Source organism: Beta vulgaris, chromosome 4, assembly GCF_026745355.1.
Source record: "Beta vulgaris subsp. vulgaris cultivar EL10 chromosome 4, EL10.2, whole genome shotgun sequence".
Taxonomy (NCBI): Eukaryota; Viridiplantae; Streptophyta; class Magnoliopsida; order Caryophyllales; family Amaranthaceae; genus Beta; species Beta vulgaris.
This window is the reverse complement of record NC_079205.1, coordinates 25,849,036-25,909,983: the sequence shown is the minus strand read 5'-3', so window position 1 is coordinate 25,909,983 and position 60,948 is coordinate 25,849,036. Positions and strand designations below refer to the sequence as shown.

Genomic DNA, 60,948 nt, shown 5'->3' with positions numbered 1-60,948 from the left:
TTATTTCAGTTGGTCGTATTCTCTTTTCATTTTGTATTATACATCTGTGGTTTAATTCGAAGCAGTGTTGAATGATCACTATGAAGACAAAGACAGATTAAAAAAACTGTTGAATTTTCGTTATTCTTAGTTGCCAAACTATCTTTTTTTTTTGTAATGTACAGTAGAAATAACACATAACTCAATTTTGTAATGTACAATAGAAATAGCACACAACTCAATTGATATTTTTAATGTTTAGAATTGTACATTTACACTTACTATGAGTGGAATACATTCGTGTAAATGAAATTGTTTGAGAATTAAGTGGAAAATTACAATCACCAGCTGAAAAGTGAATAATCTAACTTAGAATGATAAGTGTATGACATATATTTGAAAATATAGATTTTAGGAAACTAACTGAAGCACTATAAAGACTAGCTGAAAAATAAACAAGTGTACCTGAAAATAATTACTGACTGGAATACAATTGAAAATAACTATTATTTTTACACTATTCAACTTCAGGTACATTTGGGGTTTTTGTTCCATATTCATTCGGATGCCTTGTCTTCATTTTACGCTTCTCAAAATGTCATTTTATGCTTCTCAAAATGTCATTTTACTCTCTTGTTTCCCTTTGGGGGTCTTCCTTTTGTCTTTATCACCTCAGGATTTTCAACTGTCTCTCTTCGTAGTTCTTCGTCTTCGATTTCTTGTTGTTTTTGTTCGTCGGTCTTGAAAACTTCTTTTACCGATTTGTATAATTCCTTCAACGACTTGTCACATAATTTTCTTGCATCCTCACTCGATTGACATATTGACACTAGGTTGTATAAATTCTTGGTTATTGCATGTCTCCATGGTGTCCATAACAGTGCATTTCAGTTTTGGTCCTTGTCTGATGTAATAACAGTTTCTTAGTCAATTATTTCATTTGGCGAAAAAAACTTTTCAGCTAGTTGATAAAGTGTTTCAGTTGGAGCTTTACTTTTTTCAGTTGGCTAACTAAAGTTTTTCAGGTACTCTTCAGGTAATTTTTTCAGTTGGCTAACCAAACCCCCCCCCAAACAAAAAACCCCAAACTCCCAACCCCCCCCCCCTCCCACACACAAACAAAACCCCCAAAACCCCTAATTAATTTTTTGTTTGTAACATTAATTTCAGTTAGTTATACTAGTTTTTCAATTGGAGCCTTTCTTTTTTCAGTTGGCTAACTAAATGTTTCAGGTAATTTAAAAATTGTTTCAGTTGGAGTCTTAATTTTTTCAGTTCGAGCCTTTCTATTAAGGTCCTTATCAGGTAATTTATCAGGATGCCATTTCCCACTCATACTCTGTTTCAAACCGACCCAGAAAAATTGAACCTAGAAAATCGAATTAGATCAAAACCCCAAACACCCCCCCTAAATCGAATTATACCAAAAATGAAACCCAAAATCGAAATTTCACAATAACCAGAATTCAAACTCAGAACAAACCCAGAAAAACAAAATTTCAGTACAACATATTAATCAGAACTCAAACAAACCCAAACTTAGCAAATTTTCGAATAAAAATAGAAAACCCCCCAAAATTCGAACTAATATATGAAAACCCTAATCTCGATTTTACCCTAAAATTAATCCTAATTTCGAGTTTACCCAAAAACTAACCCCTAAATTCGATTTATTCCAAAATTTTTGAACAAAAGTATAAAACCCCCACAAAATTTCGAACTAGTTTATGAACCCAAATCCCCTAATCCACCTGAATAACCCAACCAAATTCGAAATTTCCACCCCAAATTCAAATCGAAACAACCCCAAAATTGAAACCAAGATTTTTAACTTATTAAGCAAAAATCCCAATTCAATCGAAAAAAAGGAAAACAGAAAAAATACCTGTATAGATGAGAGAGAGTGAAGGACTGTCGGTGAGTGAGTGGAGGAGGCTGCAGTCGCGGTGGTAAAAAGCGGCAACAAAAATTGAGGATTCCTCGGAGAGAGAGAGTGAAGAAAAAATGAGAAGTGAGGGGGAGAGAGATGGTCGGTCCTAAATGTACCTTAAAATACTGCAAGTGTACGGGTCAATTAAAGTAAATATAGGGTAAGCAAGATATCATTTCCCACAAGGAGGTATAATCAACTACCAAATTAAGAGATACTAATATTATCTAGACGATCCGAAAATAGTGATTGGTGGTGATAAACTAGACTAATAAAATAAAAAGTATACTAATTCTAACTCTAAAGACGTCAGACAATAGGTATAAATCAAGTATAAGAAATGGTTCTAGGACTTAGATTTCACCAATTAACTTCTACAATGAAATTAAACTTGTTTCTGTCTAGAAATTAAGGTTAATGGTATATGCTAAGCAAGTCTCTAATCCGAGCAGAGCTGGTTATCTGTTCACTGGAATCCTGCAAAACACGTAAAACTACCCCGGGGGTTGTTCCGGGATCGCCCCTCCGACGCTCAAGTCAGTTGATAATTGAGGTAGGGAGAGAGTCTAGAGTGAGAAATCAGGTTAGTTAGGTGAGAATTCAATACCTTTGCCTTGATGGGACAAGGGGTATTTATAGTGGTGAGAACCCCTAGGAAAAGACCTTTTTGATAGGATAGTTCCCATAGGATTGGTGGACACACCTTTTCTGGAATGATTTCTATGGGGCCCTTAAGTCCCCCAATGGCTGATGGCCATGTAGTGGTAGGTGGGACCCACGAAGCTTATGTGGCGGTGCCAGCTGGCATGGGGCCTTTGACTGGATATAAGGGGCCCAAACAAAACTAATTGTTGGGTAAAATAATTAGATCGCAATGGTCGAATTCCTAATGTATAGTAACCCCTCTTCCAAGGCGGAAAATGTATATTTAAATACTAATCTTATGCCTACTTCCATGGTCATAAAATTTAGAACAAAGTCATTAAAAATAAGAATTCATATAAAAGACCACCCTAAGTGTATAACTATTCCTAAAATTATACTACTTAGCATTTAATAATCCCACGAACTAATATTGAACTTTCACTTCCGCTAATAATCCAATACCTTAAACATACAATTGATAGGGCCCATATCAAAAGTAAGCAATTGAACTCAAGATTATCAAATTGCAATAAAAATTAAACTAACCCAACAATAATTCAATCCATTGACAGAAAATTAAAAGACTACATCTAATCCTAGAACATGAAAATTTAACTAGACGTAACAACTATATCAACCCAAGTAATTGAGAATAAAAATCTGAAATTAAGCATAATAATAACAGGATTTAATAACATAAACTAAGAGAAGAGAGAAAGAAACTCCAGTTTAGATGAACTTTTGACTTCCGTCAATGGCCACCGCAACGTGCTGGTGTCATGCGCTGCGTCGCCATCGTTGCTCTTCGCCTCCTTGCTGTCTTTCGTCCTGGTTTTCGTCTCGTCTCCTGTGCTCTCCCTCCCCTCTTTTCAATGTAGTGTGATGGGTTTTTTTAAAAACCAAATCCCCCTCCTTTTGTCTTTTCCTGGTTTGTAGTGCCGCCCTCATTCACTTAGTCTTAGGTTTTTCTTTTTCTTTTTTTTTTTTTGCTTTTGATGCGTGCTCAATCCTCCCTAGTCCCCTACTTTGTTCAATTGATACTGTGTTGTTGTTTTTCCGGCCTAACACCCTTTTCTTTTTCCTTTTGCAAATTTGACCTAGAAACAATTCAATAGAGTAATGGGCTTCAAACTGAATTATTTGCATAATAACCACATACTACTATTATATGTATTAGATAAAATAAATTAGCATGTATGAGTAGTACTTGGATCAAGCAAGTAATTTATTTGGCGTATTTTTCATATTTTCAATCAACTTTTTTTTTTTTTTTAAAAAACAGAAAACAAAACACTAGGGGGGATCTCAGGAATTAGGCCACCCTAAAGCATCCTTTCGGATGATTACAGAAAATTTATGGAGGAGACTCAAACCAATAAGTTAAATTTGAACAAGAATGGCCTTGGTGAGCCAGCCAATCCGCAGCAACATTCCCTTCCCTTACTTCATGATTGATATGAACCTCTGCAAAACTTTTTAGGTCCTCCCCTACATCCAAAATAAGAGAATGAATAGCCCACAGAATTTTAAACACATCCTTAGGGTGCGTTCAATTCAACTTATAAAAGCACTCTAGTGCTTATCCAAAAAATAAACAGAATACATCAGATTGAATAAGATAAGAAAAATTCAGCTCAGATCAGATCAAAAAAATTATAAATATAAAAACAACTACAATAAGAATAATTCAGATCAGGTAAGAAATATTCAGATCAGATCAGATCAGAAAAATTAATATCATATCAGAATATTTCAGAAGAACTGAATGCACCCTTATTTGTACTTAGGGTGCGTTTGGTTCATCTAAAACTTTCTTGTTTGATCTGATCTGATATGAAATTCTCTTATCTTATCTTATTTGATCTGAAATATTATTATTGATCTTATCTTATCAGAAATTTTTCTTATTTGACCTTAATTATCTTATCTGAATTTTTCTGATCTGATCTGATTTGATCTGAATATAATTAATTTTGTAGCTATAATTTTTATGATCTGATCTGAAATTTTTCTTGTTTTATGTGATCTAGTTACCTGAATATTTTTTACCTTTTCTTATCTTATTTGAAATTTTCTAACCTGGTCTGATCTTATCTGAATTTTTTTGATTTGATTTGATTGTTTATGAAATAAGCAATAAAATGCTTAAATAAGTTAAATCAAATGCACTTTTCTAATCTGATATGAATTTTTCTTATCTGATATGAACTTATCTAATCTGTTCTTAAATTTTTCAGTTATGATCTGAATTTTTCTTATTGTAGTTGATTTGCTAGTTATAATTTTTCTTATATGATCTGATCTATTCTGAAATTTTTGAATTTATCTAATCTTATCTGGATTTTTCTTATTTGATATGATCTGGTCGTTTTTAAAATAAGTGTTGGAGTGCTTAAGTAAGTTGAAACAAACGCACCAAATAATATTATAGACAACCTAAAAAATAGAAACAAGATGGCTAACCAAAAAGGATTACGTGCCAAAAAACTTAAAAAATCAAAAAATTTAATATTCAAAAATTTAATATCAGTAACAAACACACTAGAGTATTGCTCATTTGCAACAAAAAAAACATAATAGACTAAAATAAAAATAAAACATAGGAAAAAACAAGGTTAAAAGAAAAATAAATAAATTTAAAATACATGTAATAAACACAAAATATACAAAGATAAAGAAGAAATAAATATCATACAATACAATAATAAGAACAAGATTGTTTAAATTTGCAACAAACTCAATATAATAAAATTATCACTAAAATTGAATTAAAATAAAATTATCACTAAAATAAGGCACCTGTAACTTTTGTAATATATACTAATAAACCGTGTTAATCAATACGGAAATTCTCTTGGTCTAGTGATGGGTGCTTCATCATTTCATCCATATGGTTTGGGGTTCGATTCTGCTAGGAGTTGTTTTCTGGAGAATCAATAGTTATATCTTTGGCTCTTAATTAATCATTATGTATTATATATATATATATATATATATATATATATATATATATATATATATATATATATATATATATATATATATATATATATATATATATATAGAGAGAGAGAGAGAGAGAGAGAGACATATATATTGGTTTTCTAAACATTATAACGTTATATCCATGATGTTTAATGTCCATGCTTTATTTATAAAAATCTAATCATCAAAATATTATACTAAAAAAAATGGCTTTAGAGACAACTAAAGTCATGTGACGCTAAATACATGGCTTGAGAGACAACTAACTACAGTTGATGCTAAAAAAAATAACTTTAGAGACAACTAAATTCATGTGATGCTAAAAATATGGATTTCGAGACAACCAATATTCATGTGATGCTAAGAACATGGTTTTAGAGGCAACCAACATTCATCCGGTGCTGAAATGTATCTTTAGAGGCACCAAAATATACTTGACACTAAAAACCATATAATTTAGAGGCAACCATGTTTATGTGATGGTAAAAGGGGGTTTTAGAGGCAAGTCGGCCAAATGATGTGCCTCTATAGCAAATTTTTTTGTAGTGGGATATGGCTGAGCAATTGAAGGCTTCATAGCCAAAACGATGTCGGAGATGTCAACGAGCATACGGTTAAATCTAGGGTCTCTCTCTCATCTAATCTTCTATTTGTCTATTGCCGGAATTTCATTGTCGGAGATGTCATGCTCGCTGTCGTAATCTTCTAAGCTCGATGACTTAGGGTTTACCTACCCTTGATTGATCGTCCGTCTGTGCCACACGAAACTTCCAAAGTTAATTCTTTCTCCTTTGTGACTTATGGGTTCTAATTCATTTTTTATTTTTTTGCGATTTCTCAGTTCATATGAAGCAAGATCAACGTAATAAGGTTTTTCTTTCTTTCCATCGAGTTTCTAATTCATTTTTTTTTTTTGCGATATTTGAGTTAAGATGAAGCAAGATCAAGGTTTTTATTTCTTTTGCTTCTCTCTGTCTTCATTTATTTTTTTATTTTCTTTCTATTCATTTTTGTGTGTGTCAGATTTTCTGAAATTTGAATGTTTATGAAGTTGTTGATTTAATTTTTACTGTTAAGTGTTTTTTCCACTGTGAATTTGGCGCGTTTAGAATTGGATTTTGGTTTTTTTCCCTGCAGATGAACTGCCGTTTTTAATGCTTGTTGTTTTGCATTTTTTGTTGCTTGTTTCCCATATGAAACCTAATTTCATATGAGTTCTTGATTTTTCTGTTCATATTTTCGTTCTTATTCCTTTTCAAAGACTGCTCTAATGCGAATTGAGAGAATGGACCACGGTTTCTGATACATTTTTTTTTTGGTGATTTATGTATTAGGCTGCTTCTTTTCTACAACAAGCAGCAAGATCACCATAAGGTTTTATTTCTTTACATTTTCTTTGTCTTCGTTTTTGTGTGTTTGCCCTTATGAATCACGTTGATATCTAGAGTAATGTTGATCGAAAAACTTAGTAGGTATCTCCATTATCACTCTCCTTCCACTACTACATTTTTTATCAAATGCAACAACTTAAAAAAGCTAATGCAACGACATTTTCACTACCATTGCAATAGTAAAGGTCTAATGCAACGGAAATAAAACTTCCACCACTAAGAGGGTAGCTATTGCAACAGCTTGGCCCTAGCCGTTGCAATAGGTAAGTTAATTGTTGCAATAGCTAAATATTGTTTCTTTTTTAGAAATTTGAAGTATGAGTTCAATATTTTATATTTCCCTCTCTATCTTTTTAAGAAATTTCAAACCCTCGTCTACGGTGCTGCTAACAAAAAAAAAACTACTAGGCAAGCAACAAGCTTCATAAATCAGAAAGAGAGGAATTTTGGCAAACAGATATATATGAGAGAAGGAAAGAAAGACGAAGAGAGCGAAAGTTCGACCTCGCACCTCTTCAAACTTCCAGCGAAATTGGTAAATTTTTGTGTGGGTTTTTGGTATTTGTCATTCTGTATTTCCATTTGATTGAATATGGTCTTTTCAACATTCCAAGTAATTGAATTGTGGTTTAGTGTTAGACTTTTAGGGTTCTTTATGTCGGTTTTTATCATTTGATTCGAGTTTCTTTTTTATTATTTGGTTCTCTAATTAGGGGTTGCGATTTTGATTTTCCGAAAATTCTAGTTTTTGGAAATGAGATGAGGATGCAGATTGACGAATGCATATGTAGTTTTTGGGATGCTTGTGAACAGTTAATAGATTTTTTTACCCGTGAATGAAAATTTCAGATATAATTTCAATGTGTTCTATGTGCAATTCGTAATTTTTGGTATTTAAAGTGGGTTTTGATAGGCACACCAAGTGTTTGTGGAAAGCTCTAAGAGAGAGAAACTTGAAGTTAGAGGGTAGAAGAAGCTCATGAATCTGTAAACCATTGTAAGTGAACAATATAATTCAAGCTATATTCCAGTGTATGCTTTTCTTCTTTTTCTTTCTGGAAAATGGAGTCTCTCATAATTTTACGACAGTATGGTGGATGAGTTTATTCAGCAGCTTGGAATATCCAAGATAATTTAGTGATTAACATTAAATTATGTAACTGCTGTCACCTCTGTACTTGGCTCTTTGCAAGCATTTCCTAGCACAGACAAAATTAGATAGAGGAACGATTGCGAAAGTTTTTACACAATGTTGGTAGGTAATAGCAATTTAAGCATTTCCTGAACTCCTAACCACAATATCACTACCATGACAACATGATTAATTGCTCCCATAATAAATGTTATATTATATTACCCATCCCTTGTGTTCCCTATTCCCTGTTCCCTTCAAATAAATCCAGTGAGTTCGGGAAAGTAAAGTGAGATAAGGAAACTTAGCTCTTTTTGTTAGAATAAGATTCTGAAATTTGAAGGGCATATGTAAATTACAAAGATGACACCTTTTTCGATTTTGAAGGTATACTGCTCCTATTTTCTCTTGTGCAATATGGTAGCTTTTCAATTTGGAAGATCTAATGATTTGGGTGAGTTATGTGAATTCTTATGTTTAAATATCTTCCATCTGAATTAATTGTTCACAAAGTCGAAATGACTCTTTGTCTCTCTCCATTTAAAAAGTAAACTTAAGGCACGATGACAAAAAGATCCGTCGATGTCACTGATGAATTCATTGATTGCCTTCTTTGTTCCTGCATATTCCTTGAGAACCTGTGCGTAGTAAATTCAGCGTATCTTACCAACCTCAGAGTCTCTAGTTTGTTACAACGATTGAAACATTTGGAGGTAACTTATTGCTTCCACTTGAGAATTATTGATATTTCTACCCCGAATCTTGAATCTTTTTCATATTGTGGCCAAGCTATAGAGCTTCATATCAGGCATGCCTCTTCGCTCTCTAAGGTCGCTGTTGGTTCGCAAGATTACAATGCCTCCATATCCTATGCATTCGACTCATTTTTACAATATTCTTCGCAATTGGAGTCTCTAAGTTTGATGATGAACTTAAAATATGAGGTTAGTGTGTTAGTTACCTCTTTCCAAATCATTACTGATAATTGGTACTTTTGTCAATCAAATTTCAGATGTGTATGTTTGATGATGTCTTATCTCATGCAGTTGAATATCCAGATCATTAATCCTCCTACTTTGACAAATCTTAAGCATCTAGAACTGTGTGTTATTGCATGTTGCAATAAAACACTCCTTGGATGGACGTCCTTGATTGTGGCAGTGCCAGTTATGCAGAAGCTGACACTGAAGGCAAGCACCCCTGCTTCTTTTCATATATCAAATAAGTGAATTCTTCGAAACAATCCTTTTGCTTTCCTAATTTTATCTAAAAGGGATTTTCCTACACTTCTGTTAAGACTAGTAGGTATCTGTTCTTGTTGAAGTTACTCGGGTTTGACATCAAACGTGCAAGGCCCATTGTCAAACAAAACGCGTGCCCTCTCAGATGCTTGAAGACGCTAGAGCTTGTTGGCTTTATGGGATGGCCGATTGACCTTGAGTTTGCAACTTTTGTGCTTGAGAATGCTATTGTTCTTGAAGAGGTGATTATTGACTTCACGCCATTTTTCAGAACAAAACCATATCACAAAGGTGTGCAAGAACGTCGTGTGAAGCTGAAAACGAAGCTACCTCTAGGTGTAAAGTTAATTGTCAAGTAAATTTACTATAATATCCAACTTTGTTGCAAATTGTAGATTTTCTATTTATAATAATGCAATACCTATCCGGACAATAAGTTATGTATCTTGTCTTTAGATTTTCTTGTATGACAGCTACAAGAGCTAAATGATTTCCTGTGTCAAGTCAGTTCATTTATTGGTGATTTCATGTAGTAGTTTTCTACTCTACTTTCAACTTGTCTGAAATTTACATTCAAGAGATTAGTTAAGTTCCGTAATTGTGGCTCCTCTACTTCAATGGCTCAACTTGTGATAACTAAAATTTAGTTCAAAATTTTGATTGGTTTTGCATGAGGACGACCATATTTAGAAGAGGCTTGTAAATGTTAGCTAGCATAGCTGGTAAATCATTGGGAGTTTTGGATTATAATAGTAATAGAGGCGTTGCATTAGCTACACGATGTTATTGCAAGATGTATGGAAGCGTTGCAGTAGATGCGAAAATGGGACAAAATATCACTAATAGGGGCGTTGCAATAGTTATTAGATGGCGTTGCAGTAGATCCAGAGGCGTTGCAATAGGCCCTATAGCTGATGCAACGGCTACTTACACCTATTGCAATGGCTATGTGATAGCCGTTGCCATAGGTCTAAAACGTCATTGCATTAGACCTATAGCAACGCCTTCAAATGCAACGGTTGGGGGCCGTTGCATTAGACCTATTGCAACGGAAATCGGCCCTAATGCAACGAATTTCAAGGGTTGCATTAGGCTTAAAATGTAGTAGTGTTCATTCAATTCTGTGTTACAGTTAGCAAATCCTCTCTTTTTTTTTAGTGATTTGCGAATTTTAGGTTTCTATTTTTTGGTTTAATATTCTTCCTCCCATTTACTTGATGTGGATTCTCATCCTTTTTCTATTTATTTTCGAGTTTTAGGGTTTCAATTTGATGAAGTGTGATTGTGAAGGAGAAGAGGAAGCCTAGATCAGAAAGCAACCATGGCCTAGGGGACTTTGATCCGACTTAAAGCAAAGTAAAGTGGTATTCTTCTAATTTGATATTTGTTATTTTAAAGCCCTAATTTTTCAGGTTTAGAGTTTTATTTAATTTTTCTTCCTTTATATATGTGTATTTATACACCCAACTACTCTGAGGAAGGAAGAGATTGCTATTATTGTTCAGCTTTTAACCTCGTTGTTTCTGCAAAACGATGACCAAACAATGCTTCTATCTTGATGAAATACGGAGCACTATAAGTCTCTCTTGCTTATTGTTCATATTTATCCAAGGATTTAAATATTCATAGTTTGGAGTAGAATTTAGTTGATGGGTCATCTGAAATGCTCTTTATTTTATTCATTTGTATGGTTAAATTAAGTGATGATTCTGCATCTTTTCTGGTTAATGGGTTTATATATGTGTGTAAACTAGCTGCTGTGAGCCTGTGAGTGTGTACAATTTGACAACCTAAGGTTAGTTTTGTTGTTTGTCATGGAATGTGTTTATGGTGAAAGATGATAAGAATTAGTTTGAAGTGGAAGATCTACGAGGTCCAAGTGAAGGATAGTAGGTTTACAAGATTATTAGAAGGGACTGCGAACATAGGGGTTAGAAAAGGGTTACTTTACTAGAGAGATGTTTTAGTGAAGATAGAGAAGAGAGTGTCAAAAGCTATGAGAAAGAGTAAGGGAAGATGATTTAGTGGCATAGGAGGGAGGTAAGAGTTGTGTAGGGAATCGGAAGGAGGATAGAGCGAAAGAGGCAAATGAGAGCCAAGGACCAAATTGTTAGTTGGTTGCTTGTTTTATGAATATTGTTTGTAGCTCTAGTTGAGTTAGTTGCAGCCCAGTTTAGTTAGTTTGTAGCATGGGCAACTGGAATTGCTATTTGTGGATAATATCAATATCATTAATTACTTATGGGATGTAGTAAGATAAGGGGAAAGTTAAATACTGAATTGCAAGAGTTAATAGGGGAAACGAGAAGGAACAGATAGCTGGAGTTTATGTGAGGTTTATTTGAGTTTCAAACTCAATTAAGAGTTTGTTTCTGATGTGTATAATAGTAGATTGATCTCATAAAAGGGTAGCATATATTGGAAGGTGATATAATGTGGAAACCTTTTGAGCTTAAGAATGATGCAATATTAACATCTCATCACCTAGCATATTTAATTTTATTAATGCATGGTGGTTCCCATTAACAAGAAGGATGGTCCTCCCTACATGTTGCCATAAGACATCGCATAAGTCGTGATACTTAATTTTGTGGCTTAACGATTAAATGAGTTAAACCGCTCTTTTGGAATATCAAATCTAGTATTTAATATCCAAAACTTGGATCTTACGTATGTGATATAATTTTGCAAATAGCACTTGAATCAAGGGAAAATCATCAATTTTCTAGCATGACTTGAAATTAGCAAATCATTATTGTATGATTATGTGCTGGTAAAATGTTTTTAAGGGATAGAAGTAGCAATTTTCATGGGCTTTTGAAGCTCCCTTTACTTGAGTTGTTGTTTTTGTGGTGCAAACTGGAGGTGTCGTCTTCTCTTTATATTCTTTCTTGTGATAGTTACTCATACAATATATGTTTCTCTCTCAAACTTCTTTTTCCAAAATAAGTTTGCTTTGGTTGTGGGTCACTTATACTTAGAGTTCTATTATCGTAATTAATCTGAATGATGTTCTCTATGTATATAGAACACAATAGGTTGCTTTAATTAAGGAATTGCTTTAGGTTATACTGAACTTCGAACCATGCTAAGAGTTAATAGATACCATTTTTAATTTTATGCTAGAAAAATGAAGAGCGTAACTTGCTTCAATTTTATGTTCTGTTTTTTTTTTTTTTTTTTTGCTTTTTATAAGATTTAAATCATTACGATGAACAACTACTTATACAATTTTGTTTGATTTGTTATTTGCAATAACTTGAATTAAACATACAAGGAAGTCGGTCTTTCTGAAGTAGTTTAACGGAGGCCAGTCTCAATCTTAAATTCCTGAATACTAAGGGCTTATAGTTAGGATTGCATGTTAGACTAATCTGAACAACTCAAGTACTGAGGCTAGATTATGGTGTTTTGTTTTTGTGTCTTATATAGTATTTAGTTATGGTCATTTATTTAGGTATCTTAAGACACTTAGTTATGTAGGAGCTACTCTTGCTTTGCTTTTATTAGAGTTCGCTTCATGCACTTCTTTTTGTAGTTTAGTGGTGCGTGGCTTTTATCTTTATATATCAAGAATGATGTCTTCTTTATTTGCATTGCAATCTGCCTAGCTTTTACAAGAGACTCCTCGGATGGTTTACCTTACTACTTGCAGTGTTTAATTACTTGTTGCTTGTGCTTAAAATCCTTCTTTTTAGTGTGGGTCTTGCTTATGCCTTGAATGTATTGGTGACATTTTCTTTGCAATGGAGATCGATATACCGGACTATCGGTAACCTTGCCTCTTGCTTTAAGTTGCTTTTGTGATTTTTTTACTTGAAGCTTTAAAAGGCGGTATATAAGCAAGGTTTAAAATTACTTTGGGTTATTTTTATTTGAGGTTAGACAAGGAGGTCTTTAAACAAGGGTTAGAGGGATTGAGTTCAAGGGAAAACGATATTGTTTAAACTACTGGACTCTTATTGAGTTGGATTAGAACTCTTTATTTACTGTTTTGGGGAAAGATGCATTGATACTTCAACGCATATTGTTCTTTTTGGGCATATTCTTTCCTTAGAATCAATGTTATTTCCTAGAATATGTAGTGATTATATTCCCTTATAGTACAAACCCTTGCTTTGCATGCTAAGAATACGCTCCTGCTAAGTCGAAGATGCGCAAATAAATGCCTTACATGCATGCAACTATTTTCTGGTGTTCGTGTGTTTTTTGGGTTCTGAGAATGATGTTCAGTTTAGGTTGAAGGGCCTAAGCTAGACTACATATTTCAATATTGTTATAGCCACGAGGAAAAACACCTATATGTGTATATTGTTCTTGCTTTTTAGAAGTTCAAACAGTTATCCGAACTTATTTTCTACTGGAACGCCTTCGCTCTTTTAAGACAAGCAATGGGTATTTAGCATTTCTTTTGATTCATCAAGGTGTTCCTTTGTTTTTGTGGGCAAATCTCTCGAATTTGTTAATGATAAGACCTTTCGAATATCTCTCGAGTTTGTTGCATAATAGTCCCTTTATTTTGATCTCTCTCATATGAGGACCCAAAGAGATATGTCATGTGTGTCTCTTTCAGGTTGTAGCTTGTAACTAGGGAATCACCTCTTTCCCACCTGACTTCTCTAATTATTGTGATTGATATTTCAAAACTGCATGTCATTAAGGGTCTTCCACAGCTTATCTTTGTTCGTGCGAGCTACACCATTGAGGTATTCTATCGCCTTGCTTCACTTCCGCACCCCATCCCCATCTCTACACTGACTGCATATAGTACACCTCCTACCTGTTTGAGTGATTCTTTTTTATTTCCATGAAGAATGTAGAAGCAGAAAGGATATATGTAGACCATGTCACACATCTTAAACCAACTGATGGCGGTTCTGCGGCCACCCAATGTGAGCCCAGCTGCCTAATTTTCCTTTTGACAACATAGGGATAAAACATATAGAAATAGGTCTTCTAGTTTTGCTTCTTTCAAATTGCTTTTTGTTGCAGTGGCTGCTCATTTGACTGGTATCCACAGTGCGATAAAGATGCTCAATAGCCGTGTTAGAGTGCTTCTCCAGTATCTTGTTTCTATGCAGAAAGGTTTGTTATGTGTTCGTTTGACCTTCTCCAAAGGGGTAGGCAGTGGGATGCAGGATGAGGTTAGTTTACTAACAATATTATTTAGGTGACAAGTTTGTTTGATAACATATACACTTGTGCATATTTGAAAGATGTCAACCCGGACACAATTGTCAGATTGAACCCCGAGCATATGAGGAAGCAATCTCCAGGCACTGGGTTGTAAAATCCCAAATATGATGAGATTATGAAGAGCAAAAAGCAAAGCACTATTGCTATTGTGGAATATGTGAATTTATAATGTATGAGTATCTGTTCCTTCTTCACTCCCCTTTTTACATATATTTTTGGTACACCTAGTTAGTATCTATATTAAAATCTATGTTGTAAAAGCAGTTTTTAGAGAGGAATGAATACTATCAAGTTACACCTCCTGCACAAGACCTGAATGTGGGTGCCCCCTTTTACTATTGTTTTCTATATCTAACTGGCTGTAATTTGTCACAGAAAGTAAGAACCAACCTTATTTAGAAGTTATATGTTTGTTATCGTGGAATAGATATATATTTGAATGGTTCCTACCCGATTCGTGTCATTTGAAATATCGTTGTTGAAACTTAAAGATGTTTCATCTGTAGTATCATAATATCAATAAAGGGTTATGTGAATGTTATGTTAACAATATTGTATAGACCCTTTCTTGGGTCTTGGCTTGTCGAAGCAATGAACAAAAAACCATATTTTTGTATCGTGAACGTTTTTTGCCCGAACTTATAAGCCTATATTGGGAAACAAAGCGATTTCAATATTGTATGAGACTGATGTGTGCTTGCTAAGTATAGATATATGTGAGAGAGAGTTATCTTTTTGGAATGAACTAAACTTCTCATGCTTAGAATCTAATTGTGTAGATTATACTACACATCCATGTTCATGGGGTCCTACTTAGCATGTAAGTGTTTAGATTGGTTGTTAGAGAAGTGTAGATTCATGTTTGATAGAACTATGTTTGTTTACGATATATTTAATCAAGCTAAGGGGAGTATCTTGTAACCAATTTGTTGGCAGAAATATGACCGTTGTTTGAAGGGAAGATAGATTGATGAGGAGGCTTTAAGCTGAATAACGTCAAAGATGGACCTTTTGACGATGACATTGTGAAGATGGTAGTAAACATTATTTATGCACTTGGTTTTTTTTTCTTCAAGTATAATATAAAGAAGAGAACATTTCAGATCTAATTTTAGGGTGAACTTTATTAATTGAAAAAATAAATACACAAATTAGAAGAAGACTTTCTACACTTTTGCAAAACCATAAAAGGGTACCAACTCTTCTTTTGCAGGGTTGATGCCTTGATGGTGTAGGCCAATTTAGACTATTAGTTCCTCTATGGCTAACTTGAATCATTTGAGATTTAGAGCGCAATTATATGGATTTTGGATCAATTTTCAAAATAAAATTCTGCCATCAAATATACCTTCACACTTTTGCATCAGTGCCCCATACTAGCTACTACACTTCTTTTGGGTTGAAAAATAGTTTCTTATTGTTAGTTTATTATGTTGTCTAACACAAATATATATGATTTCAGAATAAATACAAGGTTTAAGATTGCAAGGGGGTTCTCAGTTGGTGTAACGTCTAAATTGGTCGAGTAGGGAGGAAGGGAGCCTTTGGTTTGCTCTGTTTTCATCATGAAAAAAAGCATTTGTAGCACATATCTTGTGTGACTAAGTGATATTTTAAGAGCATATTATCAATGATTTGCTATTTTTCCTTTTACTGTCAAATCCTTGTTCATGCTCTTCCTCATTTGGTTTAATAAAGAATGATTATTCATGCAAAATTTAAATTATTAATCTTTCTCCATTTTGTGGGAAATATAATATTTTTCAAAAGTGCAACATGCCTATAAATTTCTTATTGAAGATTGGGTAATTCTACTTTGTTAACATTTACTTTCCATTTTTATGTAAACAAAACAAACAGTTAGATTTATATAGGAAAAATTAATTTCATATAGTGTTGATCATATCAACCTTCATTTCTTAACAATTGTAACATATTTTTGGAAGTTTCACAATACGTGTGCTATTTTTTTTTTCTTTGTGAGGTTTATCTAAAGAAAGCCTTATTCTATTAAAATTATATGGGTATAGTTCACGTTCTCCCAATGATTTGTGCGCCATATTCATAAGTTCCAATATTATAGAACGAAGTTGATATACTTCGTGATGTATTCTTAGTTTGTGGATTCTTTGAGTTTCTTCGGCCAAGGACGATTGTTGTTCAGGAATCATTCAAAGATCTTGGCCAAATTCCCTTAGTTGGTAATATTATGGATAGGATTAATTTTCACTGGATTCTATTTATATTTCCAATATTTTTTTAGTTTACAGGAAGAAAAACAAGTGAAAGATAGAGAAAGGACAAAAGGGGAGGGAGTAAGAAGACGGACGAGTAGGAGTTGACTTTCAAAAAATTGAAAAATCATAAAGATGAGTAAGACAGAAAGGGAAAGAGAAAAGAATACATTTTACCTTTTATCATAGAATTATTAATATTAACAAAAATCTTAAATTGCTCAAGAGTCGACACTCAAATTTCCAACTTCAAATATCTGGAGATAAGGAAGATACATACCATTACGAAAAGGTAGAACTACGTTATTAAAAAGGCGATATTATCTAGAGCGAGCTTTGGCTTGTATTACTCAAAATTTATGTTTTCGTATTTAACAATTTAACCATTTGGAAAAACTATGTTTTTTTGTGTTTGATTCTGGGAAAACAATTTAACCCTTTTCATTACGATATTTTGGGGTAGCGCACCTAGACAAGATCAAGGAGAAAATGAAGCAAGGAAAGGAAGTAAACTTCAAGATTCATGATGATGGGAGTCTAAGGTTTAAAGGGAGGTGGTGTGTACCACAAAAGTGCAATGACCTTAAGAAACGTCTTATGGACGAAGGGCATAATACTCCATATTCTGTGCACCCTGGGGGTGACAAGTTGTATAAAGACCTTAAGGTGATCTATTGGTGGCCAAACATGAAGCGAGAGGTAGCTGAATACGTGTCTAAGTGTCTAACCTGTCAGAAGGTGAAGATAGACCATAAGAGACCCATGGGGAAAGTTCAATCGTTAGAGGTCTCTGGATGGAAGTGGGATTCTATTTCTATGGACTTTGTGACTGCCTTACGAGGAGTGGAAATGATACCATTTGATTTATTGTGGATAGACTGACCAAGTCCGCCGTGTTCATACCTATTAAGGAGACATGGAAAAAGAAGCAACTCGCTAAGACCTATATCAAGCATGTAGTGAGATTGCATGGAGTTCCAAAGGACATTATTTCGGATCGTGACTCTAGATTCCTATCGAAGTTCTGGAAAAAGGTCCAATTAAACCTTGGGACAACATTGAAAATGAGTACCGCCTTTCACCCGGCGACCGATGGTCAGACTGAGAGGACTAATCAGACTATGGAGGATATGTTGAGAGCTTGTGCGATCGATTTTCAAGGAAGTTGGGAGGACCAATTAGATTTGATTGAGTTTTCCTACAACAATAGTTATCATGCGAGTATTAAGATGGCACCATTTGAGGCATTATATGGACGGAAATGTAGGAGTCCCATTTGCTGGAATGACTTTAGCGAAAATATAATTTTGGGGACGGAATTTATTGAGGAAAACGTCAAGAATGTAAAATTGATTCAGGCTCGAATTCAAGCTGCGCAAGATAGGCAGAAAAGTTATGCTGACTTAAAACGACGCGAAGATGAGTTTGCTGTAGATGATAAAGTATTCTTGAAAGTATCACCCACTAAGGGCGTTATGAGATTTGGGAAAAAGGGCAAGCTAAGTGCTAATTATGTAGGTCCATATGAGATTTTAGAGCGCATTGGGAAAGTAGCTTATAGATTGGCGCTACCAATGGAGTTTGAAAAGATGCATGATGTATTCCATATATCCCAACTTAAACGCTATATCCCTGATGAGCGTCATGTGTTAGAGCCTGAAAGAGTTCAGATAGATAGTAGCCTCACATATGAGGAAAGACCTGTCAAGATTCTCGACAGGAAAGTGCGTAGTACGCGCAACAAGGATGTTCATATTGTCAAAGTTATTTGGTCTAACCACGAGTCAGAAGAGGTAACGTGGGAAGCCGAAGATGATATGAAGAAAAAGCACCCAGACCTATTCCCTGAGGTGAGTTACGAGGGCGTAACTCGTTTTCTTTAAGGGGGGTAGAATGCGATAAATTTCGCGCTTTTGTCTATTTTTATGAGATTTTCATGCATATGTATGCCTCTGTCGGGCAATTTGCACATGTTAGTGCAAAAGAAGTAGAGTCTCCGCATAAGAAAAAGTGTTCATAAGTAACACAAGTGTTAAAAAAAAAAAGGGGAAAGTACACAAGATACACTACCTTGTTTCAAAAACTTTTGAAATGATGAGTTCAAACTTTTGAAAGTACGAGGATTTTGTGTCAAGTTTCGGGACGAAACTTCTTTTAAGGGGAAAGGTAGTTAATGGAATCGAAAGCCCAAAAAAGTGATAAAAAGGGAAAGAGTCATTTGATGACTAAAGTTTTAAATAGCCCATCTTATTAGTCATCAAGTTTCATTAATTAAAATCTCTTTTCCTAAGCCCACAAGTAAAAGCCTTTATATAAATATCCTAAAACCCCAAAATATTTTCACCCTACACTTTATTTCCCTTCTTTTCTCACGTGTTTCTCTCTCTCTCTACTCGGCATTCTCTCTCTCCTCCTTGTGCGTCGTTTTCCTTCGGTTTCTCTCTCAAAAGTTTGTTTCTTCTTCTTCAAGTAACGTTTCTTGTTCAACAAGAAACGTCATAAACCTCTTCAAGAGCCAAAATATTGCTGCCACTGCTGTCCGGCGCCTCTTTTACCCCATTGTTGTGGTTGTTTTCTTTCTTCCTCACTAAGATTCCATTAAAGTACTAGTTTTTATGTTATTTTATTATTATTTATCATATTTGCAAATTAAATTACTGTTTTATATGCACATATATTTTCGGTAATCATGAATATTATTATAATAAATTTCAGATTTATTATGACAAGTTTATTTTAGTTTTTATCATGAAATTTATAGTTTTTAGGGTTTTTAATTACTAGAAACTATATATATAAAGTATAAATCATGAGATTTACTTAGTACGTAATTATATATATATTGAATATATTTTCAGAAGATTTATTTAATATTATAAGTGTTGTAATTTCAGAAAATAAGTATTTAGAGAGTTTTAAAGGATTTTTAATCACTAGAATAGCTGTACTATACTAGGGATTAAAAATAACGAAAGTTTGGTACGTAAAAATGATTTTAAAACACGTTTAAGGGGGTTTTGATCGTTTTAAAGTTGCTGTAATTTTTAGTTCGAGATATTCATTTTCATTACTTTATTTTCTAGGCGGAGATTTCGTTGTAACGTACACCCGCACCATTTGACGAGAAATCCCAATTTTGAGGCAGAAGGGTCAGGTGCGCACACACCTTCTTGTGGTGCTCCCGCACCTCCTTTTGGTACGTCCGCACCTAATTTTGGTGCACCGGCACGCTTTGTTGCCGGAAAGAAAATTCGAGCTTTATTAAAAAAACGATAGTTTTGTTTTTAGTTTTTTAACTTATGCTTTATTCTAGAGTTTCGAGAGTTATTACTAGGGTTTATACTAAAGAGATAAACACTTTAGTTTTATCGAGATTTGAGATTATCATAGTTTGTGATGCAACTATAAATTATCTCGAGAACTGGAAGCTGCTGAAACTCCTGTGGAGATAGCACCGATTACTTAAGGAGCAGAGGGAGATCAACTGAACCACCAGGAAGGTGCTAAACGGAAATGGAAGGGCTTTACAACCTCCAATCGCATCTATGAGAAAGGTACGGGTCTGAAATTTGTGGCTCCATCTAATAGCAATGTTAGTCTAGTAGCAAAACTTGATAAGATCGAGGTTGAAAAAATGAGTGAATGTTGGCAGAATGGTATTATTGTCTATGTGGTAAGGCAAAACCCTATGTTGACAGTAATTAATCAGTATGTCAATGCTAACTACTGCAATCTATTGGAGGAACCGACTATGTTTAAGCATGAGGAAGGCTTCTTCCTAATTAAATTAAAGTCTAGGGAGGAGAGGGACAACATTTTATATGCGGGTCTCATTTGTTTTTGGAAAACCGATGATTGTTAAACCTCGGAGTTCAAATTTTAACTTTCATGAGGAGATACTGAAAGTGATACTTATATCGGTGAAACTACCTAACCTTCCTCTTAATTGCTGGGGAGAGAATTCTCTTAGGAAGTGTATTGGGGGTTCCATTGTATGCTAATGATTGTACTAGCAAGTGCCTGAGAGTATCTTTTGCTAGAATATTAATAGAGCTTGATATGACTCAAGATATACCTCGGGAGATTGATGTAAAGGACCCCTATGGTGTTGTATTTAAGCAGAAGGTGGTTTTTGACTGGCTCCCTCCTTTTTGCAAGAAATGCCAAATGGTGGGGCATAACTGCAGAGCCAAAGGGCTGGTTAAAGCTCCTGGCAAGGTTGTGTAGAAATGGGTTGTTAAGAAAACCACTCAACAGGAACAAGCATCAAATGATACTCATGCAAATGTTGGGTCCAGTATTCCTGTTATAATTGATGAAGGGATTGTAACTGTAGTTAATGAAACGGTTACTCCTATTTTTACTCCTTGTATTGTTCAAGAAAAGGATCCAGAAGAGGGGATGTGGAAAATGGTTACTAGAAAGAACAAAGACAAAGGCAAGAGTGTTATGCCAAGTGGGATTCAGCTTCAATTTGGCTCAGGGCTGCCTGGGGGTGCTAGGGGACCTAATCCCTATGTATCTTAATGAATGTAGCCACCTGGAATGTTAGGGGAATGAATGATCCCCTGAAAGTGAAGGAAATAAAGCATTTCCTTCATTCGAACAAGTTAATTGTTTGTGCATTACTAGAAACTAGAGTCGAAGTCATAACTGCCTCAAAATTCAGAAAATTTTTGGCAATGATTGGAAGTGGGTGTGTAATTATGACCACTCTAACAAGGGGAGAATCAGGTTAGGGTGGTTAATTGGTGAAGCTAAAGTCATTATTCAGGCCGTCTCTGAACAGGTGGTTATGGTTGAGGTGCAAAATGGATTTGGAGCTTTTATGTTTTATATGGTTGTTGTTTATGCTTTACACTATGTTACTACTAGGAAACGTCTTTGGACTGAAATGGTAAGATTTGTAGCAGGTATTTCTCAACCTTGTATCATAATAGGGGATTTCAATGCTGTATGTAATGTTGTTGATAGAATGAATGGTGTGGATGTTGCTGAAGCTGAAACTATAGATTTCAGCACCTTGATGATGGATAATCAGCTAATGGAAGCTCCTTCTTGTGGGCAATTCTATTCATGGAACAAGGAGTGGGGCTGGATAGGGTTTATAGCAGAATTGACGAAGCTATTGTCAATTGTGAATGAATTAATCACTATTCTAGAGTTGTGATTAAGTACCTTGAAGCTGGTGTATCTGATCACACACCCCTTCTGTTTGACACTGGAGATTCTCAATGCCAAAGAGGTAAGCCTTTTCGTTTCATGAATTTTCTTGCTGATCAGAATGGTTTTATTGAAATGGTGCAGGAAGCCTGGTATTCTACTTCTATTGCTTATAAACTGAAGACTGTCTGGGACAAGTTGAAAGTTGTCAAGGCAGCTTTGAAAAGCTTTCACTCTAAAATCTTTTCTAAGGCTCACTTCAAAGTGGAGGAGCTACGAAAGAAACTTGCTGCTATGTAAGCATTGCCTGAGATGGAATTTTATATTGAACCACAGCAAGAGGAAAAATTAATCCTAGAACAATTGAGAAAATGGTCTAGGAATAAAGAGAGCATCTTACAACAAAAAGCCAAGATCAACTGGATTACTTTGGGGGACTCCAATTCAAAATTCTTCTTTACTACAGTGAAGGTGAGAAACACAAGGAATAAGATAACAGTGATTCATAGTACCCAACGTGACCTCTTGACTGAAACTATAGCTATTCAAGATGAAATTACAAGTTTTTACAGAAAGTTTCTTGGGTCAAGCACAGATCAGCTGGAGGCTATTGATCTAAGGGTTGTGAGAGAGGGCCCGAGGTTGAAGTATGAAGACTGATGCCTACTAATGCAAGTTGTGACCACCACAGTTGACCTAGCTCTTGCTTCCACTGATGACTCAAAAGCTCCTGGATTGGATGTCTTCAATGCAGTTTTCTTCAAGAAAACTAGGCATATCATTAAACATGACATTTATGTTGTTGTTCTAGAGTTCTTTGACCAGGTGTATATTCACAAACCAGTCAATTGTACTGCAATTACACGGATTCCTAAAGTGGGAAATGCCTTGTATGCAAAAGATTATAGACCTATTGCATGTTGCTCTATTGTGTATAAGCTGATTTCTAAGATCCTAACTCACATACTACATAAGGTGATTACAACAGTCCTGAGTTGCTCTCAAACAAGCTTTATCCTAGGAAGGCAGATTGTGGATAATATTCTACTGGCAACTGAGCTAATAAGAGGGTATAATCGGAGCCATACATCTCCTAGGTGTGTAATCAAGGTTGATATCAAGAAAGCCTATGATTCAGTGGAATGGGTGTTTTTGAAGAGTATGCTTAAGGATCTTGGGTTCCTTGAAAGGTTTACTCAATGGATAATGGCTTATGTCATGTCTGTATCCTACTCTATATTATTGAATGAGGTACCTTCCAATCCTGTTAATGCTAAGAAAGGCTTAAGACAAGGGGATCCATTGTCCCCCTTTTTATTTGCTTTTAGTATGGAGTACTTAAGTAGATGCGTGGGAGATATGAGTAAAAACCCAGACTTTAACTATCATCCCAATTGTGAAAGGCTTAACCTGACTCATCTTATGTTTGCTGATGATCTCTCATGTTTGCTAGAGTAGATGACAGCTCTATTGTAACAGCCCGATTCCCGAGCTGCTAGCTAATCACACTTAAGATTCACTAATCACAATCAATGCTTAATAAGCCTCGAATTTATTATTTTTCGCAGCGGAAACATAACCTTACAAATCGATCTTGGACATGTGGGTTATGGGCCCACAAACAAAATCCTTAAAAAAACACAATTATCTCGACTAGATTCCCAAATATTATATACAACAAAATATAAATAACTATTCTCAAATCAACTATCTAGATACAAACTCAATCCATAATCCACGACAACATCATAATCTTGCTTCACTTACATTCTCGAGCTCTTGATACCTAACCTGTAAATTCAGAGAAGAAGTACAAAACAAACAAAATTCCAAAATGAGTGGAAAACTCGTAACCTTTACTTCAGCCCATTATAAACATTTTGTTTCTCAAATCATTTTCATCTCGTTACACCGCTAGCATAGTTCACTCTCTTAAACAAATCAGTGGCAAGTACAGGCTTTGGACAAAGGACAAAAGTTGCCTCCAAGCTTCGCTATGGAGTCCAGCAATTCACTACCCCCAAAGTTCGCAATGGAACGTAGCCGACCGTATTAGGTCAAAAGAGTAACCATCCTCCACCCATACCTTGCCCACTTATTATTTTCAGTTCATAAACTAAGCCATCAAAACAGTTGCATATTCATATTCATCGAATAACGTTTCCAGAATCAACACATTCATAACTATGGCTATAGTACGAACTTAAGTATCAAAAACAGAATAGAGATCCACACACACACATGGGCATGAGTAAATGATTTTACTGAACATAAAAGTTACCTGAAATGTAATCCAATTCCACCAACATAATTTCCTTCATAATCTCGAATGATACTTCACTCCAAAATTATCCTCCAAGAATCACCTCACAATTATAACGATAATCAATAATCAATCTTAACTAATCTAATTAACTACAAAGTGAAACCAAAACTAATTCCCAATTTACAAGTTATCAACCTTTAACATTCTAATTCTATAATCCTGAATTCATAATGAGAATTCTAATTATAAAACCAAACTAACTAACCTTAACTCACAACTTTCACCTAAATCAAGAACAACAACAAACCAATAACTGTGGCACATCACCACCACCACAACAATCCCAACACCAACAATAATAGAACAGCAACACCACCACTAACAATAATAATAACAACAACAACAACAACAACAACAACAACAACAACAACAACAACAACAACAACAACAACAACAACAACAGCAACAACAATACAACAACAACAACAACGTAATAACAATAGCACCAATACAAAAGCACAACCAACAGAAACCACCACAACTCCTCTCAATCAGACTATACTCCATAATTAAACTCCTAACCATCATCTAATTTATAAAACAATTGGAAAAAAAAGTAAACCAATTAAACCTTTGCTAACACCAACTAGAAATCAGATATAGAAACAAGAGGTAGGAATTTATACCTCTGCCATCCAAGAAGCAGCAAAAAACAGAGGAAGCAGAGAACATAGAGAACAGAGAGTAGAGGGATCTCGAAGCTCCGGCGAGGATGATTGAGCACCGACAAGTTAGCGGTGCACTAACGCAAGTAAACGACAAAAGAAGGCCCGCAACACAAGCGAAGGAGGAGAGAAAGATTTTCGAGGGAGGAGAGAGAAACACAAGGCCTCGGTGGCTCGCGAGCAGCACAGCAGACACAGCAGCGACGAACAACAACAGCGGTGTGGTGGCTTGTAAGCAGCACCACACGCACAGGTCCAACGAGCAACAATAACGCCAGTGAGGCAAATGGATTCCGACGAGAGAGAAAGCAGGGGACGAGAGAGAGGATTGAGGATTTGGAGGTTTTTGAGTTCTTCACGGGAAGAGAGAGAGGAAAGAAAGGCTTTGGCTGGGGTTTTGTTTCATTAAACCGACCGACAAATGAAGGGGATATTTGGGGTTTATTCAACCGACAATGGAAAATGGGGAGGTAAATTGATTTTGGTATTTTGCATAATAACCGACAAAGGGTTTAGGGTTTTGGTTTCTATTTTGGGCAAATACGACTCAACCAGTTGCACATAGAACTCAAATAATTTTTATAATAATAATAATAACCTCATAAAATCAAACAAATAAATATATTACAAACACGACAAATAGAAATCATATTCCACAACTCAAATAAAATAAGAATTTCCGAAACATAATTAACTTAATAAATATATTTAGCTTTTAAATAAAGGCTCTTAAAAACAAGGCTATTACATCAATAAGGAAGATTACGGTTGCCTTCCACAAATTTTCAAGGGCTTCAGGGCTTGAAGCTAGTAATGAGAAAAGTTGCATCTACTTTTCAGGGGTTAGCCAAGATGAAGCTACACAACTTGCAACAGATATTCATATGCCTATAGGTATGCTCCCTTTCAAGTATCTTGGGGTGCCTTTGGCTGCAAAAAAGCTCTCTTTCTCCCAGTGTACACCAGTGATAGATAGAATTACAACTAGGGCCCAAGGGTGGATGGTGCATCTCTTGTAGAGGTGATCATGGGCCGGGCCGGGCCGCGACCAAAAAATTTTTGCCCATTAGTTGGGCCGGGCCTAAATTCGTGCCGAATTTTTGTGTCCTTAGCCCGCTATTTCGGGCTAAATTAGCGGGCTTTTGCGGGCCGAAACCGGCCGGGACAAAAAATAGGCTAAAAAGTCATTTTTGGCTTGCCCAAAGCCAAAAAAAAATATGGGCGGGCCAAAAAATTATGCCCAAAACCCGGCCCAAAAGCGGGTCGGGCCAAAATGATCACCTCTAATCTCTTGTCTTATGCTGGTAGGCTGCTATTGGTAAAAATTATACTTGGTAGCATGCAGAATTATAGGGGGCAAAATTTTCCTCTCCCTAAGAAGCTGATTAAAGTTGTTGAAGCAATTTGTAGGAAGTTCTTGTGGACTGATGGTTTAGACCTGTTGACCCTTGAGCTTTGAAGATGACTTAACCACGAAAGACATAGTGTATTTTATTTATTTATGTTGTTGCTAGATAATTCATTCTCGAGCAAAGAGAATACTTGATTGAAGATTAAACCGGAGAATTAATCAAAGATCGAAGTGAAGATGTTCGAGTGATGGAGTATCAACCATGGAATGAAGATTAGAATGCATTAGGGTGTATTTATTATCTTCATGTTAAGGTTGAGTGAAAGCTCAATTATGTTCGTGGTGAATTCTCAAAGGAACTTGTATTTATTCCCATGACAGGAACATACCTGGCACATTTAGGAACAAGGTTAGGGAACAAGACTTAAAACTGGTTTAGGAACACCTAAGTAACTCTAAAGTTGTGCGTCTAACTCTAGGTGTGCGCCTAATATGTTAGTTAGAGTTTTTAGGGTTGTTTTACTTAAGATCCACTATTTTAGGGAATTTGTTTTTAGTTTGTTAGGAAAAAGTTTTGGAAATGATTTTCGGATTTCATTTAGAAAAATATCTAACCGTTATCTTTTATATTTTATTTAAAAGATTTTGTTTTCAAAATAAAATATCTTTCTGGTTTTTAAAAGATTTTCGTTTGAAATATAAAACTGATTTCGTTTTTATTAAAGTTAATTTTAAAAGATACTTTCCTAAAATCTAGCTAAAGTATATATTTTATTTACTCCCTAAAAATAAGATTACACGCCTAAAGCTACTCCTGCACGTTTTTGTAGTTAGTGGATTTAGTGGCTTGGTTGATTATCTCCCAAGTATTAATTAATTAATTTAAATAAGTTTAATTATTCCTCAAGTTTGTAAAACCACGTAATATGTTATTGCTTCTCTTATTTAGTTAAGTAGTGGATTAGTGGGTTAATTACTTATCAAGGAATATTTAATTTAAATTGTTTAATTAATTAAAGTCATGGAGATCATGGGATCATGGATTAATTAGTGGATAAAATTGTCTTGTCTTAATTGTCTATAAATAGGCTTCTAAAACCTTAGAACAATTTGTGTCTGACTTAGCTAATTTGTCTTAGTTGTCTAAAAGAGTCAATGCCTTTTCCTAAAGAGAATTCATACTTACATTAATCGAGTTTATTACTCTTCCATTGTTTTACAAAGTGTATTTTTGAAAAAAAGGGTTTGAGTGAACTCTTGTAAGTGTGAGAAGCTTTGAGTGAAGCAAGAGAAAGAGAAAGAGAAAGGAACTTCTAGTGAAGTTTGAGAGGAACGACGGTTGTGGTGGGAACTTGAGTTGAGTGACTTAAGTTGAGAATCGAGAGAAAAGTAATAGGTTGTAATCAGAGTTGTTTTGGCCTATTATAGTGGAAATTAAGTTGTGTTAAAATCCCTTGTGGTCGAGGTTGTTTCTTCCTACTAGGCCTAGGAAGTTTTTCCTCGCTAAATCTCTCGTGTTCCCATTGTTTGTTCCCAAGTGTACTTTTATTTTCGCAAAAAGTATAGCTTATTCTCTCACTATAATTCACCCCCCTCTTATAGTGCTCATATTATACAACAATTGCTATCAGAGCGGGAACTCTAAAAATCAGGAAACCCTGTTGAGTTCAAGATCTTGGAAAATATAAATAATAGAGAGAAATTGGAAGAAGGGTACTCTACACAGAGGCCACCAATGTTCAATGGTAAGTTCTACACCTACTGGAAGAACATAATGGAGATCTTCATCAAAGCCGACAATTATCAGGTATGGAGAGTCATATAGGTAGGTGATTTTGAAGTCACTACCACTAATGACAAGAATGAGGTAATTCCTAAATCAATGTCTGATTTTGATAAAGAAGATTTTGAAAAAATGAAAATTAATGCTCTTGCTATAAAACTGCTTCATTGTGGTCTTGGACCTCATGAACACAATCGTGTCATGGGATGCAAAACCGCAAATCAAATTTGGGATCTCCTTGAAGTCACTCATGAAGGTACGAGTGAAGTTAAGAGATCAAAAATAGATCTTTTGATGAATCAATATGAACTCTTTCAAATGAAATCAAAAGAATCTATCCAAAACATGTTTACACGCTTTACTAATATTATTAATGAGCTAACATCTCTTGGAAAAGTGATTACTTCTGAGGAACAGGTGCGAAAGGTCCTATGGAGCCTTCCTAGGGATCGATGGATGGCTAAGGTAGGAGACTTTTAGCGAGTAAAAGTGGCCTACCGATTGGTATATACAAGGTACGTACATCGTCTATGTGCTATGTGATTTAGAAGCATGCTCTAAGAGTATTTTATTTATTAGTATCATGTATAGGACTCTATTTGTTCATATATATGATTACTGGAATTATTTTACATGTTATATGCCTGTGTGCTACATGTGATCTAGAAGTGATTATGATTATAAATGTTTGTATGGAAGGTTGATGCAAGCAGGATAAGTCAAGTTTACTTATTAATTCGTGAGTGGATTAATATAAGTTAAAGTGAATCATGTCTTACATGTATTCTTTGAGTATTATTTACTATCTTATAAGGACCGTGGACCTTATTTGGTAAGTTACAAGGTATACCTATATAAAGGTAAAGTTTATTGTTGGCTAGGTTCAACAAGTAAGTTGGTAAAGGTTAAAAAGGAGGTTAAAGAGTCTTGGTTGATGAGTTGTGATCACTTGTTAATCCAAAGATAAAAAGAGATTTTGTTATGATTGTTTGAGTATTAGTTATGTGTTGCTTGTTTGTTGTGTCAACACAAGTAATAAAATATATTTAACGTAAAGTGAAACGAGAATAATTTATAGACTTGAGGCTGGTGCATGTCTAGAGTTGGACACTAAGGGTTGGAGTACATGGTGGTAGCCCATGGCTTTTCTAGGATTGGATTGATCACCATCCCTCTTTCAGTTCAAAGGTTCCTCGATATCGCGGGTCATTTTTGGAATATGTGGTAGCTCCCATATTTCATATTTTTAGATAAGTCAACTCGTCCAATAACTATTCCATTTAAAGGAAGAAATAATGTTTAGAGTCTAGTTCAGTAAAAGTTGTCTGCAAATTATTATATGCTTATATTATTATTTATCCCTACAAGTTATTTTTGTAGTATAATGTTTAGGATTATTTATGTCTGATATGTAGTACTCAGCTTTGCTGATTACGTGCTTGTCTGTGTGTGTGATCATGGCTTTGCCTATTGATCCTGTGGTGATCCTTCGGGTGAGCAGAGTCCAGAAAGCATTGACATTACAGGTTCGCAGATGCATCTCATTGGGAATCTGGAATGGAGAGACTCATTGTAAACTTTGCTTTCGTAGGAACATGTGTTTTCAGGCATTCGTTTTTAAGTTGGTGTCTTTTAGTTTCAAATATTGTTATTGATTTCATAAGTTTTAATAAAGTTGTTTTTAGTAAGTTGTTTTCCGCTGCAAAATTCTGAGTAAGCCGAAACGTTATCACACGGGCGATAATGCCTGGGTAATTCTCTAAGGTTTATTATAAAAGCATTTTCTAGAAAGAGAGAATTATCGGGGTGTTACATTTCCTTTGAAGTACATATTGAGTACAATGCTTTCTTTGTTATAAAGCAACAGCTGCTTAAGTTTTCACAATGAACCGGAATAGTTTAGGTGAATTCAACCTATTTAAAAGTTGGAATGTCTTTAAATTTCAAATTATCTTAGTTTTAGTTTAGGTCTTATGTGAATTACTTTTTGCTACTTCTCTCATTCATGACTATGTGAATTAAAAGGTGGAATGTCTTTAAATTTCAAGTATCTAAGTCGTTGTCGATTTTCACTCTCTACACAGGAATTTACAAGAATTTACCAGCATATTTCATGAACTGATGATGACGACTTTTTTAATCTAAGTCACACCAAACACATCATTTTCCAGAAACAGAGTGCTACGCTAGGACATTATAAACATCTTACGTTAATAAACCAAGGCTCCATTTGACAAATGCTTCAAAGACATGTTGGAAGTAGACCTGGGCATGGGCCGGGCCTGTTCACGGGCTTGGGAAAATAGCGGGTCGGGCTTGAAATTTCAAAAATTTGTCCACGGCCCGGCCCAGGCCCATGGTCCCACGGGTCGGGCTCGTGCCTCTCGCGGGCTTGACCCGTGTTTTATGTTGTTTTTTTGTATTTTTGATGGTTTTAGGCTAAAAAACAAAGAAAAGGAGCGTTCGACCCACGGGCTCGTGCCGGTGCGGGCCTGAAATAAAATTTCTTGACCGTGACAGGCCCGCGACCCACATAGCGGACAATGGACCGGGCCGGGCCTCGAGCGGGCTGGTGTCGGGCCGGGCCCAAAACGTGTCGGGCTAGACCGGCCCGCGTGCTGGCCTGGCCCATGCCCACCTCTAGTTGGAAGCCTCCACGTTAACCAGTTCAACATTTTATTGCTATCGAAAATTACTAGATACGACGTTTAAATTGTACTTTAAACAACCAATACCATACATTTTTTTTCAACGTTATATGGATGTGTAACCAGTTTTAGTACGAGCACATACCCTTCGTGGTTTGCCTAATGCAATTCAAACACAGTACGTGCTTACCACCTATGTGAAACCAATTGCAAAAAATGTTATCGTGCTAATTACACCTGACAAATTATGAATACCGAAATTACTATTTTGGGGTGCTAGACGCGTAAAGTATTGAAATCTAAAATGCATCTGACAAATTATGAGTATCATTATTACACTATGCAGTGACAAAATGCACCTGACAAATTTTAAAATTAAGTATTAAACATTACTATATTTTTCAATTATCTAAATTCTTGCTAAACATGAACGCCTTGTGATAGAGTGATACTCTCGTTTTTATTTCCCTTGATGACATAAACGCTATTTGATACGAGTCTTGATGGACATGCTACATCTTAGGTGCGATGAAGTCGTACAATATAAATACTTTCTATTTCGTTATAGTCTAATTATATAGGTTTGCTCAAATGTTACTATATACTTAACTTATGAGTGATACTTTTGTTATTTTTCCCTTGATGTCAGAAATAGGGTCATGCAATTGAAGCTTATATCAATTTTGTGATAGTAGGTTGAAGGTCCATTTCAAAAGCACTTTAGAGACATGTGAAATAATTACAACTAAGCAATAAGTGCCAGTTTAGAGAACTCTTTATAATTGTTACATTTAATCTTTAAATTGCACTTCAAATAACCACCAATTAATTGTGGATGTACACCTTACTTTTGTGCTTTACCCCATGCACTCAAAACAGCAAGTACCCGTGGATTTGGAATAATTACTTTACAATCATCTTGCTAATTGAAACAAACGTAAATTTGAATATCACAAGTACGCTATTTTGGAGTGTCGCGCGTGTAGGCACGCGATTAAAACATCATGCTCACATCCTTGTTTCTATGTACAACTACCCACTATTAGCATCCAATGGATTATACTCTATATCTTGCGGGAAGAGATTGTAGATTCGCTTTGAAAACACTCCAAAGGCATGCACAAAAGCTCCAAGTTACCAACAAGTTTTGAATCAAAGTTGTTAACTTAGATATTAGAATTGCACTTGAAATAAATAAACTTATTTATGTATTTTCTTTTGCAATAAGTTATCAGAAAAAAACCGTGTTTGCACATCGTTATTAATTGATTTGCCTAATGCACTTTAATACACCTTCTGTATATACCACCTTTTGGGAATACGCGCTAAACAAATATTTTACTACTCAATAATAGCAAACTACAAATATCACAATTATATTATTTTGTAAGAAATTTTGTAAAAATTCTAAAAATCATAAAAGACGAGAGAGAAGGAAGGGAGGAAGGAAAAGAGAGGCGGATAATGTTGTATTTGACGTTGTAAACAAAAACATAACAACCAAGAAAGAGGGGAGGACAAAGAGAGAGGAGCAGTAAACGGGTTTGGGAAAAGTCGGCCCAACCCGATAACCCGACCCGAAATAAACGGGTTTGGGAGAAAAATTTCGACCCATTTAAGTAATTGGGTCGACCTGAACCCGACCTGAAATTAATTGGGTTAGGTTCGGGTTGAAAATTCCAACTCGAAAATAACCCGCATAACCCGTTTAAAATCTGAGTTAATAATAATATATCAGATTCGGGCCAAGCCCAATGTAAAAACATAAAAGTTAAAATTCAGTCATTTATGACTGCAGTATAAAAGCAAAGGTAAAAACTAAAACCCTAACATTTCACAAAACTCAAACGGCACAAAACAAAGTCACTCACAAAACCCTAACAATTAACATTTCATTTTTTAAGTCTTTCTCTCTCTCTCAATCTTTCAGAAACCCTAACATTTCAATTTTACAGTCTCTCTCACTCTTGCGTCGCCCTAAATACAAATCTTGGTGAGTTCATTTGGTTTTTCTTCCTTCAAATTTGTTTCCAAATTTCATTTTATGTTTAATTATTTTTTGTTTAATATTTTTTCGTTTAATTATTTTTTGTTCAGTGAGTTTGTTTAGTTCAAATCTTCAGTCTTGGTGAGTTCACTTTGTTTTTGTCACTTCATCTTCCATCTTTCGAATTTGTTTCAGTTTGTTTAGTTCTTCAGTTTGTTTAATCTTGTTTTCGCCTATGTTTTTTAATTCCTTTTCGCCTCTATTTTTTATCTTCATTTTGTTGTTTTTTTCAACTTGATACTTGCTGTTTTTTTCTTCTTTTATAGTCCTTAATGTTGTAGTATGCAGTAAATGTTGATTTCATTTTTTATCACTGATGGAGTTTGTTTAATGTTGTTAATGTTAATGTTTAATGTTGTTTACTGGTTTACCAATTCTCTGTTGCTAAATGTTCCTTTATTAAGTTCATTTGTTCTTATTTTTTGTTGCAGATGGCTGACCTACCTCCTAATCATGTTGATTTGGAGGCTTCATCTGATGGAGAAGAGAATTCCCATCCACCCCCCAAGCCCAAGGTTGATGCAAAAAAGAAAGGCAAACCAATACTCATGAAGCCAAACTCTAACTTCAAGCGACAAAGGAAGCTTACTTCAGGTGTTTGGGTAAATTTTGACTTTTTGGATGAACCTGATGAACAAGGTAATCTGGTTTGCCAATGTAAGAAGTGTGGCAAAAAATATAATGTTTGTTTCTGTCTAGAAATTAAGGGTTCTGATTCCTTTGCTTAGGGAGTACCGGGTCAGATTCGAATGTCCTGAGTTCAAAGTCCGTACGCCGGAATCCTGCAAAAGTAACGGTTAGACTGCCCCGGGGGTGGTTCCGGGATCGCCTCTCCGACGCTCAAGTCAGTAATCAAGCTTAGAGAGATAAAGTCTAGAGAGAGATGCTCTGGTTTGTTAGGTAAGAATTCAATACCTTCTCATTGATGAGGGGGTTGGGTATTTATAGTGCTGGGGATATCCCAACTGTAGGCCAGCTGGGGGGCACTGACAGCTGGGATGCACCATCACAGGTGGGGCCCTCTGGAGGTTTAAGGCCTTTATTGGGCTTAATTATCCCTGGTAGGCCTAACCCAGGAAATAAGCCCAAACAATTAGCCCCACGCCAGGAATGGGAAACATCGATGCCTTGCTGAAGTGTCTCCCGTTCGTGGCGGAACCTAGACAGTTTTGAACCCAGGCTGATCTGCTTTTTAGGCAAAAAAGGAGGGCACGTGCCGACCCAGTCTCCTCAAGGAGAGGGGGGGCTAGTGCCGACCCGGTCTCCTGGGAGAGAAGGGTGGCTTGTGCCGACCCGGTCTCCTCAAGGAGAGGGATGGCTAGTGCCGACCCGGTCTCCTGGGAGAGAAGGGTGGCATGTGCCGACCCGGTCTCCTCAAGGAGAGGGGTGGCATGTGCCGACCCGGCCTCCTCGAGGAGAGGGGTGGCTAGTGCCGACCCGGTCTTCTCGGCGAGAAGGGCAGCATGCGCCGACCCTGTTCCATAGGCGAAAAAGGGGGAGCTTGAGTGCCGACCCAGTCTCGTAAAGATATGGAAGTGTGTGGCTAGTTTACGGCTCGGACCGGGGACCAATGAGCCCCATGCTTGTCCGAGCCGGTATACACATTCGCTAAGTCAATCTAGGGCTTAGGAAGCTCACTCGACCAAGGAGGAGAGCCTCCTTAGGCCGAGCCGGTTGGACGCGGCTCGGATGAAGGGCCAATGAGCCCCATGCTTGTCCGAGCCGGTGCCTGCTCTCGCTAAGTCTATCTGGGACTTAGGAGACTTACTCAACCAAGGAAGGGTGCTTCCTTGGGCCGAGCTGGTTGGACGCGGCTCGGATGAGGGGCCAATGAGCCCCATGCTTGTCCGAGCCGGTGCCTGCTCTCGCTAAGTCAATCTGGGACTTAGGAGACTTACTCAACCAAGGAGGGGTGCCTCCTTGGGCCGAGCTGGTTGGACGCGGCTCGGATGAGGGGCCAATGAGCCCCATGCTTGTCCGAGCCGGTGCCTGCTCTCGCTAAGTCAATCTGGGACTTAGGAGACTTACTCAACCAAGGAGGAGTGCCTCCTTGGGCCGAGCTGGTTGGACGCGGCTCGGATGAGGGGCCAATGAGCCCCATGCTTGTCCGAGCCGGTGCCTGCTCTCGCTAAGTCAATCTGGGACTTAGGAGACTTACTCAACCAAGGAGGAGTGCCTCCTTGGGCCGAGCTGGTCGGACGCGGCTCGGATGAGGGGCCAATGAGCCCCATGCTTGTCCGAGCCGGTGCCTGCTCTCGCTAAGTCAATCTGGGACTTAGGAGACTTACTCAACCAAGGAGGAGTGCCTCCTTGGGCCGAGCTGGTCGGACGCGGCTCGGATGAGGGGCCAATGAGCCCCATGCTTGTCCGAGCCGGTGCCTAAGGTTTTGGACCACTGGCTGAGGTGACTGAGTGGGTAACCTTGAGCTAATGGACTGGCGATCTTGAGCTGGTGCACTTAATAGCCTCTTGAAAACCCAAATGCCACGTGGCAACGGTGGATTATTGGGGTGCTTGAAAACATGGTGGCGATTCAACTTCTGGACATTTATGGCTTTTGTGACGATTGATATTCCGGGGAGTTGTGTCTTTTGAACAGTTTTGGGCATTTGGGAGGCCCATTAAGGTGGTGGAAACACAGAGCCCGGTCCAAGATGTGACGCGGGACACGGAGACCGAGGATTCTGCCTATAAGTAGGAGAGAGGGGAGAGATTTTTGTCACTTTTACAATTCTCTCTCTCTCTCTAAATTTGAGTTTTCTGCTCTCTCTCTCTCTACTTTAGAGCACTTTCTCTCTCTAAGTCCGGGCTCCATTTTCTTCGTCCGACCAGGTACGCCTTTGTTTTGTTTTTTCGCTAAGTTTTTCTTCTATTTCTTTTAATAAAATCGGCCGACCCCCTTCTGTTGATAAATAATGGGGAGTTCGTCCGAGTCAGTGACACCCCCTCCCTCACCTCCTTTTAATTTAGCCGAGGAAGTGAGGGGTATGGGAATGGTATTGGTGTCAACTTTAATAAGTTGCCCGGATCCCTCGGTTGTGCCTGAGGCGCTTTCCCTCCCGAGTACTCCTTCGCAAGCCGAGGAGGAGGAGGCCGAGGGTGCCATCCCCCTACCCTGGGAGGTGTCCCTGGCCTATCCCTCTTCGAGGAGTTACTTAGACAAATATTTGTCTGATGGTGTAGTTAGGATAGCTATGCCGGGAGAAGAAGGCGAAGCTTCTACATCCGGTCGGCTCGAGTATCCTGAGATCGACCCCAAAGGCGGTCCGGGAGCAAAATTTCCTCTTCCTTCGTTAATAAGGGCTTTGCTAGAAGATGCCCGAGACCAGGCGGCCAAATTCCAAATAAAGGACCCTTACTTGCTGGTCTGACCCGATGCCAGCCATACCATTCTGACCCCACCTCCCGGGTGCACTGCCTTCTATTACAAGGCCATGGAGTTGGGCCTGAGGTTCCCGCTGACCCAGTTTGAGAAGGACATTCTGAACGCCTATAATTTATGCCTGGGTCAGCTCTCTCCGAACTCGTGGGGTGGAATCTTGGCCGTTCAGGTAATCTGTGACGTCATTGGTGTCAAGCCGACCCTTACTCTTTGGCGGCATATGTATAAGTTGTTCGAAATGCCAGCCGGGGATCATGGTCTGGGCTGGTGGTGCTTTCAGGCTCGGCGGGGCTACCGAACAGTCCTTGATCTCCCCACTTCTCAGAAGGGGTTCCGCCGAGGGTTCGCTTTTGTGTACCACGGTGGGGAATGGGGCATCCCTACTGTACCCCCGTCAGCCGAGCCAAACCACTGCTTGAACTTCAAGGTGCCTGAGCTATCCGACGAGGAAGCCGTGGCCGCTATTTATATGCAGCTGGAGGCTAAGATAGTCGATGGTGGCGAGGTCTTTGTAGCAGGGAACTGGCTCCCGAGCTGCAAACTTTTCAAAAACGAGCATTTCTTGGCGGCCTTCGGCTTGAGTCCGCCTTTCCTAAGGGTAATTCGGCAAGAGGGGGTCCGGTTGATTTGTTATTATGTTCTATTTGACATAGTTTTTAACTCTTATTTCCTTTTGCAGAAGCTTCTCTTGCCTTCCTTAAGGAAACCGACCAAGAAATGGTCGAACGACTGACTTCTGCTGCTCTCAAGGCCGCTCGGATCAGGGCCGAGATGAAGGCGAATAAGATTAACAAGCCTTCCAAGCCAAAGGTGAGCTCCTTCTTTATCCGACCCGGTTTAATACTTAGTCTTTCCTTATTCTCACCAACTCTTTATATGCTTTGCAGGATCCTTCCAACCCTAAGCCGAGGAAACGCAAGGAAAGAACCGAGGAAAGGGTGGAGATGACCGAGAAGGCCTTGGCGAAGGCTCGGACCGAAAAGGAGGCTTCGGCCAAGAAGGCAAGGCAAGAGCCTTCTGTGGAAGTGAACAGCCCCCGCCCGGCTTCTGGGGATGAAGGTACACACATTTCCCTTCATCCAGAGGATTTCGAGCCGGTGCGCAGCCCGAGCCATGTACAGAGGACCTCGCATACCGAGCAGACCTTATCCGAGGCGCCGGTCCCCTTTACTGAAATGTCCAAGACGGACAAAAGACAACGGATTGCCAGTGCTTGGAGATACTGGTTACCCAAACCGACGAGATCATATCAACGCGGTAAATGGGAGGAACGAGTCGAGCGAACTCTTTCGCTCCTGGATGGACGTAAGTACCTTAGCCTTACTCCTCTTTTTACTTCTTTATTGCTACTTTTTAACTGGTCCTTGTTTTGCAGTTTTCCATCCGGATGACTAAAGTGGCCAAGGACCGGCTCGCTTTGGTCCAAGAAGTTCAGGAGCTGAAGGAGGCGGCTCGGAAGCATTTTGATGAAGTTTATCAGGCCAAGGAGGCCCAGCGTCTGGCCGAGCTTCGCTTGGAGGAGGCCAACAATAAAATTGACAAGGGCGAGGCGACCTGGAAGCAGGAGAAGGAAGACTGGAAGGCGGAAAGGGCCAACCTTACTCTTGCCAAAGAAAATGCCGAGTCCGCCAAGGTTACGGCCGAAACCAAGCAAGCTCAGGCCGAGAAGGATTTGGAGGAGGTCCGGCTCAAACTCTCTGCGGCCGAGGCTCAACTTAAGGAGGCTCAAGCGGCCGCTTCTCGCTCTCAGGAGGAGTGGTTCAAAGCCTGGCAGAAGTCGGATGACTGTACCGACTTCTGCGCTGAGGTGGGCCAATCCTCCCATAAGATGGGCGAGGACGAGGCGCTCTCCAAGCTAAGGGAAGCCTTGGCCGACTCCTGCCCCGAAGCCGACTGGAACTCAGTCTGGTCTCGCTACCAGGAGTTGTCTGAGGCCGAAGCAGCTGAGATTAAAGCCAAAATGGCTGAGGAGATGAGCTCGGACAGCGATACTGATGATGATGAAGAAGATGCTGGTAGCAGCCGAGCCACCTCCATCAGAGCAACCTGCTGCTGAGCAACCTGCCACCGGTCCTTCTACTTAGCTGCTTTAGGATTTTATTTTCTTAGCTTTGGCCTTGTCGGCCTTTTAGCTTTTCTGCTTTCGACCCTGTGTTTTTTGTAAACTTTTGGTTGTATTTTACAACTTTTGATCAATTGGAATACAACTACTATTTTGCAACTTGTCATTTGTCGCACATTTTTTCGTTACTTGCAATATTACAGCATTTAATAGATAATAAACTGGTTAAGTCTTTGCTTTTTTGATCAATAATGAGACTGGCTAAGTCTTTTTATTTCTGGGGTAGAAACCGACTTGAGTACATGGACTGGTTAAGTCCGAGTTACAGATAGATTAAATTGGATTAGCTTGCTAAACCGACCAGGTAGTGTTGGCCTTACATCATGCCCAGCTGTGCAAGTAACGAAAAGAAGTTACACATAGAATCTTTTGAGATTGTCTAGGTTCCAAGGCCGAGCCAGGGGGACCCCTTCGGGAGATTCGAGTCGGAATGTCCCTGGCTTGATGATTTCTGTAACCTTGTAAGGGCCGTCCAATTTGCCCCCAACTTCCCTTTGAGATGGGAAAGTCCGGTGGCTTCGACCTTTCGGACGACCCAGTCGCCTAGACTGATTGGCGGAGGCTTTACTCGCCGGTTAAAGTGCCTCGTGATTCTTTGCTTGTACCGGATGGCTTGTAGCAAAGCATTGCCTCGGGTTTCTGGCAATAGGTCTAAGTTGACGGGCTTTTCTTCTTCATTTTGGTCGAACTCATAGAATGTCATCCGAGGGGAGGGGATTCCCACCTCGACCGGAAGGACAGCTTCGCTTCCATAGACCAAGCCGAAAGGAGAGTGCCCAGTGGCTTCTTTCACGTTGTTCGAGGACCAGAGACTCCCAGATAGTAGGTAGGTCGTCTACCCATGCGCCTTTAGCTGCATCAAGGGATTTTTTGATACCTTTAGGACAATTTTATTAGCCGACTCGGCTTGCCCGTTGGTCTGAGGGCGGGAGACTGCCGAGAACCTTGTTTGAATGCCGAACCGGCACAATACTCTCGAGTCGGCCCGCTGTTGAACTGTCGGCCATTGTCTGATACCAAGGCTCTTGGAATTCCGAACCGGGTAATGATATTCCTCCATATGAACAACTGAACCTGCTTGTCAGTAATTGACGCCAGTGGCTCGGCTTCGGTCCACTTGGTGAAGTAATCAATGCCACAATTAGGAACTTCCTTTGCCCAGAAGCCGGGGGAAAGGTCCGAGCAGGTCCATGCCCACTTGTCGAAGGGCAGGACTGCTTGAATGGTGGTGAGGGGGTGGCAGGCGCCCTTGGAATATCCGAGTGAACCTGGCAGGAGGGACACCGCCGGACTAAGTCCGAAGCATCAGCTTTCAAGTAGGCCAATAGTATCCTGCTCTTAGCGCCTTTCCGGCTATAGTTCGACCCCTTGATGGCTTCCGCAGGCTCCTTGGTGTATTTCCCGGAGGACATAATTTCCTTCCTGGGAGTTATACATTTGAGGAGGGGATGAGTGAAAGACTTTTTATAGAGCTGCCTTTCATGCCAAAGGAACCAACCTGACTTATGCTTAATCCGGTCGGCTTCTTTAGGATCGCTGGGTAAGGTCCCGTCTCGCAAGTACTCCACAATTTCACCCATCCAGTTTGAGGATCGATTGAGTACGAGCTGCTCTTTGGCATTTATGCTAGGCTCCTTCAACACTTCCCAAGTTATGGTTCTGGGGGCCGACCCTCAGCAGAACTAGCCATCCGAGCCAGTGCATCGCTTGCTGATTTTCGCGAGCGAGGAATGTGGGTAATCCGGAATCCGGACAACCTTGCAATGACAGCTCGGGCTTTGGCCAAGTACATCTCATGTTATCCTCTTGGCCTCATAGTCTCCGGAAATCTGACCCACTATAGTTGTGAGTCGGACTTGGCTATGATTGATGTTGCCCCGGCTAGGATGCATAGCTGTATTCCGAGGATGAGGGCCTCATACTCGGCTTCATTGTTAGATCCGAGAAATTCGAACTTAACAGCATATTCAATTTTTCTCCGACCGGAGGTTTGATGACCAGCCCGGCTCCACAACCACTCTTTGTGGATGATCCATCAACAAGCAACTCCCACTCCTCTTGCGAACCGACCGGGGGTCGAGTTGCGCATTCAGTGATGAAGTCAGCGAGTGCTTGGGCCTTGATGGCCTTCGGGGCTCGAACTCGAGCCCAAAATCTGCTAACTGGTCTGCCCAATCGCTCATCCGACTCGAGTGATTTCTATTCTCAATAAGCTTCCGGAGCGGTTGTCCGGTTAGGACTTTGATGGGATGTGCTTGAAATAGGGCTTGAGCTTCCGGCTCGCCACATACCAAGGCAAAGACCATTTTCTCAACATCGCTGTACTTCGCCTCGGCCCCCCTATAGGCGTGGCTGATGAAGTAACAGGATGTTGCTTTCCTTCTCGCTCGGCTATAGGACGGCGCTTAGAGCATAGTCCGAGACAGCCAAGTAGATAAACAGGGGTTCCCCGGCAAGGGGGAGATCAGTTTGGGCAAAGATGCCAAGTGATTCTTGAGGTCAGCGAAGGCTTGCTCGGCTTCGTCATCCCATGCGAACTCTTTTCGCTTCAGGGCCTTGAAGAACAACAAGCTTTTATCGGCCGACCGGGAGAGGAACCGACCGAGTGCCGCTAAGCAGCCGGTTAGGCGCTGTACTTCCCGAACATTCCGAGGCGATTTCATTTCTAAGACCGCTTTGATTTTGTCCGGGTTGGCCTCTATACCTCTCTCATCTACTAGAAAATCCGAGGCACTTTCCCCCTTTAACCCGAAGACGCATTTTTTAGGGTTGAGCATCATCGGTATTTCCTTAGGGTGCTCAGCGTTTCTTTCAGATCTGCAGGGTGATCCGACTGGGCCTTGCTTTTGACTATCATATCGTCAACGTATACCTCAATGTTCCGACCCAATTGGTCGCTGAAGATTTTGTTGACGGTTCGCTGATATGTCGCCCCGGCATTTTTGAGGCCGAACGGCATCATTTTGTAGCAGTAGACACCCTGAGGAGTGATGAAGCTGTATGAACCCTATCCTTCTCGGCCATGGGAATTTGATGATAGCCGGCATTTGCATCCATGAAGCTGAGAAGGGCGTGCCCTGCCGTTGAATCGACCAGCCTATCGATCTTTGGCAAGAGGGTGATTGTCTTTTGGGCAGGCTTTGTTTAAGTCGGTGAAGTCGACACATCCATTCGCCTGCCACTCGGCTTTTTGACCAACCACGTTGGCCAGCCATTCCGAGTATTGACACTCTTCTATGAAACCCGCTTCGAGCAGCTTCTTGACTTCTGCTGCTGCCGGCGCATTTCTTTCGGGACCTTGGTGCTGAGCTTTGCTTGATGGTCTGAACCCTCTTTATGTTAAGCTCATGCACATGATTTTCGGGTCGAGCCCCGGCATTTCTGTGGCCTCATAGGCAAAGACATCTTGGTACTCCGTGAGCACTTGGATGATATCTTGCCTTGTTTGGGGTCCATGGCCTTGCCTACCCTGACAGTCCGACCGGGGTCCTGGCCGATCGCGACTTCTTCGTCATCCCGGCTGGCTGAGGACGCTCGTATTGCTTGGGGTTTTCAGTTATGTACACCCCGAGGCTCGTTGAGGGCTGACCCCCTTCATATTTTCTTTTTTTCGAGTCCTTTTGGACGTCGTTGTCCGAGTCCTTTTGGACGTCGGTATTTTTGAGGCTATTCACATAGCACTCTCTTGCGGCCTGTTGGTCGCCTTGAATTTTTCCTACCTTCCCGTCATCAGTCTCAAACTGCAAGAGGAGCTGGTAGGTGGAGATGGCGGCCTTGGCCTTGTTTAGCATGGGCCTCCCCATTATTATGTTGTAAGGCAAAGGGATGTCTACCACCAAGAAGTCGATCGGTAGGCTTCTCCCCTTACCCTTTTACCCATCCGAGTGGGTAATTTTATTGATCCGACCGGGTGGACAGAGTTGCCCCCGAAGCCTATGAGCGGCTGAGCCATGGGGGTAACATCCCGTTCGGTGTACTTCAGCTTTTTGAGGCAGTCAAGGGTGATTATATCAGCGGATGACCCACTATCCACCAATACCCTCTTCACCTTTGTATTCGCTACCTTGAGTTCAATGACAAGGGGGTCGTCGTGCGGAACACGCAACGTCCGACTAGGTTCCCCAAATGTCATGACGGGGCAGCTCGCTCGGGGGAGCTGAACATCAAGACCTGATGTTTAAGGTTCTGGAGGTGAGCCTTGCGCGCTCGGCCGGTTAGGCCTCCGACGCAAATCCTCCAGCGATGACACCAATGAACCTTCCGTGTCCCCGTTCGACTGACCCACCTTTTGCTTTCCCTTTTCTCGCTCGAAGCGCTTTAGGTAGTGGTTGAGTTCCCGGTCGGCCAACCGTTCAAGGATTTCTTGAGCTCCCGACAGTCGTTGGTGGTGTGTCCACATTCCTTGTGGTAGTCACACCAAAACTCTTTCCCTCCGAGACGATGATGTCCGGATGGGCGTTGGCCTGGGAAGCCAATTTTTGTTCCGGATGTCAAAGTAGATTTCCTTCCGGTTTTTATTGAATCGGGGGTCGTTGCCATTATCGTGAGCCGATCCCCTCGGCCCCCGTTCTTTATGTTTAGGCTGACCCGCGTGATTCCCTTCATCCTTCCTTTTCTTGCTACTTTCGTCCGAGTAACGGCAGATATCCGTCGCTTGGATGAATCTTTGGGCCCGAGCCATGGCTTCCGAGTAAGTTTTGACTTCATTCTCGGCCAATGACCATCTAGCCGACCCGGTTGGAGGCCGGACATGAGGGCAGCGAAGGCTACAGCTCCTGTAGGTCGGTTATTTTGAGAGACTCTTCGTTGAACCTCTTATGAGTCCGACAAGGATTCATTCTTGTCTTGCTTCACCCCCATGAGGTGAAGGCTGGTTTTTCTTTGCCTCTTTCCCTACGAACTGATGGATGAAGAGGTGCTCCAATATGGCGAAGTCAGTGATGACCCCCGCCGGCAGTCTTGGAACCAATTCAGAGCCAACTCTTGAGGGTGGTAGGGAAGAAGCGACACCAAGTGGCCTCGCAGCTTGTCTGACGCTCATTTGAGCCTTGTAACTAGCCATATGATCATCTGGGTCGGTTAGGCCCGCAAATGGCTCGATCAGGGGGGTTTTAATTTTACCCGGAGGTTGGTCCCTAGGATTTCCTGACTGAAGGGGATCAGGAACTTGAGCCCTCCTCCAGCTAGCCTAGGGGGCTGAGAATGAGCCGAGTCCCTTGGCCCTCTCGGTCATTTGCTTTCTTCCTGAGGAATTCCCGAGCGTCATAGCCTTGGCTGAGGTGCTTCTTGTTGTTAAGGAAATCTCGGGCATCTTGGGGTTTCCGACCCGCACCCCCCCTTGGGGATTTAGATACATGGGTCTCTGCATGCTGACGGGCCGACCCCTGTCGCGCTGACTTTTCTCTTTCCCGGTGGCTCGGGTCTCTCGCATCGGACCGTGGCCGGCTAGGCTGCGGGTCTCGATTAGAACGAGAGTTGTCCCTCTGAGAGCGGACGACCGTGCGCTCCCTGGGCTCATGCTGATTGAGCGGGACGACTTGTTGTGGCTGCCTCTGCTGGAGCATGGCCATCATGTCCATCATACCCTTTTGGAAAGTTTCCTGGAGCTGAGCCGTGATAAGGGCCAGGTCAGACGCAAAAGAGCGGCTGAGGCTCCACATGCTGATATGCTGGGATACGACCGAGGGTCCAGAGTTTGGACGGTAGGTGACCTCCGAGCCGTGAGGGAGTCCGCTCGGCCTCCCGGTTATGCGCAGGCGAATGACCTCGCTCCGCGATGGGATTGGGGGTCCCGATTATGTGCGGGCGAGTGGCCTCTCTCTGGCCGAGGACCTGTCGAGGCTGGCTTGCCGCGAGTGTTTTTGGTTGGTGCCATTGTCAATTGGCGTTCTGAGCTGAGTAGCTGAACAAATCTGAGTGAGTGGTGGCGAAGTAACTTTTTGTACTATCCCCACAGACGGCGCCAAACTGTTTCTGTCTAGAAATTAAGGGTTATGATTCCCTTTGCTTAGGGAGTACCGGGTCAGATTCGAATGTCCTGAGTTCAAAGTCCGTACGCCGGAATCCTGCAAAAGTAACGGTTAGACTGCCCCGGGGGTGGTTCCGGGATCGCCTCTCCGACGCTCAAGTCAGTAATCAAGCTTAGAGAGATAAAGTCTAGAGAGAGATGCTCTGGTTTGTTAGGTAAGAATTTAATACCTTCTCATTGATGAGGGGGTTGGGTATTTATAGTGCTGGGGATATCCCAACTGTAGGCCAGCTGGGGGGCACTGACAGCTGGGATGCACCATCACAGGTGGGGCCCTCTGGAGGTTTAAGGCCTTTATTGGGCTTAATTATCCCTGGTAGGCCTAACCCAGGAAATAAGCCCAAACAATGTTGATAGTAGTCAAGGCACTGGTAACTTAAAACATCATGTTCAAAAGTGCAAGAAAAGAACTTTTCTGGATGTTGATCAAATGATATTAGATTCTAGTAATACTTCTGGTTCATTGCAAAGTAGGTTACCCGTTGTTGATCCTGCTGTTTTTCGTGAGCTTTTAGCTATTGCGATTGTAAAACATGACTTGCCCTTTAACTTTGTTGAGTATGATGCATTTAAGAGGTGTTTTACTTACATTAATCCAGAAGTAAAATTTGTGACCAGAAACACCCTTAAATCTGATATACTTAAAATGTTTAAGAGAGAGAGAGAAAAGTTAAAGGAAGAGTTGAAGTTAGTTCGTGGCAGAATTTCTCTTACTTCTGATTGTTGGACTTCAATTACCACAGATGGCTATATTTCCTTGACTGCCCATTATGTTGACAACCATTGGTTACTACAGAAAAGAATTCTAAATTTTCATTTTATGCCTCCAACTCATACGGGTGTTCATATGTCGGATAAGGTTTATGGTATGTTAAAAGAGTGGGGTATCCAAAAGAAAATTATGTCTATTACTCTTGATAATGCTTCATCTAATGATGTGTTTGCTGAAGTTATTAAATCTGAGCTTGATTTGGTTTGTGAGGGTGAATTCTTTCATGTGAGGTGTTGTGCGCACATACTTAATTTAGTTGTGCAAGATGGGCTTAAGGAAATAGATGGGGCCATAGTTAAGGTGAGAGATAGTGTGAAGTATTGTAAAGGATCACAAGCTAGGAGGCAACGTTTTTTAACATGTGTTGCTCATGTTGAGCTAGAATCTACTAGAGGATTAAAGCAAGATGTGCCTACAAGATGGAACTCGACCTACTTAATGCTAGAGAGTGTGCTGTATTTTAAGAAGGCTTTTATTCATTTTCAGAAAGTAGATGCTAATTACACTCACTGCCCTAGTACAGAAGAGTGGGTAAGGATTGAGAAAATTTTCAGATTCTTGAAGGTTTTTTATGAGGTAACTAATGTGTTTTCTGGAACATTGTATCCTACTGCAAACATGTATTTTCCCAATGTCTTGAAGGTACGTGTGTTGTTAAAAGATGAGATGAAAAGTTCTGATAGTTTCATGGTGAAAATGGCATCTAAGATGTTTGATAAATTTTCTAAGTATTGGTCCCATCTTAGCATAATCATGGCTGTGGCAGTTGTTTTAGATCCTCGATTTAAGTTTGAGTTTGTTGAGTGGGCATTTTAAAGGGTTTATGGGGTTGTTGACTATGTAAGTGAGTTGGCTAAGTTTAAGGAGAAGTTAAATTCTTTATATTATGCGTATTTGGCGGAGTCTTCTATACCATCACCAACTTCAAGAGGCCGTGATAACACTGATTCTACTGCTGGACAGCAAGATGATAAGCAGTTTGCCATGTCTTCTGATTCATTTATGACGGTAATCTACTCTAATATGCTCAATTATATTTTTTATCATTTATTTTTTTGCATTTCTTATATATATATATATATATATATATATATATATATATATATTATTAATGTTTGATACTTTTTTTCTGGTTAGGATTTTGATAGCTTTATTTACTTCTAAGAAGTCTACCATTGATGTGAAGACTGATTTGGAAGTGTACTTAGCGGAACCACTAATCCCTCGCACAACCAACATTGACATCTTATATCATTGGAAGACTAATGAGGTGAGGTACCCGGTTCTTTCTTTGATGGCAAAGGATATTCTCGCCATCCCTATTTCTACAGTAGCTTCCGAATCAGCATTTAGTACTGGGGCCCGGATTCTTGACTGTTATAGAAGCTCTTTGAAGCCTTCTACTGCTGAATCTGTCATTTGCCTCAAGGATTGGGCTTTTGGTAAAGGTGAGTCAATAATTATCTTGTTTGTATAGAGTTATTTAGTTGTAAGTAGCCTATCTGTTTGCTTGTGTGTCAAAGAAGAGGTGCCTGTTACAAAAATACAATGTGGGTTTTGTTCTTTGTAAAGACGTGCATCTGATGCCTTTTCAAGTAATTGAATACAGTTTTTTAAAACTGATTTTAACACAAGCTGACTAAATTGTGTTGTTTAAAATTTCAGTGTCTTTCATTCTTAATTAGTTTAGTGGTTTTTCCTCGAAGTTGTTTCTTGTTAGGTATAGTTTGCGTTGCAAATTCTAGTCCATCATCTGAAAGTCTGAATTGTGGAATACTGTCATCTAAATATGGAATGGAGCAATTATCCTGTTTTTTTTTCTTTAATTTAATGCTTTTCTCCTACTTTTGTGCACTTTTCTTCTGCTCTCTTCTTTGTATTCTATCTTCCAGGTTGGCCTTTAATGATTACTATCAATTAGCAATTCAAACATTTTTTTTCTTGTTTATCAATATTTTGTTTGTCATCTTATAACTATCTTGTTTTGTATTTTATTATAGCACAAATGGACCCTCAGTTGGAGGAACTATGTGGGAAGATAATGTCCTTGAAAGTGAATGAAGAAAATGAGACCCCTAGCCCACCGGATAGCACTCCTCAAAGTCCAGTAGGCTGCCATGTCTAGCCAAGCTTGATGCTGATATGTTTGATGGATTTTATGTTGTAATTGGCAGACTTTTATATTTTTGTTGGAAAGTAACTTTTAGCATATTTAGTTTTAACTCTCAAGTCTGTTGGAGTGTTGGTTTTTTTTGTTTGAAATTTGAATGCTGGTACTTGAATAGTTGGATACAATTGGATGCTTGATGGATTTAACTTTTAATTTTCTGACTTGAAAGTTGGATGCTGATTTTTTTTTTGTTTTAAATTTGAATGTTGGATAATTGGATTGACGTGTGTTAGAAAAAAATCTGTAATAAATCAGGATTTTTTTGGGCAAATTTGAAGCTATCCAGCAATCGGGTCAAACAGGTCGGGTTCGGGTCAACCCGATTAACTCTGGGTCGGGTTCAGGTTTAATTTTATGACATGTTTACCTAAACAGGTCGGGTTCAGGTTCATAGGTCCTGACCTGTTTACCTAAATAGGTCGACCTGAACCTGACCCGACCCGACCTGATTGCCAGCCCTAAGGAGCACTTTCAAAGATCTTTTATAGTCGCAAAAACACATATCAGAAGAAGGATGGAGATCGAGAAACAAACATATAGGAAGAAGGATGAAGATCAAGAGGTAGGAACGTAGGTTTGGGACTCTGATAGTTTAATGTATGCATCACACACGCACGCACTCGCACGCGCGCGCACACACACACACCGCTAACAATATCTAATAGAGTAGAAAGCATCAAATATATCTTTTTTTTAGAGAAAAAACATCAAATATCTTAGCATATAGCTTGACATTCAATATACTAATTATATTTAACTTAATTCGAATATCACAACTACAACATTCTTGGATCATTGATGCCTATGAACAATGTGAAGTGCATTTCAAAATGCTAATCGAAGATGTTAGCAATTTATCGACTAATGTAAGCCTTCTTGCACATAACACTTTTTCTTACTTTGCACACATACTCATACTTGATTTAAATGTATATTGATCTAATTCCTTGACTATTTGCATCCTCTTGCTAGGCCTTTACCAACATCTTTTGTGAACTAATGACAACAAGGTACTTGATTCAAATCACAACAACTACAACAATTTCCAGAAAATAGGGTATTGTAGTGGGGAGCCTACTATGTACCGGAATATATCATAGCTTCATTTTAAAAACACTTCAAAGGCACGCGAGAAACCTACAAGTTAACAACAAGTTCTAAATCAAAGTTGTTACTTTAGCTACTGGAATTGCACTTCAAATAAACTTAATAATGTATTCTCTTTTCAAATGAAATTAACGAGTAAATATATCGTGTTTGCACATCGTATTTCATGGGTTTGCCTGATGCAACTAATACAACATGTATATTCAGCGTCTGTTTGGAAATACGTGCTAAATAAATATTTCACCACTTAAGGCTAACGGACTACAAAGATCACAATTATACTATTTTGGGGCACCGTGCGCGTAGGCGCGTGGAGCAACAACTAGTATGATAGAAGTATATGATATGATGTAATATTTAGATTATAGTCTATACAGACTCCAATGTAGAATTTTCATGACCTTGTGAGTTGTGACATGTTTACCATGTCTCATCTTCCCACGCTGCAGGCGGAAAATAAAGGTACATAGTCACAATCATAACAAACAAAAAAAAAAAAAGAAAGTTAAAACCCGAAATTTCAAAAACCAACACCAACGACTAAAGACTCAAGAGGGAAGGGGAGAGATTAAACATACATAGGAGTATTACAGAAGAGAGAGAAAGAGAGGGTAATGACGATGGACAGGGAGAAGGAGAGAGAAATAGAGCTAGAAAGTGCAATGTACACAAACTGCTTGCTTTTAGGCCTCGATCCGTCGATCATCGGTCTCGGAGCCGGCAATACCACTCCCAGAGTCGGACTTTTCCGCCATTCCAACCCTAAACTGGGTGAACAACTTCTTTACTTTATCCTCTCTTCTCTTAGAGGCCCTATTCAATCTGCTAAGGTTTTTCTCTGCTACCCTTCACTTTTGCTCTTGATTTGTTTCTATCTTTTTTTAACACTTTTTACCCCATATCTCAGGATTTTGATAAAGTCTGGCCCATTTTCGATTCTGCTCAGTCTCGTGATTTCCGAAAGGTTCTTATTACTGCCTTTGTGTATTTATATCAGAAATTCCTAATTCAGAACGCTTCTGGACGAATTTTTTATTCAGAACTTTTAAATGTTGTATATTTGACCACAGATGTTATGTATTGGAGTGTAAATGATGTATATAAAATTATAAAAGCTGTATATGATAATCAGGTATCATATCATCTATCTTAGTTGTATAAGAGGGTGAACTTTTACATACAACATTTAAAATTATCTATTCAATATCTATAAATGTTCTTAACTAAGATTGCTCATAACATTTCAGAATTAGGCGCAGATTGTATTTATATTGTTATATATATTAGGGGAATTCCCTTCTTTTGTTTTTTCTTGGTGCTGAAGGATGGGGCATGTCAATGATTCACACAGGTTGTGCAAGGTATTATTAGTGAGCTTGAATCGCAAGGAGCACTACCCAGGAGTAATTCAAGGGTTTCATCGCTTGCAACATGTTGTGGACCAAGGTTGGTGGGCAGTTTTTGTTTTTCGTTATTAACAAAATTGATTATCTTGTAAGATTGCATATTAGATATTGCATTCTATTTCATTGATCTTAGCGAGTCATTTCAAACCTTCCTCAGATAGTCACTTGTAGATGCCATTTTGTGGGGAGAAAACAAAAATCATCGTATAAACCATACTTTTAGTGTTATTATGTACACCCTCCGTTTTTTTAGTTGTTACACTTGGGGGAGAACCAAGGAAGTTATGCAAAATACAAAGAAGAAGTACAAAAAAGAATGTTGGTTTCAGGAAATGTAAAAGAAGCATTATAATATCGGATTTTTCACCATATACTCCCGACAATTTTTTTATTAACCATATACCCTCGATGCTTTTAAAATTCACTGTATACCCCTCAATTTCTTGATAATTCACCATGTACCCTTAATGATTAATGATTATCAATTTTTTTTATCACTAACCCCTAATTCTGTTACTAAATCCTAATTAACCCCTATTTGAGTCGTTAGCCGTAATTGAACACCATTAAAACACCACAAAAGGCCCCTTTTTAGCTGTTTTCCTCCATAACTCTCTTGCTTTTTCTTTGGCCTTATGTGTTGTTTCAATGCTAATTTGTTTTAATGATTAAAAAAAAATGATAATCGTTAATCATTAAGGGCACATGCAGAATTATCAAAAAATTGAGGGGTATACAGTGAATTTTGAAAATATCGAGGGTATATGGTGAATAAAAAAGTTTGTTAGGGATATAGGATGAAAAATCCGTTATAATATTGTAGGCGAGAGAAAAATAGGGTAGGTGGGAAGGTTTTGGGTGGATTATTAAAATGGGTGGTAGGGTATATGAGGTAGAAAAGTGTAAAAAGTTGATGTGATAGGTTACCATATAAGAAAAAAGTGAAAGTGTAATGATTTAAAAACTGCCAAAAGAGGAAAGCGTAACAATGAAAAAACAGAGGGAGTATTTATGTAAGGAAACATTATGGGATATCCACGAAAATCATTATGTATCTGTTCAGGCTAATACTATGGGATAACAAAGTCATCGTTGGCTTATTCCAACTTTTTCTCTAATCTCTATAATCCTAAAGTCTCCTTTATTGGTGTATCATGTAGTCGATGTTTCACATGTTTCTCTTATCTTATCTTTTATATTTGCAACTCCAACGTTCATCTCGATATTTTCATTTTGAATCCTATCTCGTAAGGTGTTTCCAACACATCTACTCAACCTACGCATCTATGTTACCCCCATTTTCTATATATAATGTTTCTAAATGTCGAACTCTTAGATCCATATAAAACCGTTGGTCTAATAACCTTCTATAGAGTTTTCCTCTTAACCTTAGTTCAAATTTAATAAGCATGAGAAGTTCAACAATTCCTAGTCCTTTTGTCAATTATTTTCAGGAGACTTGTAAAGGGCCACACTTGTAAATAGTGACTTAACCTATGAATTCCTTTCCAATCTGTTTTTATAAATTTTTCAAATCACATTGCAATTTCACTAGCTCTCTAACAGAAAACACATCTTAAATTTTAGAGCACTTAATATATGAGCTAGAAATGAGGCTAAACTTTATTCTCTAAAAGAGGATCTTGGAAAGAACTTTGTGATGAGCTAAGCTTAAATTCCAATAGCATCTCATGCTTATGAAAAATGATGGTTTGAGACAAAAAGAATTGGGGAATTACGGTGGAAACCAAGTAATAATGCTAGAGGTGAATGAGGAGCTGTATTTAATGCTTGTTTTTATGTTCTAGTTAATAGTTACAGATGTAATTTCTTTTCTTTCCCTCATGGATATCTTGTGTAATCTATGGACTTACCGGGTTGGTGGTTTATTTTTTTTGGGGGGGGGGGGTAGGAGACAACAGACCCATGTTTGGTAGTTTTGCTTATTAAACTAAGTGTGTGAGCTTAGAGGTGGGCATGGGCCGGGCCAGCACACGGGCCGGCCCGTCCCGGCAGGAGCCCGCTCGAGGCTCGACCCGACCCGTTGTCCGCTACATGGGCCGCGTGTAGGGGTGAAAGTTATTCGGATCAAATCCAAAATCCAATCCAATCCAATCCGAATTAGTAATTCGGATCGGATTTGAATTGTGTTCGGATTGGATTCGGATTGAGATTTTTTGAAAAATTGGATTTTCGGATTGGATTGGATTGAGGGTAATCGGATCCAAAAATCCAATATAACCAAATAGTAATATGCCTTATATTATGTATATCTGGATTGGGCTTAAGTACTTAACTGTTTTTTTTATAAACAAAACCTACTCCATAGCCTAATAGACATAGCACTTCAACCCTTCCCCTAAAACACTAAGTGCACTTAATTCCTCATTTCATGAATCTACTAAAGTTGTTGTTGTGCTTAATTCATTTCATTGAAAAACTAGAGTTTTAAAAAAATCGGATTTTCGGATCGGATCCAATCTAGAGTATGAAAATTCGGATTGGATTGGATCGGATTCAAACCCCAATTGGTTTGGATTCGGATTGAAAAATTGAAATCCAAATTTTATTCGGATCGGATTGGATTAGACCCTAATCCAAACCGCACACCGAACTTTCACCCCTAGCCGCGTGCCTGTCATGGTCAAGAAATTTTATTTTAGGCCCGCATCGGCACGAGCCGACGTGGGCCGGCCCGCGAGCCGAACGCTCATTTCCTTTGTTTTTTGGCCTAAAACTGTCAAAAATACAAAAAGATACATAAAACACGGATCAGGCCCGCGGGCCTGGGCCGGGCCGTGGACAAAATCTGGAAATTTCAAGCCTGGCCCGGCCGCCATTTCCCCAAGCTCGCGGGCCGAGCCCGTGAACAGGCGTACCCGGCCCATGCCCAGGTATATGTGAGCTGTTGTTGCCTTTATATCTCTTCGAGAGTTTATAGCCGAGGGAATCCTCATTGGACTTCACTTTGGTTCTTAGTGATATGTGGTGATGATTTAAGGAGTTAGAAGTTAGAAGTTAGAATATGTGGTGATGATCTGATGTATACTTGTACATACAAGTAGGAGCACAGAAAGGGATAAAAGGAACAAGCTCCTCTAGCGTGAGCGGAACAAGCTAACAAGGAACAAGCTTCTTTTAGCTTGGGCGTGTGATTCTAACTTCAATGAGATACAGAAACACCACTCAATGAATTTAGAACTTCCTAAGATCACAATTTAACTTAGCCAAGGTTAAATAAGCAAAGGAACGAATTTCTTATAAGTTTCTAATCCAAGAAACGCCAAAGAAAAACAAGAACAATACACACATGTATTTTTTTGGTCATAAAAACTTCATTTCTTTCGCATTTCATTCCTTGGTATTTATACAAGTCTTACAATCCATTTTCTGAATTTTAACATAATTAAAATGCGTAAATTAAACTGAAAATACTACATCCATTATCTCCACTACTCCATGTAAGAAGATCATGGGAAATAAGGCCTAACTAGCCGTTGCCACTACTCTCCTAAGTGCCACTTCTTCCTGCACTTCTCCTTGAACGTAGGCATGATTTGGAGTGGGGAAAATGTGCTCAACTCCCTTGGAGTGCACGGCTTACAAACAAGGCTTAAATTCCTTAAAAATAGGAACAACTTAACCACTTCATTCATGCTGTCCATCAGCTTGAATTAGGCGCCACAAAGCTAGGAATCAGTTCCTATTTTTATGGATGGTGCTCCTTGTTATTTGCTGCATACTTGGCGTGGATTAAGGCTTGCATGACAACTTCCTAGACTTCCTAACTTCAGCATTTCAAATGCTTTATTACATGACTCAACTAACAACACTTTGTCCTAAAGCAATCAACCGAAAACAAAAGGAACTAGCACACTAAGGAACTAGCACACTAAGGAACTAGCACACAATCAATCGAAAACAAAAGGAACTAGCACACTAGGACTTTTACAATTGACATAATCTAAATACACAAATTAAAGGACTCCTAATACACGAATTAAAAGACTCCTAATTAATCATGGACTCTAATGACTCGACATTGTTGGATTAAAACAAAGCTTACATAACCATAGTAACCATGGAACCTTGAATAATCCACGCATTGCAATGAAAGCCTTGTGATTAAGTTTCAAACCATATGCTGCCATGGGCACACCTACATCATGATCCGAGAACAGGCTCGAGTAACGTAATCATGGGTTTGTGTCTCCTACATTTATTCTATTTTTTCACATGCACAATGCTGCAGTAGTCACTTTCGATGCTGGTGATGCATGAGATGTTTGCTTTGAGAGGCTTCCTCATGATATGATGGTGGAGGATTACTCATGTGACCAAGGATTTCGATTTTCATTTTTCTTTACCATGTGAAAGGCTCTATGGTCTAGGTGGGTGCTTCATTGGTAAAAGTATATGTGTCCCTTTCTCTCACAAGTCCTTGTACTTTTTAACCTTGATTACTCAACTCCAAAATGTTCTCATCTGGAAGGCTAAGTTCCTTTTAAGGTGAATGTTTTTGTCCGGGTCCTTGCATTTTGTAAGCTTAGTTTTTAAAAGCGCTCCTTCAACAAGCAAGTGGAGGCATAAGCCAAAATACCTCCAGCAAGCCAATTGCCACACACTATTACAGGTGCGAAAAGGCGTGCGCCTTTGGGGATGTTGAAGAGTTGCAAGGTGCTTAGGTAGTTAGGTGCATGCTCTAGGGAATGAGGCGAGAGAAAAAGGAGATTTAATCTTAATTCATAAAAGGATGATGATGATGCAAGTAATAACTCAACTTGACTTCAACTTGCTAGTCTGAACTTAAGCTTGGTGACCTCAAAAACTCTCATGCTTGTGAAAGTGAAGCTTGGCTTGAAGTTGAAATTCTTACTTCAACTCAGTAGATGATTGCCTATATATTTAGTGATTGAAAAAAAAGTCATTTGTCAAGAAAAACAGATTAGTTATAAATATATTTACAGAATAAAAAATAGATTTTAGATTTTGATTCACATATCTCCTCTGTTATTCTATATTTACTTGAGGAAGTTTATATTAATTACTACATATGTTTACTAATTTTTTCCTCTCATATCTTTTTCTTCGCATGGTATTGGGGACCACTTGTCCCTACTTTCTTCATTGCCTTAATATTTGTCTACTATCCATATGTAACGATTATAAAAGAATGGAGAAGTATATCTTAAAAATAGAATATACATTGTATTGAAACTTCACATAACTCTAAAATAAAATCAAAGATTCGTGTCTAGCTTTTTACTGATTGGGGTGGCAAATCTTCTTGGCGTCTCCCTGTTATGTGCTTGCATTAGTTGAGAATTGATATTTTTGTTTTGCAGATTTTGCTAACTTTCTCTGCATGCTTACGTTATTTATCCGCCCAAAATTTTCTATGATGTCATCCCGTCTTATGGTCTTTCAGGAAATACTGGTTATTTGATTCTCATTCTAGTGTGCAGTCATTTTCAAATTAATTGTTCACTCATTCTAATTTAGCCTTGGGAGTAGGGGTGAAAGTTATTCGGATCAAATCCAAAATCCAATCCAATCCAATCCGAATTAGTAATTCGGATCGGATTTGAATTGTGTTCGGATTGGATTCGGATTGAGATTTTTTGAAAAATTGGATTTTCGGATTGGATTGGATTGAGGGTAATCGGATCCAAAAATCCAATATAACCAAATAGTAATATGCCTTATATTATGTATATCTGGATTGGGCTTAAGTACTTAACTGTTTTTTTTATAAACAAAACCTACTCCATAGCCTAATACACATAGCACTTCAACCCTTCCCCTAAAACACTAAGTGCACTTAATTCCTCATTTCCTGAATCTACTAAAGTTGTTGTTGTGCTTAATTCATTTCATTGAAAAACTAGAGTTTTAAAAAAATCGGATTTTCGGATCGGATCCAATCTAGAGTATGAAAATTCGGATTGGATTGGATCGGATTCAAACCCCAATTGGTTTGGATTCGGATTGAAAAATTGAAATCCAAATTTTATTCGGATCGGATTGGATTAGACCCTAATCCAAACCGCACACCGAACTTTCACCCCTACTTGGGAGTACAAAACAATTCTGAGAGGGGGGGGGGGTTTAGTTAATTCTTGAAAAGAAACTTAGAAGGTTAGACTTGGAGTTTAAACTCTCGTAGTATCACATGGCTTTGTACCTGTTTATGTAGAAAGAGGACACAATTGCCTTGTGCCTATTTATAACCGAGGTCGGAACTCATCTTGGCTTGTGTCAGTTATGTGCTTCAGTTAATAGAGAGCGAAATTTCTGTATAATTGCAGATTTGTTGAACTATTATGGCAACTTTCTCTGCATGCTCTACGTGAGGTTCATCGGCGAACGTTTCCAGCTGATGTTGCTTCTAATGCATTGCCCAGTTCTCTAACCGACGTGGCATTTTCTCATGCAGCTGCACTACTCCCTGTAACAAAGGTATCTTTGTATTATTGTTGTATTATTTCATACTACACTTTTGTGCCTAGGATGTCTGTTTGTGGAAATATGTAATTTTCCAGGGCAGTGGATATAACTTACCTCATCTTGATAGGCCAGGATAGCACTTGAACGACAGCGGTTTCTGAATAATGCTGAAATTGCTGTTCAGAGGCAGGTGATGTGGTCAAGTTTGGCTCATGAGATGACAGCAGAATATCGTGGTCTCTGTGCAGAAGAGGTATTAACTTCTATAGTACTACCTCCACTTCAGACTACATGCAACGTTTTCATTGGTAATCTCTACTATATAAGCCAAGGGGGGAGCAATGGTGTCCCCCTTGGAATTTACTTAAATGCCCCTCTAGCCACCTAATCAACCCCAATTCCATGCATAAACTTGCCAAAATAAAAATATCAATCAAATCAAATTTAAACCCAATCATCTCGTATAAGATTCAATCATATAAACTTGCCAATAAAAAAGATTTAATAAAAAAGATTCATAATCAAGAATTTACTAAACGTTAATACTACATACAATAACAAAAAAAATTACACGGCATAACATCCTTTCAAATCAAATTTTCCATAACACAAACTCAATTACAAACACAACTCCAAACAAAAAAAAATCAGTTCTATTAATATATGGGAGCTTCACGACATTCTCAAATACGGAAGTCTGAAATTTGCCGATTCTTTACCGTTAATCAGGTACGTAGTTCGTGATTGAAAATAAAATTATGTGTACTATTCTATGTTAAGTAAATCTTAAAAATATGTACTATATTCGAGTAAAATTAAACGCAAATTACAGTAACTCTTACGAATATATGCTGTATTATATTCTTTTTCCAAATATTTTTAAACTTAAATTACAGTTTATTTAAAATTTAATTCGAAGATAGTTGACATTCAAATTAAAATTACATCATAAATGGTCGAAAAATGAAATTTTGTCAAAAATGACTTCAATATTCGTGCCTTGAATATAAAAAGAATTTGAGACAAAATATGAGAACTCGAATTATTTTTGTGCCCATATATTAATAATAATTTGAGAAAAAAAATACTTAAACCCGTATATTAAAATCAAAAAATCAAATTTCGTTAATATAACTTTAATATTCATGCCCAAATATTAAAAAAAAAATTGAGACATAATATGAGAACTCGAATTCGGGGGAAATCAAAAAATTACTTAAACCCATATATTAAAATCAAAAAATTGTGCTCATAATTAAATTTCAACATAAACTGCAGAGCTTGAGCCATGACCGCAAGCAAGCTCGGCGATCCATGACGGGCTGACAACTCTGCAACTTGCTTAGATAATCCTCAGCTAATAATCGACGGTCTCAATTGAATAGAGAGAGAAATAAATCGAGTGTGTAGTTTGAATTGGGGGAACTTGATGAAAATGATGTTCAATTGAATAGAGAGAAAAAAATATTGCGTGAAATTCAGAAATTTGTGTATGGTAATTGGGGGAGTAGTGGTTTGATTTGGGGGAAATGTCGTCGCACGCATCGCGTTCATTAAAAGCTAGTTTTATATATGTCAAAATACCTAACCCATGGGTAATAAAGAAAACTTCACTCTCTCTCTCTCTCTCCTGATTTGCATGCCATTTCACAATTGCATGTATCGTGAAATGGAGTAGTATACAATTTTAGGAAATTGCACCATCTGTTTTCTGAAGACGTGTCTCTTATGAAGTTATAACCTTTCAATTCGCTGGCTTAGGCATATTTGCAGCAAGAGCTTGAGAAGCTTCAGGAATTGAGAAACAAAGCCAAGATGGAAGCAGAAGTATGGGATGAACGTGCAGCGGGTTCGAGTCAAAGTTCACATCTGGTCTCTAAGGCTGCTCGATTATGGGAGTCCTTATTATCTCGTAAGAGTAAGTGGGGCTACTGCGCATGTATTTTCTTTTTAAATTTTGAAACTGCAAGTTACCAAACTGTCCAATCACTAGTATTGCATCTTTTCATGTTTGTTTTGCTTTTGTATTTTCGAATGTTTTCTTTCCATTCTTTGCATATTGTTGCCTATTAAATTTTTTACTTTAGCAACTTGCAATTGATTTTCACGACTTTGATGGTAGTGATGTTGAGCTAAAACTATAATAACCTGTGTGTAGTATTGCATTATTTTTATTAAGATGGTCTGCTGTATCATGAATTACGATTTGACGTTTATTTCATTGTTAACTTGGTTAGGCCAGCATGAAGTTCTTGCTTCAGGGCCAATAGAGGATTTAATAGCCCATCGAGAGCACAGGTATTTTTGCATCCTTGCAACTATGGTTAGTGTTTATGTGAAGCATAACAGTGCTTTCATTATTTTTTTAGGTATCGCATCTCTGGTTCAGCTTTGCTTGCTGGTATGGATCAAAGCTCACAGGTCTTGTTAGGGCAGTTTGGGGAGCAAGCTACAGCTCATCCAGCTGAGAAGGAGCAAGTTGATGGGTCATCTACCAATTTGAACAGAGAAATGCCAAGAACAAGTGTAGATTCTTTCCACTCACTAACAAACGAAGAAAGTCGAGTGGATGACAAAAGTGGAAGAGGTAATCCAACTGTTGATGTTGCTGAGATCCTTAGACGCTGGACGCATGCTCTACAACGAATCCATAAGCAATCACTTCAATTGGTAAACTTTTCCCATTTTTATTAATTCCAGGGTTTCTCTGAATTCACTCAATTAAGTGTTCCATTGTAATGCCGCTGTGTTCTAAACATCATTTTTGGTAAAGTTTTTCTTTCAAACATTTGGTAGAATAACATTCACTTTTTTGCAACTTTTTTGTATGGTGTAGGCGAAAGCTAATGATGGAGAGGGCCCAGATATTCTGCGAAGCACACAGGTTGGTGGAACTGGTCATGCTGAATGTTTGGCAGCAACTCTCGTTGAACATAGGCAGCACTTGGCCAGCATACAGGTATTAAACTAGCTATTTACATGCACGGGCCTTACAGTAATTTGGTATTCCTTTTGTCCCAAATTGAACTTCCCACTTTTTGTGATTAAAAATGACTACTCATTTTCTTTTAAGCTAAAGTTACTTTTCCCCTTTGTCACATCAAATCATTCTCCTGTGATTACAATACTTTCTTTTATCATTTCTTGTTTTATGTTTTATTTTTATTATACTTTCAACACGCTTTCTTAATCTTCATATAGTTGAGATGGGGAGAGGGGAAAAAAGATAGCAGAGGGAGAAGACTAATTAGGTGAAGAAAAAAGAAGAGTAAGGGAAATGAACACGAAAGAAGGAAAAGTAGAGTCTCATTATATATTGTTATTCTAACCATGAAATTTGTCTCACAAATATATACTATAGTATAGAGGTTTTAGTTTTCTATTATTCACTTGAAACAACAACAATGCCAAAGCCTTAATCCCATAACAATGAGGTCAGCTACATGAAAGCTTTTATCTCCCGTGGTCGTTCACGTGGATCTTAACTTTGAAAACAAAAAGGGGAAATCTATTACGGGATGGAGGGGGTAGATTGTTTTGATATTGTATTTTGAGCCACACATATGCATAATACCTGGATCTAAACTAAAAGATACCCTCCACACATACACAATCTATCTCTTAACGTGTTCCTACACTTTCATCTGAACATGCATATCTTTGTTATCTCGATTTCTCTAAGGCCCAACATTCAGACTCTTGTTACGGGCGACTCCTTTTCATCCAATGATACTATGTTAATCGACTCTCTCACGAAGGTGTTATTTGGGTATGATGCTGTACATATAGTTTTGTTGTACTTTCTTCAAATGCTCCATTTTTATCTATTTGGGGTAGTTTTGATCTGGTATCTTGTTTAGTACTTATTTTGTATGCTCCCTGCTGGTATGATAGATAAGCCATCCCATATCCTTAGCTGAAAACTTCTCTCTCTTAATTATGCATATAAAGAATATCATTATTTCTGATAGAAATAGGTGATCCAGAATCCCTTTTGGCCCATCTAGTTGTTCTTGGTCAGAACTCATCTATTTTTGATCGGTGACTGAGAGTCATAAGAAATGACCAAGTGTGCTCTATTCACTTGGTTGGATATTTGTATTACTGAAGTGCAATACTTAATTGAAAGTACTATGGTCATTAGGTTTTAATAAATCAACTGAAGGAAGTTGCGCCTGCTATTCGAAGTTCAATAGCAGAACTCACAGAAGAAGTGAACGCTGTGTCCTCAAGCCTTCCTCTAATGAACAAATGTGTTGGCCAGTCTACTTTGCCTGTACAAGCTCGAAGCAGTGGGAAAGCAACGGTAACTTTTCTCAAGTTATATGTTAAGAAAATTTATAATATCGTGGCTTAAATAAGTTGACATTTGATAGTAGTACTTTTTCTGTATCAAGATTGGGAGAACCGATGATACTACTGAAGTTACATCAAAAATTTCCAATGTTCATCTTGAGAAGGTGGTTGCGAGCCCAACTTTAAAGCTTCCTCCGTTGTTTAGTCTGACACCAAATTCAACAGGGAAAGGGGGACATATGCAAAAAAGTTTTCCTTCTCCAGTCAACCATGCAGATACTTTATCTGAAAGAAAGAGCATCGACAGTGCTTTGTTGAGCAATGCGATGGATTCTACGCCACAAGGTTTGTAGTATGAAGTTTTGGCATTGTTGTTGCTGTTATATTTATTGCTGGCTCCTGCTATCTAATATGGTCTGTTTCTGAATTGTTCTGCAGACACTGAGTCTTTATATGTCCAGAAGGTAAAGCGATCAGTACGAGAAGCAGCTTTGGCTGTCAA

At 38.6% G+C, this 60,948-nt stretch overlaps 2 protein-coding genes and 1 long non-coding RNA gene across 10 annotated transcripts in view; all 3 read left to right on the top strand.

Annotated features, from left to right (window-relative positions):
- Positions 1–6,035: 6,035 nt before the first annotated feature.
- On the top strand, positions 6,036–14,950 carry LOC125496918 (uncharacterized). 3 transcript variants are annotated; one of them, XR_007273331.2, is made up of 4 exons: positions 6,036–6,409; positions 6,874–6,913; positions 10,563–14,447; positions 14,545–14,950. It is a non-coding gene; the product is annotated as an uncharacterized LOC125496918 (long non-coding RNA). The 3 variants fall into 3 exon arrangements; XR_007273333.2 differs by having other exon boundaries at positions 6,038–6,913; positions 10,563–10,667; positions 13,877–14,447; XR_007273330.2 differs by having other exon boundaries at positions 6,036–6,913.
- Positions 7,252–9,829, top strand: LOC104906694 (uncharacterized). 6 transcript variants are annotated; one of them, XR_008968988.1, is made up of 5 exons: positions 7,257–7,465; positions 7,831–7,927; positions 8,450–8,516; positions 8,611–9,006; positions 9,109–9,829. XR_008968988.1 is itself a non-coding variant. In XM_048642980.2 (3 exons), exons 2-3 carry the CDS (start codon positions 8,626–8,628, stop codon positions 9,289–9,291), a joined length of 564 nt encoding a protein of 187 aa, XP_048498937.1. In that variant the 5' UTR covers positions 7,261–7,465; positions 7,844–8,625; the 3' UTR covers positions 9,292–9,829. The 6 variants fall into 6 exon arrangements, 2 of the variants coding, with proteins under 2 accessions (XP_048498937.1, XP_048498936.1); XR_008968987.1 differs by having other exon boundaries at positions 7,252–7,465; positions 7,831–8,775; positions 8,858–9,006; XR_007273329.2 differs by having other exon boundaries at positions 7,253–7,465; positions 7,831–8,516.
- A 33,739-nt stretch (positions 14,951–48,689) lies between the features above and the next one.
- Positions 48,690–60,948, top strand: part of LOC104906668 (hypothetical protein) — a 24,651-nt gene continuing 12,392 nt past the window's right edge. Inside the window, exons 1-12 of the mRNA XM_010695452.4 lie at positions 48,690–49,127; positions 49,205–49,261; positions 49,649–49,743; positions 56,012–56,162; positions 56,278–56,403; positions 57,912–58,068; positions 58,388–58,448; positions 58,520–58,820; positions 58,987–59,109; positions 60,295–60,456; positions 60,548–60,791; positions 60,885–60,948. The exon at positions 60,885–60,948 is cut by the window's right edge and continues 413 nt beyond it. Of these exons, the coding sequence (XP_010693754.1) occupies positions 48,912–49,127; positions 49,205–49,261; positions 49,649–49,743; positions 56,012–56,162; positions 56,278–56,403; positions 57,912–58,068; positions 58,388–58,448; positions 58,520–58,820; positions 58,987–59,109; positions 60,295–60,456; positions 60,548–60,791; positions 60,885–60,948 (1,757 nt within the window). The 5' untranslated portion in view covers positions 48,690–48,911. The remainder of the gene's footprint in view (positions 49,128–49,204; positions 49,262–49,648; positions 49,744–56,011; positions 56,163–56,277; positions 56,404–57,911; positions 58,069–58,387; positions 58,449–58,519; positions 58,821–58,986; positions 59,110–60,294; positions 60,457–60,547; positions 60,792–60,884) is intronic.

What these genes read in the sequence shown, in the direction of transcription:
- LOC104906694 (XM_048642980.2), top strand. Translation starts at nt 8,626, where the DNA reads ATGACAAAAAGATCCGTCGATGTCACTGATGAATTCATTGATTGCCTT. An exon ending in TGATGAACTTAAAATATGAG is followed by an intron (nt 9,007 to 9,108) that starts GTTAGTGTGTTA and finishes TATCTCATGCAG; the next exon opens with TTGAATATCCAGATCATTAA.